At 37.0% G+C, this 62,254-nt stretch overlaps 1 protein-coding gene across 1 annotated transcript; it reads right to left on the bottom strand.

Annotated features, from left to right (window-relative positions):
- Positions 1-19,067: 19,067 nt before the first annotated feature.
- On the bottom strand, positions 19,068-57,250 carry LOC108665796. The gene is made up of 12 exons (XM_018152599.2): positions 56,676-57,250; positions 56,017-56,294; positions 54,669-54,817; positions 28,757-28,891; positions 27,596-28,009; positions 26,781-26,856; positions 25,194-25,306; positions 24,393-24,496; positions 23,537-23,833; positions 22,986-23,061; positions 22,337-22,636; positions 19,068-21,741 (listed from the first exon to the last, which is right to left on the bottom strand). Exons 1-12 carry the CDS (start codon positions 56,967-56,969, stop codon positions 21,608-21,610), a joined length of 2,370 nt encoding a protein of 789 aa, XP_018008088.1. The 5' UTR covers positions 56,970-57,250; the 3' UTR covers positions 19,068-21,607.
- Between the last annotated feature and the right edge of the window lie 5,004 nt (positions 57,251-62,254).

Genomic DNA, 62,254 nt, shown 5'->3' with positions numbered 1-62,254 from the left:
TTTACGATCCATAGAACCTCTGATCACTTTTGCGGCTGCCATAAAAACCCGTTTATCGACGTCAACTTTTCCTGACTTGTAAACGAAGGCCTGACATCACAGGTGCCGTTCGCCGCAAAAGTGTTTCCCGCTGGATTATTATTATCATTGGCATCTTTTGGGGCCTTATCGGCCATATTTGACCAGGGCTGGAGAGTGATTTGGATTATTAATAATTATGCCTATACTTACGATAATATTCTTTAATAGAATGATTTTCAGCTCGTGCGAAATTGCTTGTTACTTTTAATAGGGTGCTGTGACACACAAAAAATTTAATCAGAGAAACTGAAAAACTTGTGGAAATTTGTTTGAGTACTTCAGAGTTGTATATTTTAATGAAAAATAAATAAAATGCATTAATATCAATATTGTGAGGCATTAATATCCAAATATGATAACCATTGTTTTGTGGTTAATTTACTATAGAGCACTAAAAACCAAGGCTGGCAAAAAAGATTTAAAAACGAATATGATAAGTGATGAAAGGAAGATGATTGTTATCATGATAATGATTGTGATTGTAACCATGATAATGATTCATGATTGTAATCATGATAATGATTGTTCAGAACTTAGTTCTCTTGGAAAATATTTAACGACATTTATTATTTGAATATGAAAGATCAATAACACATTCTTCATTATTGTTGCATATTCATTTAGTATCCTCTTCATTTATTATATTCATTCGTTGAAGCATCAAGTACGAGTGAAGTTTTTACAGTATAATTGGGTCCAAATATATGAATGAGTGCAAGATATCAAGCATACATTTGAAACAGTAATTGAATATGCATGAATAGAAGGAGTGATTATAATCAATATTTGTTTCCATGCTACAGATTTCTCGCACGCTGTTGCGAAGTCTTGTTAACATAGAACATTGAAATAATAAGTCATCTTCGTAATACATTTTCGGTCTTGACAAAGAAGACGTTCTACATTGTGTGATGCAGGAAGCTTCTCTTCAAACGCAAACTTGCACAATGAGACTTGTTAGGAAGTTCACTTGTGCAGTAGCCATGGCATGGCACATTCGCATATTTTATTTAAACAACAATAACGCACGCCAAACTAATTCAACTCGCTGCTTTCACCGGAGAGTTAGTCTAGCTTCTCTTGCAGTCAATGGCAGCCACAGAGAATGACTTAATTAACGAGGTTAGACTCAGTACAGGAGCTTTAGCCCTGCACCGTGTGCATCTGTCCTAGAAAATTCCGTTCCCATTACTAAGCTTGATGAAGTGGCAATCTTGTGCGTAATGCGAGTGTTAGTTTTTGCCTACATCACTGGAGATTAAAATGTGCACTTTCATGGCATGCGTTGGACGAGGAAAAAATTCTAGCGTGGGCTTTGCTATTGTAGGAGAGATAAATAAGTTTTGAAAACGGGGAAAAAAATATTGTGATTGATGCTCGTGGAGTTCTATTTATTTCTTGTGACTATAAATTGTCTAAACTCAGTATTGCATCCTACGATGAAGGAATTATGTCGACAAAGGAATTTTGAAGGAAGGAAGATAGGAGGATTAGATACGATGAACGAATTATGTTTTACTATAGGCAATGGATTCACGATTAATACGACGTCGATAGCTTGCAGTGAATATTATCATGTCACAAATTCATCTACTCTACAATAACTGCAATACAAAATTCATCTACAATACTGCAAAATCTACTCACCAAAGTTAGTGGAACTTTTTATGGAACCTTAGCCCAATAATTTTCTACGTAAATAGTTACTGGTTTAAAATATCGATTTCCTCTAAGTTGATATGCGCAGACGGGATTACCAGGCTATAACATATTTTCTTCTCATCCATTTATCGGGGCTTACTTTCAAAAAATGAATCACAAACTTGATGCTAAAAATAGTCCAAATAATAAATAACCATTTAAACACAAACATTGATAAATCGTTCTACCTCTCATAGTCTTTCAAGTAGGCTATATTTTATTGAATGAACAGCGGTTGATCTGGCATATATTGGTGTCACTTATAAAATTATTTCAGGACTGGCTCAAGGCCGTATAAAACTTTTCTCTTATCTTGAACTTAAACGTATAATTTATATTTGTTCACAAGGAACCTACTCAATATTATTTTATCTTTTGTATATATCTTAACCATTACAGAAATTTTCATAAACTAAATTCCAATAACCGAGGTTAAGTCTCCTCAAATGCAGTATAGACTAGTTATTTTTTGATAATTTAAATATTGGAATAGAGATATAAACAACCCACCGCGTCTAGTTTTGACGTATAAAGCTGGTCACATTCGGCTTAGCGACCATTAAACGTGAATCAGCTTCCTAATCTATACAGCCGTAAAATGGGATCCTCTTAACGACTTTCCTTAATTGAGCAAAAAATGCAAAGGCCCACTTACACCAGAAACAGGTGGCCGGTCAGAGTGTTCGTAGTGTTGATGTTACCAACCCACTTGCGAACCTTCAAACAGAAGCTGCCTGGCATGTATGGCATGTAAATTCTGCACAAGAGCGTGGAGCCTGTTATAACATGAGGTCTTCATATAATTTTTGATGTATGGATATGTTACAAATCACCCAGTTCCGCTTTATTTACTTTATTGAACTTTGGAAAGAATATTAAACATAATATCAAGGAAAATGTCAGAAAACTGTGTTCAGGTGCAAAGACAAAAAAGTTTGTTCGAATAGCTAAAGTTATCAATGGAGAACACTAGACACGAACTATTGTAACGACACGAGCCTTTTGTAAAAGAGTCAACTCAAGAATTTTTATTTAGAGATTCTGTAGATGCGGCTTCGGTGGTGGTGTCATCGCGCACTACACGCCACCGGTGTTGCTCTTCGATCTTCTTGCTGAACTTCAGTTGTTGAAGTCGCATGAAGCGAGTTGTAAGTCACCGACTTTTAAGTCACCGACTTGAAAATCACTAACTGGTAAGCCATCGATTTGTAAGTCACCGACTCACTAAAACAGGCTACAGCACCAAAAAACGCTCCTGTCCACTCAAAAACCGTCTAGAAAACTGAAAGTTGGACGAGTGTGCTCGATCTAAAACCATGTACTGCACGGTAAATTTTAGGAATTTTCATTTTTCTGCGAGATGAAAGCGGTGATGTGTGAGAATATTGTGACTATTGACTATTGCTGACCCAGTTTGGCCTGGTAAAAGAGTATATCAGTGCTACGCCAAGGAAGTGCATCACGTTTTGGACCATATGACACATACATTTCTTTGGGTGTAAAGTCTAAACCTGATTTTCTATAAGTAAATATACATTAATCAAACTCTCCAATTCAGTAGCGTTTGATAAGTAGTGCCAAATGTCTGGAAAAATTGAAGAAATTTGCATGAATGAGAAAAAATAACGATATGGAATTTGAACTTTAATTTACAAATCAAATATCTTGATGTGAGTCATACTGAAACTTTTGCATTTGAAAAGCAAAACCCTCTAGTTTAGACAATGTATTGGCTAGCAAAACATATTTTCAATTATTCCGTTCATTCGAGCTGACATTTATTCAAACAGAAAAAAATTCTTGCAATGGTAGAAGAAAATTGGCAATGCAGTTCATTGCCACGGCAAATTTGAAAAGAGAACAATTATGAGCAAATTCATAAATAAATAATTGGCATTCACCCGGCTGAGGTTATTAAAAAAAGTTGTAACATGAAATTGCATTTTTCATCCTGCCATGATTAGCTTCTTATAGGAGGGAAAATTTCACGGATTGCTTCAGTCATCCCACACAAAAGTTAAAAGTCAAATTCAACGGGCAACCTTTGCCACATTAGGAACTTTTGTGGAAAAACTAAACTCACAGGAGCAATCAAAACGCCATTAGAAGATAACGAGTTAAGTAGAAGAATGTTCCGGTTGCAAAACAAGGTAAAGCTATGAGAAGTTTTGAAATGCACAAGCCGCCTCAGATGATGAAAATCGAGAAATTAGTTCCACGTGTGCCAGATTTTCAAAGCTAGTGTAAACAAGCACATTTTAAATGCATTGTTATATAACGGAATTTAGGATCATCCACCCCATATTAACTAATGACTTGGGATAACCAAGGAATCCCGGTTTTTAAGAACTATGCAGTAACTATATAGAAAATTCAGACTAATTCTGCAAAAACTACGAACAACTCTGATGTTGCAACTGTGAATTAACTACAAAGTTAGTATAAGGTAAGTGTGTAATAACTGCATATAGTCGATATGTCGTTATAATAAGCCTGGTATAGATTCATATTTTAAATTTTCATTAGTTCGCTCATTAATCGGCCAACCAATTTTTGAGTAGATAAATTAAAGTCGTGCGTTGTGAAAATTAATGCTTAATTAATTAACCCAAAGGCTTAACAGCCGCCGGGTTGGCTTGATTGTCATTGGACGGCGCTGGGGTATGCCTGTTGTTCTCTTCACTTCTCACAGATGCCCGGCAGTGCCTTAATAGATCTTGAAGTGATCTTGACTAGTGAGGCAAGCTGAGTGCAGTGCACACCGAGTGAAGCGTGTGGTAGATTTTGCTTGGCTCATGAGTTCGGTTTCGTGAATACATAATTTTTTAATTATAAGCTGCTGATCTAATGTAGGTAAACTTTCTTCGGTCAGCAGTGTGAAACGAGAGTGAACGGATCTAGTATAAAGTTCTTCATAATTATAATTTCTTGGGGAAATGAAACAATTTCAACGGTCATATTTTTTTTACTAAATTGCAGACTAAATATCAGCATTTCGTGACTCATGATAAATCATTAAGAAACGCGTGCTTTTTTTTTATATTTTAGATGTGGAATGCTATCCTTGATGTGCCTACTTGGAAACTGCAAAGTAAGAACACCGAAAGCTATTATTGCTTCTACGTCGTATCTTGCTATACCAAAACGATTTTATTGAATTTTATTTTATTCGTGCTTCTAGTTTACTTCTAATTTTCATTTTTTGTAGTAAATGATATTTTTATTATCTTCAATAAATTGACAGGAGTTTTCAAAACTAATTGGAGTAGAAAGAAAACACAGCGTTATTAGTCGGCAGCAGCCTAACCTTTTAAAGACCGAAATGAGCGCACACGTAAAATGCGTTGCCTAAACGTGAATCAACTATCATGGAAATAATGCTCATCAATAAAAGCTAGATAGCTTGGAACGGCAGTACAACTTTTTTTGGAGTGGTTTCATAATAATTATTTTTTTTAAACTTGACCACGTTATATTGATATTTCGATTTTGCATGGAAAAGTCGGATACTTTTTACGTACAATAACCACATTTTTACTACAAACTTCGTTAAACACGGAATGCCTCTCGTACTACTGGACTTTTTTTCATACGCGCAAATTTTTCATACGCGCAAAAATGAATAATAATGAATTTGTGTTATACAGTTGGACGAGTAATTATTATTCTATGCACTGACAAATAAATCGCAGCAGTAAAATATTTTTCTCCATTTTTGGACATGCTTTTCAGCGATTGCAAAAGAGAACATAACTTGTTCTGCAATACCAAGTACTAAGGCCTTGACATACCCGTATTTGAGAGAGCACGTGTCATTATTTCCTACACAGAAATGCCGGGTTTAATTCATGCACAAAAAGCACGAAGCCTTTCAGAGCTGTAACAAAAGGTAAATTGTTCAGTACGAGGATTAAAAGCCAACATTAAATTCAATAACAAATGATTATTAATTAACTCCAAGTTTCAAGGGCCTACCTGAATTTGTTCGATGCAAAACTTCCGTCGCTATTCAGACTAAGAATTTTCAATTAGGCACCGATTCAAATACTCGTACAAACCTTGGTCAACTGAATCATTTTTAATTGAAGATAATTCCTCTCCCCCAACACGAGCTGAATATCAATTATTCTCAAACAATAAGTTTGTTATTCAACTCAACGTATAGTCAGATTATATATAAATATTTTCCCTTCTCTGTCAGAAGAATAGAGTACAGCATATTTTTAATTTTTTTTACATCATTTCTTTAAATAAAATTTTAGAGTACAGCATATTTTTTTATATTTTTTGAAAAATCAGTTTTTTTATACCTCCTGTCTAGATACTTTTTTATAGTCATTTATTTTTAATACACAAACATTTCATCTGGCCTTAGTAGACCGACCAACGCCTCAAACAAGTCTTCATTCGCTATTCGAAAACAATGCATTTAATTTATTATCTTACATAAACTCATGAAACTTTGCAAGCTTCTCATCCCCCATTAAAGTTCACTAGATTTCTATGTCATCGCTTGTAAGCAAGTGTTGTTCAATCCACGACATCTCAAAGACAACACAGTCAATAATAATAGATTTAAAGCTACAGATCGTCACATCCCAGTCTCTAGGCAAAGGATTCATTCAACCGACACAGAGGCCGTTTTGGCTTCATGGTTATTGACTTTCACCACTACCGCGGGAGAAGTTAGGGGAAGCCTAAGTAAGTTCATCACCGTGCAATCCCTATTCGCATGTTGCACGTCGCCTCTTTTAAGTCCTTGCTACAAACTGACGGTGATCTCAGAAGCGGTTGCAGGGTTATTCCTTTCTTCCTTGAGTGTTGGTTTTAGATATACTTGCTTATTTATAAAATATATTTTATATCTGTCACTTGTAGGAGCGGTGGTGTTTTCGCTTCTTTCTTTTTTGAGGCATTAAGGCTGTTTTTTTAGCGCGGTGGCGTATTTGTTTCTATAATTTTTGAGCGTAGATTGCATTATGACTGCGATCTCTGCCTCTCTGCCTTGTTCGTTATTTTTTACCTTGAATGATCCTCATTTCCTGAGTGTTGGTTGTTTCTGACTGGGATCTCTGGCGTAGAGGCGTGTTCGTACTTTTTTCTCTTCGAATAATGGTTGCACACTGGCTTTTATCACAGAAGCAGTGGCGGTTTCGCTTCTTTCTTCTTCGAGGTGTAGAGACATACAGTCTTTTATCTTAGGCGCACTAGCGTCTTCACTTCTTTTTTCTTGAGTGTTGGTCGCATACTAAGCATATACTGGCTGAGATCTCAGGCGGTTCGCATTGAGTTTCAAGACCTAGCTACTCCGAGCATTTTTTAGTCTGAAAATTTTATACGTGTAACCTTTCATTTAATCTATACTGTGTATTCACCTCATGTTGCATGAAATCTCATCCGCCTCGGTTGACAATACATGTCTGTACTCGCTATTTAAGCCTTTCCATATTATCTTAATTTATATCTGTTATTGTTAGGATTGCTAGGTTTATTGTTTCTTATCATTGTCTCAGTTATTATTAGGTACAATTCAAACTATTAATAAAATTCAGTATGAAATGTGATTTCAACGAAAATGAGTGTTCTATTGACTACTTTGGCTCGGAAGCACCCTTGTTGTTGCTGACTATTTTAATTTTTGGATGAGCCGATTTAAACGATTAAAATCATTCCTTTTGAGGAGTAATTTTATTTTGCTATAATATCAACATATAATAAAGTTGGTAGGTAAATCGGTTCTAGAAAAAATTTCGTATCAGATGACGTTATCATAGGCATTTCCGTCTAATTGGGGTTATGTGTTATTGTGTCGTAGTTTTTTTTATCAATTTGCATTTTTATGCCAATATGCATATATATGTCAATAAGCATATATATGCTAATATGCATATTTATGTCAATATTTATTTATTCTGAAGCGTTTATTTGGCCGAAATAATTATACCTCGAGCAACGCAACACTCGTAAGTATTCGCAGGCCTGAGTGAGTCAGTCAGATGAGGAGAAGTTACTGCCGAGAATCACTACAACTTTGCAAATAAAACAAGATCAATGTGCTTAGTTTGCGAGGAAAGTTTACTGCGTGGCTATCATTGCGTCACATACTACAACCGTCAATACTGTAGTCGGCACAGCGTCAAATATGGCACGAGGTATATAGCGACGGCTCTCCGTGCGCACTCACCAAACAAATGTCTAGCCGGAGCACTGCATTATATGTAATTACTTATATTTGTATAGTTAGGCAGAAGTTTTTCTCTTATGCAAGTTTTATTAAAGATCAGAGCGTATTTCTTATTAATGATTTTCTTATTAATTTTCTCGATGCTGCGAACCAGGCTTTTTGCGGGATTTGAAAGTTCTTTCAAATCCCGCAAATAGCCTAGTTCGCAGAAACTAGAAAATTACCAAGAAAATCATTAATAAGAAATACGCTCTGGTCTTTAATAAAATTTACTTATATATGCATCATAGAATGCACGAATCTAACAATACTTTTTACCCGAAAATTTAACAATTCTTTGTACCAGAAATGAAAGTACAAAATATTTTGAGTTTCTTCCATGCCAGTTTTAAATTTACTCGGTGGTGTTATTTTACGCCAACAGACTGGTTTATCCTGGTTCATCCTCAGTCGCCAGGACGCATAATCTGACTAATTTTTCACTGGGGTTCATCCAAATAATTGTGATTAATTCACTTTGCTTACGAGTTTATTTATTCGGGGAATAAAGTTGTGTTCACCGCAACAGATCACAAGAAATTAATAAACATCGCATGAGTCATAACTCATTTGTCAAGGATTTCGGCAAAGAGATGTGGATCTGAACAATGGCGGTGATAATATACTGGATGAAGCACTTGTAAATTTTAATAAAATATGGAAAGAAATATTTTAGAATTTTTGGGGGAAAATTATTTAAAATATTCCCCCTGCAAAAAAAAGCTAGAATGTTGAGCTGCATGGGTAAATTTTTATGATTTGTCCACCGATGCCTTTTGTTACCTTCAATGAAAAGGTGCTACGCATGAAAATGTGCTACGCATGAAAAAGTGCTTTTCAATAATTGAAATTATTCTAAGGCTAGGACAATAAACATGCGTAAAATTGTCATGAATTAGTAAAATTGCTGCTCTGAAAAATAGTTAGCTGAAAAGCCGCTGAAAAATTTAGACATTTTGATTGTGAAACTTAACTGACACATTTATGGAAAATTTGTAGGCGTGAATGTCGACAGCAAAAAATTGTTGATATCTGGAAGTTATATTAATTAATTGGTACTCTACTCGTGGTCAGCCTTAATTAATTTAATAATTTCGTGAAACATCTGAAGTATGCCTTATGAGGCCAGCCATAAATCTGAAAACTGAAGTTCTTCTAAAGACATTTTTGGCCAGCTTCAATTTCATTTTATAAGGACTCCTGTTCGTTAGAAGCTCAGAAAAACCATTCAAACTAATCCATTTAAATTGAGTTAAAACTCAATGTTTCTTTGCTCCAATTAAACTCATTAACCTAAGAAAGAATGACGCAATTTAATTAATTGATCATTTGAACACAACATTAATTTGTAATATTTTCGAAAAATCCTACTCTCTGGCTTTGCCGGTCAGGTTTGAAAGCATGAAATTCCTGGAATTTAATAGGAGTTGGAAATAAGGTAGTGATTTTAGTTGCCATTAAAGGGACACTCCAGACTCGGAGATGAACATGAAATATTTAAGATACGAGGAGAACCGCTCAGTTTCAGGGAAGATTCGTCACGTAAAATCTCCCGTCAGTCGAGCGTTTGATCAATTATCGAACCATCAACTTTTCATGCTAATTTAGATGCTGTCAAAAATATTTAATGCATCCGTGGAACGGAATAAGTGACTTTGAAATTACTCAGTTTCGTGCGTCATTCAGCGAACGTATCGTCGAGAGTTCAACATAATCCGGAATATCAATGACGTACATCTTTACAATCAATTTTTAACCACTTATATTAAGCTGTAATGCATCTCATTACATTACATCCATGACGTGCATCTTTACAATCAATTTTAACCACTTATGTCAAGTTGTAATGCATCTCATTACATGTAATGTAATGATGGACGTCATGGATGTAATGTAATGTAAACATGCATCTCATTACATGTAATGTAATGAGATGCATGTTTACATTACATCAATTCAATTCAATCAATTCAATCAATTTTTAACCACTTATATTAAGCTGTAATGCATCTCATTACATTACATCCATGACGTCCATCTTTACAATCAGTTTTTAACCACTTATGTCAAGCTGTAATGCATCTCATTACATTACATCCATGACGTATACATATTTACAATCAGTTTTAACCACTTATGTCAAGCTGTAATGCATCTCATTACATTACATCCATGACGTACATCTTTACAATCAATTTTTAACCACTTGTGTCAAGCTGTAATGCATCTCATTACATCACATCCATGACGTATATCGTTTCAATCAATTTTTAACAACTTATGTCAAGCTGTAATGCATCTTATTAGCCTTTACATATTACATCCATGACGTATATCTTTACTATCAGTTTTTAACAACTAATGTCAAGCCATAATGCGAATAATTACACCGAAGTCTCTTAATAATCTTACAAAGATATATCACAGTTTGCTTGTTTTCTTGAAGCCAGGCGCCGTAAGTCTACAAAACAGCCCCGGACGCGTATCCACGATACTTACCAATAATAACATCTGTACATGAAAATGTCTTCAATTGTTCTATTTAAATTTTTCAGTGAGAAATTCAACTCCTACATTATAAATGTAAAATTTAAGTTTGAACCTGTCTTCTTTGGTTAAACAATACTGAAATTATTATTAAAAATGGTCTTCGTAATGATAGTATTTAGGACAAGAAGATTATCTAATTTTAGGGATCTATCCCGAGCAACGCTGTGATATTTTCCTAGTTAATTCATGATGCAGCTAGGCATGTCTTATTTAGCAGTTCAAGTTATACTGCAATGTTGCTGTATAACTTGAATAACATAACTGCAAAAAATGACTGTATGCTGTATTGGACTGGATGCCCCTGATATTGAAGGAGCAAATGTGTTCCAAAATACGCATCAAGCGACCTCAGAATCTAATCTACTTTTTTGTAAATATATAAATGAAGTTGAAACCCACATAAAAAATTCTCATCAGCAAGCAAATTTTCGTCATTGATGTCGACTGAAATTCAGTCGTGCTTTGTAGTTGCACGTGATTCGAAGCCTGCATGCATTTTCGTATCGTTGCAGCATTCCAGTGCCATGTGATCTTTCAGGTTCTAAATATTCCACAGCGATTTGCATACGTGTCATCCTGTGAGAATTATCAAGCCGTACTGCATACACGCATTTCCAGTGTCGCACTCGCTCCTGCAGAAATCAGTAACAAATTCCTTTCTAATTGCAAAGCCAGTCATTTTTCTTGGTCATTGATTGGAAATTCTACCTATTTCGCTGATGATGGTCGCGTGTTTCTGATTTTAGGGACATCAATGTTGTATGAATATTCGTGTACTGTATAAATGAGTTAAGTTCGAGAATGTCTAACAAATTATATAGTTATTTCAGGTTCGGTTATAAGTATGTGAATAAATAGAACTTAATTCCAACTCGAAAGTCATGCTTCAACTACGGATGAAGTGATGAAACCGAAATAATTTGTTCATATTACAATATTATTTATGGTTTTCAAAATTTTCAATATCAAAATATAGATTTTTGATTAAATAATTTAAAGTTTATTACTCTTATTATTCACCATAACAACTCATCATTCTAAACAAAATGACGAAAAATCTCTAAATAAATGGCATAATTTAATCGCTATTAGCCACTTTAATTAATTTACATTGCATAAAATATACGTCATACTTTCACTGAAATATTAGACGCCTTTCTAATATTCTTGCACCGGAAGGCGATGAAGAGAGGGCGATAATGGTATTCTAGATACCAACCGCCTAGGCCCTTCTATCAAATCCGACACAAATCTCATGCAAATAGCAACATCGGAGCAGCATCGCCTCGGGTTGCGGAAGAGACCAGAGACAACAAACCGTCTGAATATAACGATAAGTTCTCTCCTTGAAGAATAGCCACAGAAACCTTACTTAGTGAGCCTTAAAGTCGATCGATGAGCCAGCGATAGCAAACTGTAAAATGAAGTCGATAAAATGTTACCTTTATTCTCAAATCCGATGCATTTGCATTTACTGATATTGCTTCATACGATCACGTATGCACAATTGCACATCCACCATGGCAGTAGAATTAATAATGTCAAACATGTAGCTGGAATGAATTATCTCGCAGTTACGGACATTTGCATCGTGAGAAATTAACCTGAATTAGAGTCCCTGTTTGCAGGATCCGAACTCCAATCACTGTCGCACGAAGCCAAGCCTCTACCATAAAACCATCGGAGAGTAGTTGGCACTCCAGTAATTTCAAGAGATTTAATTGAAGTTTGTAAATATTAATTTCATCAAATGGCAGAAGTTGATACTTCCACCGTGATGACTGTATGGTTCCCTTAAACTTTTTATTTGAACATGCAGCTATATTCGGGTAAACAGCTGCTGAAAGAAACTTCGTTTATCCATAACGTACGTTTGTTCAGCTCAGAATAAAGGCTACGCTAAAATACTTGAAGTTTCATAAGTATCGAATTTTCATAATGCGAACATTACACCAATTTTGATAGAGGTTCGATTCGAAATATTTTTCGAATCGAATAAAACCCAACAGGTGTGAAAGTGTACATACTCGACTCGCTCGCAACTCTTCGCAGGTGCCGCCCCGCTGTCGACTACGTCTACGTGGCTTTAAATAAATGTGGTAACTTTAGAATATTACAAATAGTAAGAAACTCACTTAATCGATCAATACAATTTATACTTAACGAAAAGATAAATTAGTCTCACTTGATCGCAGTATTTCAAACACAGCAAGTTAGCGCATACGCCAAATTAACAACAAACTTGCGCTATATATATATCGGGTGAACATTAAAAATTGGATTCGTCATCTTTTGGAAAACATTATTTTCTGCAACAAAATTTGCCAGTGTTCCTCGGACAATTTATATCAAGGGACAGCCTGATACATGCTCAGTGGCTTCACTTTGGCTTGAAAAATTTGTGAACACCTTACTTCTGCCACAGTTCTACACGTACCTACCGAATTCACGCTAAATTTTCGCTAAATTTATTTGAGTCGAAATCTTACATGACAAGCAAATAAAATGTAGTCTCGGTTTCGTCTTGATCTCGAATGACCTGCAACCCAGTAACTTTTTTCTACGTTGGTGTAATTACAGTGGCAAATTCCTTCGTGGCCTGCGTAGTTTGGGCAAACGGTAATCGGTGACTTGCGTGAAATTCGCCTGCAATACATCATCGATGGTTCAGACTCTATGAATCATCGATGATTCATCAATGGCCGCCACCTATATATACTCGCCATCCTCTGAATTTATTGGTGTTTTACGGTCGTTTTTTGGCAGATGTGGTCACCCACCGTTACGCCGCCCATTATCTACCATTGCCACCTGTAATCATCGATGCCTCACCCTTAATTTTTATTTGGGTAAGAAGAGGCACGAGCGTCCTGCGCAGAACTATATGTCGCACTAATGAGGTATCGGGAATATTGAACACAACCTTGGGGGACTTGCGAGACGGATCTGGTCAGTTTCAAATTTGATTGTCTCACCAATACGAGACAGCAGAAATGTTTAAGCGAGCTTGTGAGGGTAATTGTGTTTGTACCTTTAAGGCATAATAGAGCATTTCAATTACTTGCTTAATGAAGAGGACGTTGCAGGACTAATAAGCGCTCGATTACATTGTGAATATTAACGGCGATTGTGTTCGCTTAACTGCTCAACTTAGGGATGGTTTAATAGGATCATTAGGCGTGGCAACAGAGGCCTCGTCTCTCAATCCAACTTTTGCCATTTCTACCGAGATTAAGTGCCTTGCAACTTGAACAAAGCCTGCTTTTAGTCTTCGTTATTGGTAGTGATAGCAAGTTGCGTGCCAAACGTCAGGCCCGCAGTGAATGAAAGCTCCCCTACGTGGCTACTTTATGATGCCCATTATAAAAGAACGTAAATATGTTTTCCAACTTTCATCCTCACTCGAAATTAATTTGGATTTTTTAAAAATTATTTTTATCAGAAATTCATGGTGCTAAGAGGAAAATCAACTCCCCAACGAAATTATAACTCTCCTGCGCTAACTCGGTTTCAGTGCAGAGATTTTAAAGTATGGTTACATTTTTTTAGGATTAATTTAAGTCCAAGAATTAATTAGTTTTCCGCCAATGCGCGATAATTAAATTGAGACTTTTTATTTACCTCGTACATTGAATGAACTCAAATTTAAAAGAGAAGCCATTAAATAGCAAACTGGTCATGTGAAACACAAAGCTTTCATTTTATTGAAAATTGAGAGCCAAGCTAACTGACCATAACTTCGACTTTTAAAGTATTACTGTCTTACGACGTACTTACACTTGCAAAAAACTACTACCGTTATAAACTTGTGGACTGCTGATTCAATATTCATTGCTATAACTTACGATTTTACTCGAAACCAATAGTAAATTGAATTTGGAATTACTGAACTGAGTAAAATGAAAGATTGTAGTTTGCTTCTCCTCGTACGATTTTAAAAAATAATAATATTAATGATTTTGTTTAAGGAATTACGACAATATTATTTTCCGTTGCATGGTTAGAAATTCATTGAATGAATAGTTAATCACTCACTGCATTATAGAATAATTTTCCAATTCTTTTGCGCTATTGAATTGTGATGAACTATTTCCGTACGTCTGAAGAGACAGACAAACGAGTTTCCATTGAAGAGTTAAGATAATAAAATTGTTCGAATGAGTTCCCCTTTCGCATCTCTGGAATTACCGACGACCGCTTCTCTAGTTTCTAATCAATTGAATTAGAGGAAAAAGAAAGGTCGTTCCGTTCTACTTGGAGTCTGCAAATGAACACAGAGGAGTTCCTATCCTATCGAATTATCCTATTGACAATTTATTCATTGCCATTTTTAGCTGAATTTCGTCCGAAATTTAAATGAATGGAATTTATTGAACAGAATTCGAATTGACTTCTGAATATGTCTAGCTTCAGATCATTATCTTTATGCCAAAGAAAAATTAATTATATACATGAATCAGAAAACGTATGTGGAAAATATAAATTGAGACTCCCTCTCTACGGGAACGTCTCTTTTGATCTCAAGGAAAAATTTCTGCTCAAAACCATTGACAAAAGCCTTAAAAAGCTGATAACTGCATGTCATAGTAGAAAATTCAGCATAAATGAGACAGTATCAACATTACACATAGTAAAACAGTGTACAACTGCAAACATCCAGCCAAAATGCTTAAAACTTGCATAATAATCGAAATCAAAATTACTGGTTATGGATAAAATTACGGAATTTTATTTTTTTAAACATTTTAAAGCAATTTCGTTTGAACTCATCTGGAAATTCGTTAAAATATTTAAAACAAACAAAATGGTACCGCTTTTTTCTATTTCAAAACGAACCGGTGGCAGGTTACATTGAACGCCCCTGGTGTTGTGAGAATGTTGGGGAACAAGAGCGACGAAAGCAGATTTAAAAAGACAAAACAAATTAGGGTAAGGCGCGCTATTCATGAACTTTAAAAGTTGAAATCTGAACATATAGTCAAGTTTTAAAATATTCGACTGCCTATATAATTCGGTAGTGCATATCAAAGGAATATTATTATCGTCATACCTAACCCTAAGCATAGAACGCAACGATTAATTAAGTAATATGATGACCCGTTTTTTTGTATTGAAAGGTACACCACCCCAGATTACTAAAGCGCTTGATAGTTTTGATAAGGACAATGCGTAAAAAAACGTTTTCATTGAAGGGAAAGGTAAAACATTTGATAAGGCAGCAAAACTCCATGGGCTTAACTCAGTCCCTGACAGACGTGGTTAATGTGTTTATTGAAGGAGATCTTGTTAGGATTAAACCAAGATACCTGAATTCATCTACCCATTGTAAAATTGTCCCATTGAAAGTGATGTCACGTAAAACGGAAACGGGTCTGGGAGTAAAAAGCATTATCTTGGTCTTGTCTGTATGTGCCACTAGCTTGTTTGCTAGAAGCCATCTTGACAGATTCAATGACAGCTCTGATATATTGTTACACGCTTCGTCATACGAGTTTCTCGAGACATAGAACATGGCTTCATCGGCAAAAAGCTTGCAGCGCACATTAAAAGATGAAGCGATATCAGTAATAAAAATATTAAAGAATAAAGGCCCAAGTACAGAGCCCTGAGGTACACCTATATTGATGGGCCTTATAAGGGGAAATTGAATCAGTGAATGCGACGAATTGCTCTCTGTTCTTGAGGTAAGACTGAATAAGTGCAAGGAAAGTCCCCCTAATTCCATAACGGTGGAGCTTACCCAATAGTACTTGGTGATTCACATAATCGAAGGCCTTTTTTAGGTCCAGAAAAATTACGAAATAAAAGTATGAGTACTCTTATAAAAATATAAATAAGAAAAAAATATTAGTACTCATAAACTACTCGGAACTAAAAGTTACGGAATATTCGAATGCCATGAAACACTGGTGAGCATTACAAATGCCACCGTCATTCTCATAACCAATTTTCAAATCACCTCAACATTACCCAATTACTGTCCCAAATCTTTCTCAAAGTCCCAGCTTCAATGAAAAGAAAGCAGTTATTATTTAAAAATTCTCCCATCATCATCCCACTTGATAAAATTCAGTCTTTACTCTAATTTATTTCATATTTTTCAGAGATAAAGCTGACAAACTTGTGATGAATTTCGAATGAAGATTAGAAAAATTACAGAACTCATCCTATTAATACAAACTACAGAGGACGTAACTCTCAGTGCAACAAGCAGAAATTATTCTACTCGTTAATTCTTCACTCGTGTAAGAAAAATATGTCCGTCGCAGTTTCAGGTTTGCTGCACAAGCGAAACTGCAATCTTGTTCACAGTGCATCATCATTTACTCAAATTAATTAAGACATCACAGAATGCATCTCCCCGTTGCTGAGAGCGTGTCTCAAAAACATTTCTTTTAGCTTGTTCGTCAAGAAAATGTATTAATTGAAGTCGTAATGAAAGATGGCCGTTACCCCTACATATGCCGCTGCCATGTGGCCTACAGCGTCGAGGTGGGTGCGTCTATGTACTTTAATAACAGAACTTTTCAGGCTTAGAGGTGCGGCAATATCAAACTTTGATGAGCTGCAGACTCGCGCAGAAGAAAACACTCTTCGAAAAATGAATCCTACGCGCCAATATGATTTCATGGTTTTCTAGTTGGAAGGCTCAAGAACGAGGCTTGTCGAATGACTCGTTTATTAGATCCAACTTTTAAAAAAGCTATTAAATTCAACTTTTTCTACTTACCAGCATACGTCAAACGAACTGAATAATTTTGTACATGTATACTCGCGCGAAATTGTAATTTTTCTATTTTATTGGGGGAATGTGCAGAATTATATCTAGTTCCAGCATAAGCTGATATTTCATAGGTTAAATTTTTTCCTTCGATGATTTTCATTCATGTCTTTCAATTAAAAATTATTGACTCAATACTTCAATAATTTTAGGACTCTACTCGGAAACTAGGAAAGACCCTTGCATAAAATTCATTACAATTTCAAACAGTTTCAGTGAATCAAAGCTCGGCATGATTTGTTCTATGATGAATCTTCAGTTTTGCGCTATGGACAGCTACGAAAATATTCCAGCAGCTGAAACAATTTTGAAGATCTTTGCTTCATCTTCTTGTGAAAACTATACGGAAGAATGTTATCAAGATGGTCTCGTTTCACTTCAAAGAAAATTATTCCTGCAAGAGTACGTCAATTTAGCAGAGAATTTTAGGAATGTTTGGAGCGTTCCCTTATTTTTTGTTTTCGGGCGCTTCGAAGTTTCGTTGAAATTGTCAATTGTAGTTGCTTCAAGAATGGTGATGCCTAATATCGGACTCCTAGAGCAAACCCGACAGTAAAAAATATTTGTACCGAAATATTCCTTACCTGAAATTCCTGCAGCAATCAGATTCTCAACAGTCTATGAAAATGTTACCCACGAGCAAGCTGAAGAGCGTTGCAAGGAATGGAGCCGGTGGATTTATTCTTTAGTGTAGAGTTGCGTTCAATAAATTGTGAATTAAACTAAATAATATGCTAGAATTCGATGTCTACTTTAACGGTTGAACAAACTTGGTGGAAGAATTTGCACGTGAATTATTCTTCTGTGAAATGATTTTCATTCTTCTATCCTAAAAATTAAACAAAAAATTATTTTTAACAGCTATTTACGATAAATTTAATGGATGACCGTGAAGATTATGAAAAACGTTTATTCATAACCTCCATTCATAACCTCTTCAGTTACGATAAACTCTGTATTTGTAAATTTGCCCACTTACCACCTGAGAGTAACCAGAGTAAAATCAAACCATTAAAAAATATAAAGAATGTTTCTATCGAAGCTCCAAAAATTTGATTAGGTTTGCCTGAATAAGGTTGATCTCATTGGTTGATGATTGATAGATTTGGTACAGTCAACATGATATAGTACTTCATCATCACTATGTTCGATCTTATTTTGAACATAATGTGATATACATCAGTAGCCAAGCCAAGAACCGTAGGAGGCCTACACTTAAAAATGAACAAGTTAAAGTCGGTTTGTCCGCTCTTCAGCAGATCCGCGCGAATTTCATTTAATGCACAATCAGAGAGCGCTGCCGTATAATCTCGCTTCGTCAGCACTTTTCTTCAAGTTCCGACAAAGATCGCAATTTGACAGAACCTGAAGACCGCCATCGAAACTTTACTCTAATTGAATTTAACTTAGAACATATTCCTAGCTCTGAAAATCCCAGAGCTCGATTCTGCCATATTTTTGATTGTGTAAACTGGTAGAGGCAACAACAAACCACAGGCAACTCGGGCCAAACTCTGGAGAATTTTTAAAAAGTTCGGCATCAATTGGTTAAAAAAACAAATTGGGTCAACAATGGCAACATAGATGAAATATTATTCAGGCGTTATATTTATTTTTTCGTCTTGGATTAATTTTATTTATTATAAGTTTTTATACTTTTCAACAGTAAAGATCGTTCATCGACAAACGTTTTTGGCGCTTAAGTCATGGCTAAGGTGAAGGAAAATACCAGTATATATTAATTTATTTTTCACGATACGGATGGATCAACTGGTCCTGGAACAACACAAAATAACAACAGGTTATAATGTTCCATATAACTTCCCAGCAACAGACTGGAACGACACTGGAAACTATAGATAGACTGGAAATTCCCAATTGAATGGACATCTCCATCCGAAATTTCTACTCCCGTTGAACTTTGGACGAAAGGAATTTCAGGGAAGACATGCATGCTATTCGGTGACTCTTTTAAGGAAAACAGACGTAAATTTTCTCTACTATTTAAAAGATACATTCTTGAATCGATATCTATGTCCATTGTTAGTGACCTATTTGTTTACCAAGTTTCAGCTACTGAGTCGAGAGAAAAACTACTATACAAAAATGTATTGCTTACTACCCATGTAAAGTGCCCTTTAGCAATAACCTCTCTATTAGCATCAAATTTTAGAAAATGATATGCAAAAAATGCAAAAACGTAAATTGATTCATTCAAAAATACGTTCTGTTCAACTATCCATACATACATATCGGCTATGCGTTCTATAATCTAAAGCAGGTGTATTAGGCAACACCAAGTACAAAGTCCAAGTCGGTGTAAGGCAGTGTCGTGTCGGTCCATCAATGCGCCGGAGAAATTTTTTTCTTATTGGAATTATTTCGGTTTTTATCGTCCCTATTAAGAATTTCGTTGCTGCAGTCAATGTTCTTGTCTTAGACTGAAATATCAAAACCCTCAATCGGTAGTTTTAACCTAATAATTTATTTAGGGATACCTTTAGAATATGCTCGAAAAACGGATCAAGTGTAATCGTATTATATTAGTTCTAGCTTCATCGTTCTGGTATTATTGTAAAGACGATTTGTCTTTCTCAAACCACCTATTCTAATCCGGAAGTTCTTGCACATGATCCTGCACGGTCCATCAATTATATTGCGGACATCAATAATATATTTAATTCAAATTCTTAAATTTGCCTAGCGCTACACGGGCACAATTGCCTGCCTAGGCCTATATAAACTACGGGCACCGGGACCTGGACTTGTGACTGGATATAATGGCGTATCATCTAATTCAGCTTCATCTACATTGTATAGGCAATCATCATTCACTTGAATAGCTTGCTCACTATTTTTCGAATGCTACTAAAACTTTATGGCTCGGTGCACGGCACCGAGTAGACAAGTTTATCCGATATCTGAGGTTCTTTTATTGTTTCAAATTGTTCTCATTACCTAATTTTTAAAAGTTCGCTGCAAAAGTGCAAATAGATTATTTCCATTGATTATTTAGATTAATATCGCCTCTCATTTCTTAAATGATTCTCACACGCTGAATCGTTATGTTCATTTAGTTGATCGCTACTCAAGAATGTCAATTTAGCCTGAAAATGTCTTTGCCAATTTCATAATTGAGATTTAATGTTGATCATATGTTGTTAAGTGATCTTATATATAACTGATTTATGAGATCATAATATGGCTTACGATCGTTTGATCATCCATCACTAAATTATCATATGAAACACTTGAAAGCAGTTGCGACTAGTGTTTAGTCACAATATATAGGCAAGCATTTCTCTGCTAATTATTTCGTGCCAGCGAACAATGGTACGCACAACAAACAACGCTGCAAGAAAAACACACGTTGCTAAACTAAGTGAAATTATCCTCTAACATTTAACTATATTTCACTCACTCATAAAGCACACTTGACAGGCAACACTTAAACTTAGGCATGTTTTTTTCGACAATAATATGGCATGGATAACATAACGACTCAAACGTAGGAATATTCGTTGAAAAAATACTGTAATTACTGAACGCGTCTTATCAAAATATATGAGCTCGGTGTGAGCCGAGACTCATTTGATCATCATTAATAATATAAATTTTAGCTAGTAAGTTCGTGGAATGAAAACTAAATTTACCAAAAACTAAAAAAACGCATAAAGAGAAATGACGTTAAATGATTCTAGGCAGGATTTCTAGCAATGACTCTGCACAAGGTTGTGAATTGTTATTAACATCCAGGCATTTTATCTATAAATATCATTTCTAACGCATGTGCAAACCTTAATAGGCGATCACAATTCCTTCCACTCGCTCCTCCGTAAATCTCTCCGAACTTTTGGTATCAACAGCGAGATTTTTTTCAAAGTCTGCCAACTGTTTTGTCAAGTTTAGGCGTAGCAGGATTACCATAACGCAGCCGGAACACAAAAAGTGACGTAAAAAATTAGATGAATTCAAAAATTTTCCGCAGCACAATATTAGTGCTGTGGAAAACATTTCGTCCTGGTGAAAAATTTGGCCATGTGAATTTTTCTGCGAGTATTAATAATTTTTCATAGAAGTAGACTGTGCAACGGTGCCTCATCCAATAATCTGTTCTTACAATAAATGTAAATAGTGACATTTAGAATATTATCATTTGTTTATTATTCCCAGGATAACTAGCAAGATTAAATTAATCTTCATCAATACTTTGATTATTATTGGAAAATCTCGCAAGTAATACGCAAACAATATCCATGCGGCGTATGAGTTTATAAGTACATGCCGTTGACAAGGTAATCAGCGTCATGGGCGTAGGATGAGCGGCCGCCTCTGTGACGCCTCCGGCGCAGCCCTCGCACGCGGCATCCGACCAGCAGCAGCAGCACAGCGCTCACGGTCAGGCCTGGGGCAGGGAAAGGATCATTATCTCTTATAATAATATTTATATTCAAATCAATCTATTATTAAGTTTTTCTCGGCCAGTATTTATCACTGAACACACAAACATAATATATTATGAACATATTACACACATAAATTACTATCATGATTTCAATGTTCATAATGATTTAGTGGTTTGTCCTAATTAACTTTTATAGCATCTCTTTTCAATGACCCCAAAATATTATTTTAAATAATCCATAAATAAACAATCACATTTTGTTTCCGGCAGTCAACTGCTATCAAACTCGAAAAAAGTCCAACTGGAAAAGTTGTTGGACATTATAGCTCGGCTTTGCAATGAAAAAAATTGAAATGACTAGTGAAAGAGCATCTTCATCTGCTCCAGCTCATAGCAAGGCTCTTAAAATTATTTTTTTATGCTAATTCATCTACTTATTTTAGATCTTTTCCCATTACAGTATTGCGAAATGTGTGAGGATTCTACATGAAAATTACATATAGCGATGGAAATGCTTTTCATTCACTTCCATTGATGAAAGTGTATACGCGTCATGAATTTTTAAATTTTACCAAGAATTATTTTCTATACTCACCGAGACTAAGAGCAATAACTGCTCCAGATCGCTGAAGTTTGTTCTCCTTTTTTTCTGCATCAATTACAGCTGGGTCAAGCTTCCACTTGGCCACAATGGCACTCCATGATCCCAAGATGGAGTAAGACTCTGCCGCGGGCAGCGCTGGTGTGCTGGAGTTCAGAGGAGGAACATTGGTAGAATTTTTGGAAACGGATTCATTCGACGTGACCGAGGGAACGATGGTGGTCGCTGAGATGTTTTTGGTCGTGTTGTGTTGGCCCGGAACTGACCCACTCGTTGCAGCCTGGGCTGGGTAATCTGCAGTTAAAGAGGGAATTTGAATGATGAATTAACAAGCAGGACGAGACCCTAAAAAAATTTAGAGTCGCCCCAGCTTCTGGTAATCCAAATCAGGAGCTGCCGCGTCTTTAAATTTTTACTGGGGATTAGCTAATGACGAGACCTGTTCTCGACTTGTGTTGTTTGAGTAAAAATATTGAAAATAATTGCGAAAATTCCATCTTTCCGGTGAAGCTTTGAGTTTTACTCTTAAGGTAAAACAAATTGATAAGACTGGAATGAACTTTATCCGAGAAAATTTGTTAGTAAATGTTAAATTATACGAAGGAAATGATAAACCAGTTCTCATTTGTGCCTAATTTATGACCTCTGTTCAATATGGATTCGTCTCCCGGGATGTTGATTCCACTGGAGAGCCGATCGCCGAAGAGGGAAAGCTCTTCCTGGTAAATAAAAACATGCTTTTTATAAAATAAATCAAAACAGAATGACACTAAAAGTACAAAATGCAGGCTAATCTCAAATCATATTCCAAAAATTGGAATATGATCGCAAGTGCTTCCATTCTCCTGATGTACGACAGGAAATGTGACTGGTATAGAAGTACGTTACGATTCGTCGATTCCATAACAAGTATTTATGTTGCTGCATGATTTTCAGCAACCATGCAAAACCTCTATTTTTTCGGTTCATGTTTGTTTATTTGGTACACAATACTATGATGCTCGGTGTTAATGCCAACGTAAATTCGACAATGGTGCCTGAACACTTTCGACATTCTGCATCATTGTGCATATTGATTTATGGAAACGAACACAATTTATGCTTTTTAACATGGCAATTGCTGAATTAGAAGCAGATGTAGCTATCGTTCGGCTAAATAGCGAAAGTTTCTCTAGTAATTGAACTTTAACACACCTGATGCTTGGCATCTTCGATGCCATATCCAGGCTTCCTGCCTCCAACAGATGCCATTTGATCAGCTATTGGCAACAGCTGCTGCCTCTGTAGCTGCAGCTGTTGGTCAGGTACCTGCAGGTGCTGCATCTGCGACATCTGTAATCCAGGCTGCTGCATCGGATGCATATAACTGCTGAGCGTTTGCTGCTGTTGGTATGGCAGCAGAGCGTTGTGCTGCAGCTGCAGTTCAGGGGAAGTTTGTTGAGATATCGATTGAAGAGACCCAAGGTGGCCTGGTTCACCCCAAGTCTTTATCTGCCAAATTCATTTGAGTAGGCATGAGATACGGGATAATTTTAATTCTAGGTTTGGTGATTAAATCACTTTTCAATATAAAAAGGAGGAATTGGTCATGTCAGCCAACATACCTGAATTATGAAAATAAATATTTGAGTCAAGGAAATTATATAACAATAAGAACGCTCATAGGCTTTGCCTTTGGATACCAATAGATTCGCAACCCATAAAATACTAATGCGCATGGAAACGCCGTTACAATTATCGGCAAGCCAATATTGTAATGAAAACCTGCGCCCAAAACAAATTTGCTAAAATGAAATGAAGCAGACAACCACCAACTCATAGTAAGTTGTCTAAAATTAGATTATTTTGACCAAATCAAATCCTGGAAGTATCCAGGTCTTCAAGTAAGGTTATGAAATACCAGCCAACCACATGACTAATACGCAATAAATCCGACAAACACTCATCAGCATCTGACATTAAAATAACGTCTGTTAAAAGTTGTTTCAACGAAATTAACTTGCAATTAACGTTGTATAAATTTCATTTGCCTGAGGGATACATTACTCACGGGTACATTAGACGGTCCTCTAGGAGGGTAGTATTGCCCAGGGTTCGGTGGTTGCTGCTGGGCGTCACCGCGGTGGTAAACCCCCGAGCGCTGGTCCGAGTCTCCTTCACCAGAAAAAAACACTCCAAATTCAATCATAAAAAAGGATAATTACTCTAAAAACTATTTGAATTTTACTATATTGGGGATATATAATATTGAAGTACATCGAGAGAAAAAAATGAATGAAATGAAAGAACAAATGAAAATCAATCGCAGAAAATGCTTCAAGCTTAATATCTCGTATAAATTAACAGTGGTAAGTTTCATCATGGAAGCCTATAAAAAATTATTAAATATTGTTGGAACATTATTCAGTACAAACCTTGCAATAAATATATGTGTAAATTGTAAAATGAAATCAATCAACTTTATGGTAGCATGATTACAAATAGTTATCAATCTTTACACGTATAAAATAGGTTTCATGTGTCTTTTTCTTGTAAAATGCTAGCTGTCTACCTATATCATTAATTGACAACACCATTAACAATCCGAAATAGCTCGAGTGCTAAATATTAATGATGAGCAGTAGTAGTGTACCAAGATTAACGATTCGGGTAACTGGTGTTCCAATATTAATGATTCGTTAAAACTAATGTATCAAAATATTCATAATATGTAGTGAATCTTTTTCCAATATTGATGATACGATATAGCTCGTGTACAAATATTAACGGTTCGGATAAATAATTAACTAAAACCAATGATGCAGCATAATTGGGAAAACAATATAAATGATGAAAGCATATACCATCGTACCAAGGTAGGGGGAGCCCTCGTAGAGGGCAGGGCGGTTGTTGAGGCCGTATTCGTTGTAGCCGCGGCCCCTGCCCGTATAGCCCGCCAGGTCCTCCGCTGCGCTACCGTATACTCTGTCGAGGTGGACGCTATCGTTACGTATTAATATGCGTTGTGTATTAGGGCCTCCTTACTGAGGAACCTACTGAACATTATGAATATTTTAGCCTCTTGAATGTTAAGTGACTATTATGAACTAATATAGAGACCATAATATTGGTTCCATAAAATATCTGCGGTTTTGATACCTGAACCTTTTAATGCCTCCACTGGGAAAATATTCTGTCGTTACGAGCATTTCGTCAATCATATTGTGGAAAGTTTCTAGTTGGGATCATTTGTCTCCCATTTTTTAATCGATAACTTGGTCGAAAGTTAGAGTCAAACACCGAAAATATTCTCAAAAATAAGAATAAGTTACACGGCAAGAATACGATTAGGAAACCTAATTAATAAATTCTGTGATTCATCATTTTCTAAAGAGTAAAGTTTCATTTTCTGTAGTGTCGTTCAGCCAGTTGCTCGAATGTTGAACATTCAGCAACAATATTCAGAAATTCCAATCGACTTAATAACCAAACCAACCGTTTAAAGGTCTCAATTTGTAACGGGACTCGTACCTGGCGTGCGGTATAACTAATGTATCAAATATTCATATTACATAGTGACTCTGTGTACGTTTAATTTAGTCTCCCATAAATGTATGAAGATTTTCCATTAGAAAATTCACGATGACACTTTCTTAGAGACAAATTTCCGGGGAAAACTACTGCAGTCTCACAATTAGGCTGCACAATTATATCATATCATAGTGATAGAATAGAATAGAATAGAATAGAAGTGTCGGCGCTGAAGAAATAGGCCCATGGCCTGTTGCCGATTCTTGAACTTTTCGTGACTTGATTCACAGGGGATCCGGCCTTTGGAACCCGATCTTTCCATAACTGACGATTTGCATCTAGGAACTCGAAAGAGCGTCTGATCAGTCCAAGTCGTTTATTGGCTTTATTAACTTGACCTTCAATATGCTTAGAAAATTTCAACTCATTGTCGATGTCGGCACTGAAGAATAAGCCTGGTTTGGCCTGCTGCCGATTCTTGTACTTTTCGTGACAGGAGATCTAAAAACAGGTCCTTCGTCTGGATCTTTTCGAAATTGACGATAGTTTGAAATAGCTACTAGACTTCTTGGACCAAGTTCGATATGGAAGACAAGACATTTCAAGTCTGAACATATACTTTTCCACAGCTTTATGCAGTCTTTGAAATTTAATTAATGACTTAAAGCTGAAAATTTTCGACACTTTAGTGTCGAAAGCTCCACCTTTAGTGCACATTGACCGAAAAAATTGTTTAACAGTGCATAATATTTCACCAGTGCTCCATAGTAGTTTCCATAATAAATACAACAGATATATAATATTGCGTACATTACAATCTGATTGGGCTAACCAGTAAAATTATACATGCATATCTATGTAATAAATATTCACTATAAAACTGATAATTAAAACGTCGATGCCAAGTTTGTAAGGAGGATACACTCACCCCTGTAGCGGCGCGCTGTAGCGACCATAGGAGTCGAGCAGCGTAGCACGGTGGCTGAAGATGCCGCGCTCTGCACCTGCATGCCGGGAGAGGGCAACTTAATAATAACGGTTTCAGTGTTTAGTATGCCGTAGGCCTGTCGCCGATTCTTAACTTTGCAGAATATTCACAGCTTGTTGCGGTTTCGAAGCGCAACTGACTGCTTCAATTTTACTTTGCTTAACCGCCCGGCCTCCTTGCAGATTCAGACCAGAAACTGGCGCACAGAGCTGGGATCGAACCTGCGCATCTCTGCTCCAATCTTGGTACTCTGAACTTTAACCACTGGGCCACTCTGCTACACCACTGGGCAACCCTGCCACAGTCTTGTCACTCTTGTGGTCATTCCCGAGCTATTCAGGATAAGGTAACAACAACGCTGCGAGGAATAACGTTACATGCCAGTCTTTGCTATCCAGTTCATGCAGAATAGGAATAACACTATCATTTATTTAGTGAAAAAATGCTAAAATTAACGGAAGCACGACATCTGAAATGACACCTTTAGGCAAGTTAAAGAGATAAATTTGAGTTCCGATTCCGAAACCCAAGAATTTCCTGATTTGGAAAGAGTAAATTAAAAAATTTTCATCAATCAAAAAATTCCATCAATTAAAAAATTTCATCAATCAAAATAATCAATTCATCAATTAAAAAATTTCATCACGAATTCATGATTATGGATTCCATTGATGATTGAGCATAGATAATTTTTTCTCCATTATAACAATTATAGGGTGATATTTTGTAAATTGCACTAAATTAATGTCACTGACCGTACGAGGGGCTCAGCTGCTCAGGAGTCATCCGCTCGCTGTCCCGGAGTCGGGAGCCTTCATAGCCTTCCCGACCATCCACTTCCTGAGGCTCCCTCCCCTTGCCTCCCAACGGATTTAGGGGAGATTTTCGCCCTCCATCTAGAATCCCCTTTTGCGACAGCCCGTCACCAACATATCGCAGGTTAGTCAATTCTCCGATTGTTCGCAGCGGGCTTGTTTTGGTGTCAACATCGTTCAATCTGTTCAACTCTGGTCCGGATGATCGGTCAGATCCGGCTCGGGATCCAGCCTGTGATCCGACTGATCCTACCTCCTCCATTCCGGGTCTTAAGGCCGAACCCAAGCCAGAGGTTTGTCCTATTGCCGACGATGATCGAAGATCGTCCATTTCCCCGCGCACGAGGGTTGGATCTGACGGAAATCCCTCTTAATATTTGCCATAAAATTTACTGATTACCCATCAGTGAAACCATGTTATGTAATTATGGTCACAACATCAGATCGGAACTTAAGAAAGACAAAATTATTCACAAAGTTGATTGATTTCTCGGCTGCTACGAGATATTTCGGTCGCACTAATCCATGCCTGAGGACTCCTCTCCTTGCATGGTGGAGCAGATTAGGTTTCTAACTACTATAAGTAGGTATATATTCTATTACATAATCACAATTTTCTTTAATTAATTCAATGATAATATATTCTGTTACATAACCGTAATTTTCCCAAGTGCTACAATGACAATTCAAAGTTTTGATAATTGTGAATAATTATTCGTCTTTTACTTTGCGTGGTGGAGCAGATTAGGTTACTGTCTACTACATATTCACATAAGCGTGAAATTCCTAAGTACTACAATGAAAATTCAAAGTTTTGATAATGGTAATTAATTACTGGGCTTGTACCTAGCTTGGTGGAGCACATAAGGTTTCTAACTACTACAGGAATAAATTCTATTACATAATCGTAATTTTCCCAAGTGCTACAATGACAATTCAAAGTATTGATAATGGTAATTAATTATTCGTCTTTTACCTTGCTTGGTGGAGCAGAATAGGTTACTAACTCCAACATATTCTATTACATAGAGATAATTTTCTTTAAGTGCAACAACGCCAATACAAAGTTTTGATAATTGTAAATAATTATTGGTGTTTTACCTTGCGTGGTGGGGCAGTTGAGGTCAGCACCCTCGTCGCTGCCGTCCTCGCACTGAGGGATGCCGTTGCACGTGTCGTAGATGGCGATGCATTCCCCGCTGTGACACTCGAACTGCAGCCGACTGCATCGGCGAACTGCGCAGCAATTTAATCATCATCTATTAATGGTAAGCTTTTGTTTATGCAATAACTAGTTATCGGGACGAAAATGAATTTCTTAGCCTGGTCGACGGCGTCAGTTAAAAAAGCACAACTGTAATTGCAATGCAAGTTGAAGTATTTAAATCTATGTTGCCCATCATGGCCATTAATAATTACCACTTCAAGTGCTCATATTTTTTACTTTGAATCCAAAAAGTGCTACATTTCATGGAGCTGGTACTGTTTTATTGCAGTCCTTGTCAATTCAGTTGCCATGCCTCTAGCTTCACTCGAGTTAATTAACTAAATCCCAATAGGCTTCCGGACAATCATACTGTAATGATTCTCTTTATGATTCAAAGTGTAATTACTAATTACCACGGAATTATTGATTTTCTGAGTCTGATAGGTCGGAAAAATTCTTCACATGACCTCAGGAAACTTGCTGCTTCACTAGTCATAACCCAATGGCAAGTATCTCAGTGCTGCGAAACAGACAAAATCTTTCATCACGCAATTGCGCAGCATTAAGTTAAATTGAGTCTGTAATTAATGAAGAAAGGAATCGGGAAAAATTGAATTTTGCGAAAATGGCTGCAGATAAAGCATTTAAGCTGAAATTTATTACATGCAGGTAAAATATCGCAGCTTTTTGTTATTGAATAGAGTTATATGCCTCGTAAAATGTTATCAAAGTTATTGAGTCATCAGCAGTAACATCGCATTTTATTTGTATACGCTTATTTTATATCACTTATGATTTTGCTGTTATTCAGTTATACAAATTTCTACTGAAACCTTCATACACTAAAATGAAATAAAGTTTAATATAAATGCAATCAAATTTCAGAGAATTAAGCCCAAGGTCTGATGTGCACGCGGCCGTTATCATCAAGGACAACGGTTTGATCAGAGGACCTCATGCGCGTCCAATTCCGTGAGGTTACACAGCGTTTCCCAGGCGCCGCTGTTTGCGTCAGAACTTGATTCGGTTCTTTAAGGCGTCGAATTACAATGAGATCTCAGTGAACGGTGCTGGGATTGTATCAATAAACAGGGGAAAGAATCCAGGGTGATGCAATTGACGAGATACAAATATTGTTTATATGTTATCATCCCAGGCGCCGCTGTTTGCGTCAGAATTTGATTCGGTTCTTTAAGGCGTCGGATTACAATGAGATCTCAGTGAATGGTGCTATGATTGTATCAATAAACAGGGGAAAGAATCCAGGGTGATGCAATTGACGAGATACAAATATTGTTTATATGTTATCATGTTGAGCATGATCGAAGTGTGAAAACTAAAAAATATAAATATTTTTCTAAGTTTTGTAGGTATAGAGTTGAGTTTTTAAACCAAATATTATATTCAACTCCATTTTCCATATCAGAATATATTTTAATTGTATACTTACCCAATCTTTTTCTGGATGATGATAATAAGTCACGTACAAAATATTTTGATGGGGCCATTTATCTTCAGGTTTGAATAACCGACAAAATTTCGAAGTCGAGTCATAAATAACATGAAGTAGTATCGTACACTAATAATTGATAAGAGAGAATTGAAGGTCATTTATATTATGAATAATGTTAATAGTGCTTAAAGTACTACGTTTGTCGTCATTTGCATATGAAGATGGATATTACATATATTATCATAAATTGTTCACTGCAAATTTCTAAATAGAAACTTCCCGCCATGTCCGCCATGACTCACAATTAAAAGTCACTTTCTGGTCCAGGAAGAGTGAACAAGAGAGTTCATTAGGCTAACATATGCTGAGAAACGTCGCTGTATGGAGGGGGGGAGCTTCAGCACCTAAATTGTTCACTCTCGCACTTCAAGCTTAAGGGTGTTTAAAAATTAGTTTTTTTGATTAAAATCTGTGATTCTAATCTGTATTCGATGAATTATGTCCAATACGACCAAAATAAAGTTACTTTCTGACATACATCATACATGGGTATTTTTTAAAAACAAAATTACAATTCTAGTTCGGTCGGACTATCGCTAATGGTTTTTATTTTGCAGCCTAATTTTATTAGGTATGGATATTTTTTCTCAACTTTGATTTTCAGTGAATGAATGACGCTCTGCAAGACAGAAGCGTTAGGAGCCAAATCTAACCACCGGATAGAGGTATCCTGCACGGTAAGAAATTAAAAATGATTGGTCAATTCAGCAATATTTGATATTTCACTAGCTCAGCTGACATCGATAATTCAAATTCATCAGCGAGAACATATTAAATATATTTTTTTCCTTTACGATGTAGACTTCATTACCAGTTCCATGATGATTAAAGTGGGATTTGGTTTGCCTTTAATTACAAAAAATCTTTCTGGCTAATCATTAAGATACTAATTAATTTGGTCGGTCGTGTACATCTCTTAGTGGAGTTAATCTAAAAACATGAATATATTAGTTCACGAAGAAATAATGATTTGTTAGACAGATAGAACCTCCAAATGATATGTTAAAGCAAGGAAGAGTATCCATAATGAGTCATTTTAAGCGGATGGAAGCCTATGTGGGTGTTCAAAAATCCTGGAATCAATGAAAAACTGCACATGCTACGTAATGGGACTGCTAAACTCTGATAAATGTTTGAAAACAGGTGAAGGTTATAATTCGTGTAATGAAACTACTTTTTTTAAAGGCGAAATTGAATTAACTAAGAATATAAATTTGAATACGTGTGTTCTGTAATCGTGATAGAGTACTTTAAAATCATACCCGCGAACCATTTATTCTAGTAGCCATTATCTATTTCGTATACGCACAATGGTTTCAGCCGCACCACGAGTCCTCAACCGCAATGTTGTGTCGCATTCGAGCATTTGGCTCCGTAGAGAGCGGTTGTGTGTCGCAGGCTCTTGCTGCTCAAACCCTTAGGAGTGCCAGCTTCAGGTGTTGAAAACGCTTTCTACTTGAAACGATAGTTTTTAGATTAATATTTCATCATTGTGCCCAAGTTTGAGCGATTTAATTACTGACTTATCGTGTTTGAAATTGAAATCTTTAGAATTGATATTTCAAACCTCTCTAGTTCCATGAGAATATTCTGGTAGTTTAATTCTGTCAAAACTCTTGCGCCGTGGTGTACTGAACTGGTTGGAGGAAAGATTATTAACAATTCTTGTAGAAGTATTTAGGAAAATGAATTTATGATTCATTACTATAAAATTAAAATGAGTTTTGTTTAGTTCAAGGTATACATAACCGGATTTTTTTTACAAATTTCCTTCACCCGCGAATTCAATATCAAATTTGAAACTGTTCTTATATATATATTTTTTGGAAAGTTCACTGAAATGTAATAGAACCGGACTTACGACTGGTGTGCAGTGGAAAATAAAGCATTTATTACTTTCCATGTGGGGATCAGACTCAACCTAATTTAGGCTTTTTTCTGTGATTATTGTCGTCTTATTATCGTCTAACGTACTAATAGATTATCGTCAATTATTGGGGCTAAGCCCACGTAAAAGTGTTCATAAGAGAGGTTAATTTTTTCGTGGAATATATGCCATTTATCTTCCGCCTCAAGTTTGAGGCCACTTTTGTTTACATTAGCTTTATATTAATTACATTTGATACAAGTTACATGATCTTACAAATTTCAGTTCTGTGACAGTGATAACTCAAATTCAGCGTGTGACAATTCAAGTAAAATCAAATCAAAGTGATTTACTTAGCAAGATGGCTTCCAAGCTTCGTCGTGCTCCTCTTTTTGGGATTGACAATCCTCTCAGGATTCCTTCACTCCCAAAGTACACGAATTCTGCGATACCTAATGGATTTAAGGTAACCATAATGTAGCCAGATCTTCATTAAGCCTCATTATTTATGTATTTGACAAAAATTCTGTATCAAGCGATATCACATTTAAAATCGTTTTGAAGGTATCAACACGTTGCCAGTTGTTATTATATAGAACAAGTAGTTTGTAAATCAATATCAAGGTTGTAAATAGTTTGGAAAAACAGTTCTGATGCCTTATGTATAAAAAATTACGTAAGTTAAAAGCATATGAGTAGGGCTATAAGTCATTTATAGTGACCCTCTGATCATACAGATGAAGCTATTAAAGCTTCAGGAATCAAAACATGAATAATAGAGATGATATAATGATGGTTTTTGCCTATTGCGACCATATAGTAACCAAAATTATGATTTTCTGAAAATTCTCTAGTTATGATGATGATAAGGCAAAGCTTGAAACAAGGAAAATATATTCTAAAAGCGTTTTTTATGATGATTTTTACCCATTGGGACCTCTAAAAAGGCTATCTGGATTTTAAGAAATTTTTTCATATACATGTTCTTTTTTATATCTTTGAAAATTTAAAACGACCCCTGAATCATGAATAAATCATCAAAGAGGTCTAAAATTTTGCACACATCATTTTTTGCACATCCACAACTTTTCCGCACTATTGTGAAACCTAACTCCAAAAATTTGAATTTTTTTTTACGTTTTCTGATACGCTCTAATTATCAGCGCGGCAATAAAAGTTTATGACAAAATTTAACAGCGTGACGTTGAAACAGGTGTGAACAGTCGTCTGACAAAACAGCTGCGAATCGATGGCTGATTAGCTTGTGTGTTAACAGTAAATTTTTTATAGTAAATAACACCCTACTAAAAATGGCACATACTTCATAACTGTTTGTGCACCGTACGGAACGTCGTCGTGTACCACTAGCGGCATGCATTAGCAGCATTACATAGGATGATAACTGCAACTTTTCACTCAATCATCGATGCTGCCGCAGTCATACAGGATTTCCCTTCCGCAGGAGTCGCTTCTGGTCATTTAAACGCGCCTCGTCCTCTGTTCTGTAGCGCTGCTCTCACGGACTCCCGGGGAGCCGGTGGCGGTGAAGTTTATTCTGCTGTTCTAAATACGGCAAACTCTCTCGTTGTTCTCCTGACGCCTTACGTGTTACTTTAGTTTGAACACTCGAGATTATTCACACGGTCCATTTAAATTCAAACGAGATGGTTCACGCGGTCCATTTAAATTCACACGAGATAATGCACACGGTCAATTTAAACTCACACGAGATTATTCACACGGTCCATTTAAATTCACACGAGATTTTCACACGGTCCATTTATATTCACATGAAAAAATTCACACGGTCTATTTTAATTCACACGAGATCATTCACACGGTCCATTTAAATTCACACGAGATAATTAACACAGTCAATTTAAATTCACACGAGATAATTCATACGGTCCTAGCGGTGATTATTGTGTTGATAGACTGTCCGGGATCAATCGGTGTATGTGAGTGCTAATTAATTCACTTGACTATGTTGCCGTCTGATCAATCTTATTTAACTTTTGATTCTCATTTAGAAAAAAAACTATTCTACGAAGATTGTCCTAGGAATGACATTTGAGAAACAAATAATAAAATTTGTGATCTCATTTTTTGCAGCAACGATCAATAATTATTACAAATTTTAAAATAAATCATAACAAAACGGAATGTATTTCCTTATATTTTTGGCAATATATTTCTTGCTATTATATCTTAAACATTCTAATCTCGGCACGGCAAACACAAGCGAAGGCTCCAACATCGTATAGAAACAAGAATCGTTATCGTGCTCGCGCTGACCTGGATCCTCAAGTCGTGAGTGACGGCAAAGTCGTGGTGCTGTTTTGTGCCCTATTTTATGTGGCATTTTTATTCGACGCTCAAGAATTGCTGGGCGACCGCTGAGGGTTCCCTTATATTTCCAGGTTGAAAAATACTTTTGATTTTTAACATGCATTGTCATTAGAAAACGAAAAAAGTCATGGAAAATTAAATGGAGAATCAAATTATGTAACTATTTTAAAAAACTTGGCAAACAAAGAAACAGAGAAAAGTCGCAATATATAACATAATTTTGCTCGCAGTTTCAATTTGATTGCGAATTTTCAATATTTCTAATTTTCTACTGATTAATGAACTGACGCCGATAGCTGAACTAGTCATCACCGCCGTTCAATTTTGAACCGCATTGGAATCAGTTAGTAAAATTTTAGGAACACTGAGAACATTTGCATGTTATGCGCACCTTTTGGCAAACGACAGCGCCTGTATAGCAGAAGTGCGGCAGCGGTAAAAATTAATCGCGCGTGGCAGCTGCGGCGATGTGTCAAGTTTGTCAAACGTCAGCAGTATAGCAAAGGACGTGTCAGCAGGTATATGCTAGCGACAATAAACGTCAGCAGTACAGCAAAGGACGTGTCAGCAGGTATGTGCTAGCGACAATAAACGTCAGCAGTATAGCAAAGTACGTGTCAGCAGGTATGTGCTAGCGAAAATAAACGTCAGCAGTACAGCAAAGTACGTGTCAGCAGGTATATGCTAGCGAAAATAAACGTCAGAAGTACAGCAAAGGACGTGTCAGCAGGTATGTGCTAGCGAAAATAAACGTCAGCAGTACAGCAAAGGACGTGTCAGCAGGTATGTGCTAGCGAAAATAGACGTCAGCAGTATAGCAAAGGACGTGTCAGCAGGCATGTGCTAGCGAAAATAGACGTCAGCAGGACAGCAAAGGACGTGTCAGCAGGTATGTGCTAGCGAAAATAGACGTCAGCAGGACAGCAAAGGACGTGTCAGCAGGTATGTGCTAGCGAAAATAGACGTCAGCAGTACAGCAAAGGACGTGTCAGCAGGCATGTGCTAGCGAAAATAAACGTCAGCAGTACAGCAAAGGACGTGTCAGCAGGTATGTGCTAGCGTAAATTAGTTACAACCGTCAGCAGCATAGCAAAGGACGTGTCAGCAGGCATGTGCTAGCGTAAATTAGTTACAAGCGTCAGCAGCAGGTTCATCTCGCTCGGTTCGGCATGAGGGATGCGGCGTGGGCGGCGGCTGATCCATCTGGTGACAGGAAGCGCGCCTCACGCGACACCAAGCGTCAGCGCTGACACTGCCGCGTGCTGATGCTGTGTGCTGTGCTGATGCTGCTGTGTTGATGACACAGCCTCGTGCTGGTGATGCTGAGTGCTGATAATGCTGTGTGCTGTGACGATGATGCTGTGTGCTGTGCTGATGATGCTGTGTGCTGTGACGATGATGCTGTGTGCTGTGCTGATGATGCTATGTGCTGTGCTGATGATGCTGTGTGCTGTGCTGATGATGCTGTGTGCTGTGCTGATGATGCTGTGTGCTGTGCTGATGATGCTGTGTGCTGTGCTGATGCTGCTGTGTGCTGTGCTGATGCTGCTGTGTGCAGTGCTGCTGATGCTGTGTGCTGTGCCGATGCTGATGTGCGATGTGGTGATATTGCTGCTGTGTGTGCTGTGTAGATGATGCTATGTGTACCATGTTTGTGATGTACTGCTTTGTGCCATGCTGTGCTGATCATGCAGCTGTGTGGGGACAATGCTGCTTTGTGCGGATAATTTGGCCGTGTATTACGGTTGCTGCAAGAGTCTTGTTGTATGCGTGCAATGGCGGTTAATTCAGATCAGAAAGTGAAAAATTAAATTAGGCCATTAACTGATAAAAATTTAATTTTATGACAAGGATTACTTTAGTATAAATTTTGCAGCTCCGATACATTTTATTCTATGTAATAAATACCGAAGCTTTTAAATGGAACCATTTTGTGAAGGATTCCAAATGGGGGCTTAACTGTTCTGTACTTAGAAGCTCAAATCAATCTCTGCCTCTTAGTTCATCTCTACATTCGTGTAGTTCGTGATCCTTTTAATCCCTTTATAATCTCACATTATATTGCAATATCATGGCGCAATGCTTGGCACATATCATCAATTACCGCAACCGAAGGTTGTTGAGGCAAATAAAAGATTCCATTGTAATCTTCAGGCGTGCGTCTCGATTTGCATGTTTCTCCACCTCATCCTGCCGAGCGCGAGGACCTGCATCCCATAAGGCAAACGACGTTGAAACGACGTTGAATTAACGTCGATTCAACGTAACAATGTATAATTAAATGTTTATTTAAAGTCAGATGTCTTGTGGTTGGCGACCCACAAAACATCTGACGTTGATTCAACATTGTTTTAACTCTTAATAAACCTTATTTCAACTGAATGAACTCGTAATTTCAGCGTTATTTCAACGTAACTTGCTTGGTAGGAATAACCTGTGTTCGGGGATCGACGCGCAAAGCGCTTCATCTGAACAGCGCGCTCGATGTAAAGTCAGAGAGGCGATTTCACGGCGCGATGTTAAATGATGTTCTCATCTCAAATATTAATGGAATTCTTCTTCGGATGCAAAAGATTACAACAAGGTCAACACTCGAGTAATTGTTTTATTAAATTGTTTTATTTATCGGATATTAATTGATCAGATTGCATACCCTATAAATATTGTACTTTGAATTCATTCCAAACATTGTTACAGGAAATTCATTTAGAATATTTTGACTGCGGTGAAATGAATTATTTCCGTATGAATCGTAAATGATTCATTTCATTATGCTAGGCTCAATGTTGAAGTTCTTTAGATAAGTGTTTTTATAGTAAAATAAGTAGCTTCTTAATATTTCTACTGAAAATTAGATTATCACGTTCACAGTTCACTCGAGGAAACAAGAGAACAAACGGTTTGCTCATCAAATTTTGGTATTTGTACTTTTTATTTTTCATGTACGCATTTCATGAAGATTGTTCCTAGTCGGAGAAAATAATACATTTCAACTTTAATAATATTTAGTAGGATATTTTATACATAATTTAAGACTATAAAAGTTTTTATACCGTCTTAAGAATTTTAATTTGCTAATTAATCTATTTTTAGAGTTTCTTAATAGTTCTCCTGAGTTATGCAAGGCGTGCGCGGTGAGCGTCGGTCGTTTTGCAAACGCTCATGCATTGTCACGAGCTGCGTATCCTTGACCAGCGGGACCTGAGGTTGTTAGCCAACAATGTGGCAGCAATTCGGTCAGTGTCATCGGTATTCAGTCGTTTCGTTTACATTTTGTTTCGATTGTATTTCAAACAATTGTGTTCACAATGCTGTAACATTCGTTCTGTAGCACCAAGGACAAATGTTATTGTAGCCTGGAATTAGGTACGTACAGTAAGTAACAAAGTTTTTATTGATTACAGGGCAAAGGAATGTATGAAATTAATTCTAACAATAACCATCCAAGTCCAAAGCAGCACTTTACAAAGTAACTTATTTAAATTATTTACGATGTAGCATTCATTCAAAGCGTTCTGTAATTAAAGAGGAATCTCAATTTCAATCAATGTGGGCGACTCATATATCGAGAGTGAAGAACAAACTTGAATTTCCCAATCGCATTTTATCTCGCCGTAAGTCCCGCTTTTATAAGTTTCCGATCGCTGTGTTTGCCAGTAAAGCAACTTATGATCACTGAGAAAATGACGGAGTTCCGCTATTCTGCGGTGGCAGTTCCGAACATTTTTAATTTTCTTTCCTGTTCTCGGCTTGTGAGTAATAATTGCTTCAGTGCGCAACAGTTACATTCTGAGAACCATGTGGCGTACTCTTAGCAGCAACTCAATCCCCCCTCACAAAAAAAACATCCATGAAGACGTTACAACATCAAATTTGCAAAGTATAGTTTGCGAATAGTAGTAAGGAGTCAAATCTTTCATGCCTTTTACAGATATGATCATATATTGAACGCCCTCGTGCTTTATTTTGCTGTGAAATTACCTTCAGAGTTAGTTTAAGACATCAATATTCTGGTACAATTAGTCGATGACTAAAAATTATTAATCTTTTCGATTTCTCTGCCAGAGACTGACGCCGTCTTTATACACATGGCGACGTTTCTACTCACAAACTGAGTTCGAACTTTTCGGCGCCAAAGAACGTTCAAGTTCAGGCGCGAATTTAATTACGTACATGTGTACAAATTTTCCTGAACATTACACAGAAAAATCCACGTTCTGGGTAAACAGATGTAAAGTGACACATTCTCAACCTGCGCATGTGATAAATAAGAAAAGCCCCCGTTCAACATTGTATTGCTTGGTCCGAGCAAGTCCTTTTTACGATAGAGCCATGAAACATTGTAGACTGTACAGTTTAAGAAACATATTAGTATAGTTGTCCGTGCGGAGACACGACAGCAATATATTAGACCCATGAGAGTAATGAATCAATGTCGAGATTGAGTTGAATATTATCAGTTTCGGCCGAGCTCGTGGCGTTCTACCTCATGCCTTAAGAGGCCAAGGCGTCGGGGTTTCCATCCATTCTCTCATAATTTGCCACACCCGCTACGCAGCTCAGGACGACGCGGCCATATGTTTTCATGCGCATTCCGCGTGCTCGGAGAATTTATGATTGTTGATTAAATGCTGCACTGGTGCTCATGAAATTCGAAAGTATCGATGCATCAGGAACCTATAGGTTAAACAGTATTATAGAATTGTTTATGCAATGGTAGCAGGTACACGTGAAACTGTTATACTATATAAATAAAAATAAACGGTTTTGGCTGTGATTCCAGTGGTCAGTTAAACACGTCATGGTAATTAATCCAATTTCCGTCGCCATAAATTTCAACCTCGAAAGGTACTTTGAAGTTTTATGGATAGCTAACCACTTATTTTTTCTTTCAGATAAAAACTACGTTATACAGCTGAGCTAAATCAAGGTTCCTCCAAAGGAAGTTTATCTCCAGAGTTGACCCAGTAGCTTTTAGTTGTAACGATATGTAGAAAAATTCATCTGCAGGCCAGTGCATGATGATGAATATCTTGTAGCAGAGCATTGAATTAAATTATTACTGGGAATTTTTTCTGCACGAACTACCGCATGAAGAAATCTACTCTGATCTAGATTTTCACATATGCTCGTGTCACAACAAGGAAATAATATAGACTGTGTTGCTACCAGTTGTAAGTAACTCTTGCATCGGAAAGTTATCTATATCATAAGAAACATGACTGTGTTGCTACCAGTTGTAAGTAACTCCTACATCGAAAAGTTTTCTACATCATAAGAAACAAACAATTTGGATCTTTGAAAAGAGGATCTCTTATTGCACGTTAACAAAGAACCTATCGAAAATAAATTATTTGCTCATTGTTCGTCTTGAACTCCTACCAATTAATTGAGTAGAAGTGCTGTTTTTTTTCCTCATTTGGTCAGGGCTACGTGTTGGGTTGAAATACTTTTCCAAATATGGCTAAATAATTTAAACTTCGGTTATCTGATCTTCCAATTGTTAGTCTATATTAGTAGTTTTACGGCTCCATGAATAATTTTAACAATTATTTAAAATTTACTGGATAGGAGAAAAATTAGTGCGGTGCAACGATCTGCACTGAAGAACTATCAATCTATAAGCAACAATTTAATTCTAAAATTTGGGACACGTTACTAATACTGTATTTTAAGTTTGTTGAAGAGGTAAAATAGTAAGTGAACCAAAGTATAAATCATATATAGCCAAAGAAGACCCCAAGTAGAGAACCTGCATTGTTGATCAGTTTGCCTAAAGAGGAAATGTTTGACAAGGAAAAAGTTTGTGCTCCTAGAAAATGAGGAAACTTTCGGTCATAAATGGCTGAAAGTGTTCCCGGAAACACATTAGAAGTTAATATGAATACATAGTCGTAATGCGAGACTCGACCGATTTGAACGCGCTTGTAATGAGAGTAAATGTGATCACCGAGAGCTTATCACGCGATGCTCCTATACACGCTATAGCAGTCGTGCTTTTTAGAGATCAGGTGCCATACTTTCAAAATTCGCTAAGTGAACGTAAGTACTTACGCTCTATTTTCTTGTCTATGATTGGTGGATTTTGCTTGAAATGACGTCAATGATTGGCCGATGAACTTACGATCTCTTAACTTTTTTTGAAAGTATAGGCCCAGCCGCCGCTCCCAGCACGGAGTTCGTAATTGAGAGGAGTGGAATGATGAATAAACTTAAGCGGATTCAACATCAAGTTATTGGAGGGATCCTTTCTATCGTTCGCATGTAGATTAAAATTTATTTTTGCTGGAATTTTAGCTTCATCTTTCTTGCTGATCTCAATGAAGTGTTAGTTCATTGTGAACTGAATTGAATTTTGTTTGTTCGTTAATTGTTGAAGCCAATGACAGACAGTGTCAAATTATGGGTTCCTATAATTTTGCGATACGAAGTTAGTGGAACTATATTCTTATAATAGTTATTATTTCCCTTATTTTAATAAGGCAATGTAGCCAAACATTGCAATGATGAATTGGTTTATCTAAATCAATTTCGAGCCGCTGGTATTAGTGGGCAAGGCATTCCATTCACTGGTATTAGTGGGCCGCTTCCATCGAGAGAAGCTGTGCCGACTAGTTAATTTGTGACTATTAAGTTGTTCTATGGAAGTTGTTCAATATTTGAACAATTGACTTTCTTTACGGACGATTAAACTCCAGTCAAATGCTGTAGTTTGAGATGCCACACAGGATATAATAGCTATATAACCCCAATGCAAGATTTAGTTATTGTAACCAGTACTCGTAATAAGACTGAACTGACATACAACTATGATATTATCAATTATCAGAGTATTGTAGACAGCCCAGTCGTATCCATGCAACCCTGGCACTAAAACTGTCAGCTGCTTAGTGCAGAACTGTCTAAACTGCTTAGTGCAGAACTGTCTAAACTGCTTAGTGCAGAGTACGTTGGTTCTATCGTCAGTGACATCTAAGAACCTTGATCGGAGCGCAGCGTGACACAGACGCCGGTATGTCGAGATCAAACTACACCTCTTGGCGGCCAAGCGGAATACTGGCATTGGCCTCGAAAGTTGTAATAATAAAGGTTTTTTACGGTTGCCATTGAAAAGATTGACAGCTTAAAGGAGAATTTTTACCCCTGATAGCTACCTACATTCTGTATAGTTAAGAAGCGTATTCACGGGGTATTTTGAGGTTATTTTCTGATCAAATTTTCGAACACTGTAAAATTGTGTTAGAATTGTTTTCAATTCTTAGCACTAGTATTGATTACAGAAACAGTAGCTATGGGCTCGTCCTCAGATCATTTCTACCGTCTCCATCAAGTTTTGTACATAAAATTTATTGAACGCGTTCATGCCATGGATTTCCATACCATAATGAATATGCGATCCTGTCTGTAAGAGTTACACCTTGGAAGGCATTGTTCTAATTTTAATAAAGTAGATTTCTCCTCACGAGCTCCATCATTATTTCAGAACAGGTTTTTGGTGAAATGAGAAACAAAAAATTCGACCTAAGGTTTCACCTTCCATAACGCTGGCACATGCTTGGGTGAAAGTGAAAATGTAGAACACTGGAGAATGTATTTCCGCCCTCGTTATGCATAGCTTTGCAAAATATAATACAGTTTGTGCAGAAAAAAAAGAAATATTATTATTAACCCTCATATTTAACTTATCGACGGGCTTCGCTGAAAACTAAAAGATAACTAAAATTTTAAATTTATCCTGTGCGGAGGAATGATCATCTCTACAGTTATTTCCTTTTCACAGTATGGTGGTCGTTGAGATATTTTTTATTTTGAATTGTCTAACGACTCAGATTTGTTCATTTTGGTATAGGAACACGATTAAAGACAATTTTTCTCAAATCAAAAAATTTTCAAATGTGCCTCTTAACATTTGATTTATGACCAGAAATTTAGCTCCGACGGTCGATCAGATAACTGTCATTATAATGGTGTTTTAAACGATGCAGCTTCATGCCTGTTGCCATACTCATTTATATTCTATCTATGACATAGTGACGCATATGATAATACCAAAAATATGTTCATAAATTTCTTTTTCATAACTGTTCACTAGTGTAAATATTTTAACATCCAACCACTGAAACACTGAAACAGCTCACCAGAAGGTGCGAAGTTTTTTCTCTCATTTTTATCTGTTTAGTTATGCGTATTGGAGAGGCAATACATTGCTATATTCATATATTAGATAAGTTCAATATGAAATTAGTGTTCAGAAGTAAAGAATTATATATCTAGAATATCAGTCAATAACATTAAATTTTTAGTGCATATTTCTGATGCAAGCGATGTCACCTAGACTTATGAAATGCAGAAGTGAAGAAGAGAATGAAGTTTGAATTCATGAAGAGTTTGAATTCATGCAAGCAGAAGAATCAGCTTTCATAAAAAATACCTCATGATAATGCGTACAAGAATGCTACGGTACTTGTAAGAAATGCAGATGACATTGAATCTCTTCTCGCTCAACGTAAAGAGAGACTCTACCAATATGGCTCGATTATTTTCTAGGTGAAGTCCTAGCACTGGCTGCAAAGGAAGGAAAGCGAGCACGAAAAATAACTGGAAAACTTTTAACAGTCAAGTATCCTAACACTGGCCTATAAAAATAAGACTCCAGAGAGGAGTAACGAAATGGCATCGCAGCACATATGAACAACGTAAACAAGTTGAGGTGATACTCTAGCGGTGATAACAGCAAGCACTCTGGACAGATCCAGTGTAAAAGAGCCCTCGTCGATCAACATGTTTACCATGAAGCTTGCAGCAGCCCTGGATCGTGCCTAGATTTCGCATTGGAATGATGCAATGACATTGTTACTGACATTTACGTCAATTGTTACTTGATCAAGTGTCAAGGAAAGCCTGCGGTTAATATTCACTATTTGCTTCATCCATCAAGCACAAATTTGAGGTGACGGTGCTTCTGGTGATCAAATGGTATGGTAGCTGCTGGAAAACTCGACATTGATAGAATGCCCATACTTTTTCCTGGGATGGGATGAAAAAGTTCTTGCTGAACCACAGCATAAATGAGGAATAAGTGAGAATACCGCCTCTACTGTGGTTGCCAGTCTGTTGAAATGGCACGTTGCAGAATCCACACATGCAATGTATTTTTATAATACTACAACAAACACTGGATACTAAACCACAGCCTGTGTCCTCGTCTCACAAAAATTAGGGCAAGATTTTCTTCAGTTTGTCTGTTGTTATGTATTATCTTATATTGATACTCAATTTGGGTGCTAAAGAACACGTTGAGTGTGATTTCGGGGTATGTTGTTCCAGAGGTCAATGTTACCCCAAGCGCCAGGAGTAACATTGCCAAGAAAACTTGTTAGCATTTGACTCCAGATCATGAAGTAACAGGAAAAATTAGACCATTCAGAGACGAAATATGGGCAATGTAACTTCATGATCATGTTCACGCCTAATTTCACATTGCATGCCCATGCGCGAGAAAATTATTGCATATTGATTGAACTCAGCATTTTTTTCGTTGGGGGAGCTCCGCATTGTGTTATACGATTTATATAATTCATGGCACCAGCTCCAATGCACCATTCTAGACGGATAAGAAAGATGCGTTACTAATGCAAGATGCCTCGAAGTACTGCTTCTGATTTTTAAAATTATCCGATTACCACATGTGATAAATTTTCTGGGGACTTAATATATATCGCTCTGTTTGCTACGGGAGTTACTGTAACCATGAAACGTTTGAAGCTTGAGGCGTTGCAGCAGGCGGGCCCTCGATCAGAGCGTCCGAGGCCTGAGCTCCTCCAGCTGCTATTTGATGAACGATGCCTGCAGTCATGTATCTCTATACTCAATCAAGTCCCTAAATAGAATTTATTGTGTTGCAAAGCCAGCAGATCATATTATTGTTTTCTATTAAGACAACACCAGTCTGTGTATATCGGCACATTAGGCAAAAATATTTACTACAATTTTACATTTCCGTCAAACTTGAGTAACTGAGACGCTTCTTTAAATATTATCCTATTGGCATTATATTTTTTTGGGGTGGTCTGCAGACTAGTCTGCACTAATGTAGAGGCTGAGACCTCGACTTTTAGAAAAAAATGTCCCATTATATTAAAGACCACCCTACTGTCGCAGTTACTTATTGTTTCCTTGAGAATAGTAAACAATATATTGAGTGTAAAAATAACAGTTTCTTGAAAGACGAATATAGATCACCCATCCCAAATTCTACTAGCCGTGGTATCAGGACCACAGTTAACCATCATTACACTGCATGAATTATTTACGCACTTCAAAGCCTTCACAATCTTATTGTTCTAACGAAAGAACTGTGGTATTGAGAAGGTTATTGCATCATCACTGCTCTGGTGCTCCTGAAATTGGGTTCTGAACTACGTCTTTTTTCCCTTCACTGATAACAATGCAATGTGTGTGTCATGCATGAAGTGGACACGGCAGACTTCGATGTGTCATCAACAATAACCATTCAAGTGAACTGGAAATGCAATTAATTATCAGACGAATACTGCGGTACGAACAACTTACGAGGAGGTGCGGACATTAAAGGCAAAATTAATATAGGAAATAGTCAAAATACCAGTTCAAACTTCTGGCTGTTGATGAACAATTTTAGTAGAGGCATTATTTTAGAATCTTAAATAAGGATCTCCTAATTACTGTATGCAGCTGAAAATTTTGAATTATCATGTTCATGAGCAACTACTGAAAAATTTCTCATTTAGAAGTAGGCTAGGTCTACTTGGATCCAAATTTGTGTCGATATTTATTGCCCTTGAATATTTACTATTTCATCTTTGAATATTTCTACTTAAATATTAAGGACTTATACAGTTATACATGATTGTATAGCCATTCTATTTGATGTATAGTTTACGTTTGTTAATTTGTAAGTTAATTTGTTTTCAGAAACCGTTTGCGGAATGGTAAATAAGAGTCAACCGTTGAAGCATTTGACATCATGCGACGCGTAAATTCTACAGTGATAGAAAGATTGAATGCAAAATTCCTCCAATATATGTATGCAACTGTAGAGGTCGTATTTCCTGTACTTTGGTGTTATGAGAAATTTGTTTCGTATTTCTTTGTGGTAGCCAAGAAACAATACCTGCTTAAGTAGTAGTAGTAGTAATACCTTAATTATGAAATTGGACTTAGTGTTTGCAGAGTAGGAAAGTCTGTTGGGTTTGGTTGCGATTAAACTAATTATGCTGAGGATCATCACTAATTACTGTGCACGGATTATCTATAGCAGTTGATTACTGTGTGCCGGCAAGCAGTAGCTTGACCTGTAGCATCCTATATACAGCATCCCTAATTACTGTGCACGGATTATCTATAGCAGTTGATTACTGTCTACCAGCAAACAGTAGCTTGACCTGTAGCATCTTATACAGAGCAGCCGTCTGGTGGCAGCCTCATGACAACTGCATGCAAAGCTTGGTCCGCCTCCTATACCAAAAACCGGTCTAAGCAGCAATCGACTAGGCAGGATAAAATTACAAAAGCGATGCATTCCGGGAAGAAAAAGCTAATTTGTTCAAGCCAGTGTGTTCGAAAGTTCGTTCATAACTCTTCATTTTATTCTCGTATGTGAGTGAATGCTTGGTGATTATTTCATGGTGAACAGCTTAGAGATGAATGTTTTTTTCCGTTTATTCATTCGGAATTCCGCTCGGAAAAAATGCCTATGAAAATAACAGAGTTGAACGAAAAATATCATCATAATTTTTTCCTTTTAATTTTGCGCCCTAATTACTTGTTTAGCATTTTTTCGCAATATGCAAGTTATCTTTTATTACATCGCAAAAAAAATCATGAGAACTGTACCCGAGGGCTCACTTTTAATTTACTACCTAATTTTCTTTGTGAACCTTTCCATGGAACGCAGCTGAAGAAACCAGTTCCTAAAGGCCTAGAGCACAGGCACCAAACTCTAGCTTCAAGCCAAGCAGCATATGACCAAGGAAACAGCGACATTTTGCACCTGCATGTGTGAGTCATCTTGACCCATTTTTGGATCCGCAAAAGGAGGTATCAATGCGACGTCCACTCTTTGCTATATCTTTAGATATGCATAATGCATGTGTGGCACTATTTGCACATAATGACTCATTCTGAGCACTGCGTGTCTCTGTGTACATGAAACTGATCTCTGTGTACTCAACTGATCATACAAAATCGGTATGTGAATGAGTGTAATCTCTGAAGCTGAATTTGTCGTGACCATGCATGTCAACATAGGAGTACAGCGACTTTTCTTGTGTTCTTTGTGTCTAAAAGGCTTAAAAATCACAATTCATTTACAAGGATGTTAATACATTTAATAACTCTTCGAAATAGTGCGATGTTGCAAATGAGAGGTTTGTTTTCGATATGAATTAATAGCTCTGTGCTTGAATAATTTTTTCTATTTCAAATATACTACCAAGCAATAAATATGTGATAAACATTGTGATTCCAAGCAACCTGGTTTCCAGCTTTGCACTACTGCTCGCTTTTTCTTGAATTCAAGTCGCTATGCGGAGCAACGAAGCGAGCGCAGCCGGCAGATCAGATAGCGCGCAGCAGACACTGCTACTGAGCTGCGAAGCGGAACACAGGCTAGCCTGTTGAACAACTCCAAGCTCGCATACAGAGACATGAGTGAAGCTTGTCCAATGCGTGATACACTTTTATAATAGAATAGAATAGAATAGAATAGAATAGAATAGAATAGAATAGAACTGTCGGTACTGAAGAAATAGGCCCATGGCCTGTTGCCGATTCCTGAATTTTTCGTGACTTGATTCACAAGGGATCCGGCCTTTGGAACCCTTTTTGAACTTTTTGAACTTGTACACTTTTTGAACTTGTGTGAGTCACACTGACTCAGTTTAGTCCGGCATAAGGGCGTATCTATGTTACTTGCTATAATTCTGTTAATTAATATTTGGACTAAATTACCTGACCCTTTTTCCGAGTGTGTTCGCCGCTATTTCAATGGCGTTGTATACACTATGCCCATGATTCAAATTTCAGTTTCAAATATTTTCATTTGTCTGTAATTTGAAATTTCAGACCAATTAAATGAAAGTTAAAATTTTAGCACTAATTTCAATAGATGTTGATAGAAAGTTTTGTGGGATGGTGTATCATTGTAGCAACCGGATTTCAAGCCATTCTCGGTATTATTTCAGAAATGTGAAACATTCATTTCTTCTAAAGTTATTTGGATTATTTGTGCAATTAATATATTTTTCATTTGTAACAGATGCAGAAAAAAACACTTAATTTAAAACGACTGCTATCGGAAAATCTTTAAATTTAAAATCTGTATAAACTTACTAGAAAGCAAACAAAGATGTGAAAAGTTTTTCACTTTTTCATTGGAAAGCCGTATTTTGAAAAAGTCACTTGTTAGCAGTTAAATAATTAATCAAAATGTTGATTAATAAACTAATTAATTAATTAATTAATATGACCGATTAAAAAACCGGAGTTTTGAGAATTTCTGTAATAATTTTCAAACCAAGAACAAACCGAGGACAAACCTTAAAGAAAAGTAAACCTTACTTAAAAAAAGAGCAGCTCACACCAAAATTGATATTGACACTCCCGTTTAGAAATTCAAATGAATTTCAACTATTTTGTACTGGACAAAATTTAAATAAGTTCAAGGATAATATATAATTTATTTATGCCAGATGATTTGCGCTCTAACAATTACATTTTAATTACAGAAACGCACCCTAATACATTTCCAGCAATAAAATGGAATCCAAGTTAGAAGCTCCAACTCAAAAACATGCAATGGATTAAAAAAGTCAATTGAGTGCCAGCACCTCGGTAAGATATTACTTCGAATTCATTGAGAACAAGCCTGAGTAGGTATAATCGAGGATCTTTCTTAGTATGTTCCAATTCTTACAGTAATAGGAAGGTTTGTGCGTATTAGCGCAGTACATGCAAGATTTAGCAAGATTTAGCAATATTTAGCCAGATTTAGCATGATCTAGCAAGATTTAGTAAAATTTAGCAGGATTTAGCAAGATTTAGCAAGATTCAACATGATTTAGCAAGATTTAGCAAGATTGCAGCGTAACTTTGTGCCGTAGGTTCATGCATAAACTAAATTGCTTGTAAATGAAAGTCCCTGAAGCCTTGAAGGTGCTGACGTGATCATTGTTGCCTTCCAGAGACAAGGCCATGGAATTCTTTCTTCTACAGAGAGAATAATGACGAGTCTTAACAAAGACTTGACAATCGCTGAAAGCAATGTACCGAGTACATTGACTTGGTCCAACTCTATACTATTGTTATTCAGACATCATTGATCAGGTTCGCGAAATACAGAGTAAAGTTAGGTATAAATTTTGCTGTTAAAAGACACAATTAACGTGGTTGTATCTCAATTGCTCCCTTCCATTTTAAAGGTACGGAGTTGTAATCATATTATCCGTTTATGCGACGTTTTTCGGTGCATTCAATGCTAAATTTCCTCATGAGCGTTGAAACTAAAGTAGTTTTCTCATCATAGTTGTATATAAAATAAATTTTTAATTTTTCAAAAGCGCAAATTACCACCTATATCTGCCAAATTTGTACAACTAGTAAACAAATCAATTGTTTTTTAATAAACTAATAAGTTCGGTCATGGCGCAATAATATTCTAACTAAATCTCCCGAGCATTAAAAGTATTCGCTGAACTGAGAACGAGTCTCTTGATCACTAGGTGGATCTGTCTCACTTTTCCGTGATTCGCTTAGCTTGACGCGACTCCGATCCCAATGACTGCTTCCGTTCGGAAGAGAAACGTCGGCAATCATGCGATGCGCGTGCGTCGAAAAGAGAAGCTCTGCGCGCGATCTCGTTGATTGTAACGCGAATAGCGAGATGAACTGCCTATCACTTGTACTGTCTGCGTCGCATACACGGAAATAAGCTTCTTTGTAGCCTGGATACCTTGTAGGAATTGTCTGGGCACGCTTATTCTACTCGTGAGAATAAAACGAACGGGATATGCACTTGACTCTATATAGCCTGGCCAGCGATGGTATGTAAATACGAGATCGTATTTACAATATAAAACACGAGGTAAAAATTACGTTAAAATTAATTCAGGTTAGATCGTAGACATAAAAATGGCTCGTTTTGCGAAACACTAAATAGTAATCTAGTTGAGTTAAGTAAGTTTTTCTTCAGTTCCTTTAGCCTCCGCACTGATAATAATAACGTAGGTTGTACTACGATGTTGGCAACGGAGACAGACTGTTTGGACTCAATTAAATTCATATGAATCATACATCACTCCTCATATTGAATGTAATAACGCTGAAATTTATAAAATAAAATAAAACTTGAGGTGTTCAGAAGTTCAAATGCCATTGTTCGTACAGCTTTTACATTATTACCCAACGGGGAGAATTTTCACAACACTTCTATTAGAATAATTAAATTTTTAGTTATGTGTCCTCCATTACAACCATAAGCGTAAGAACAGATGTTGCGGAACGTGTGGGGAAACTGAGAGTATATCGAGAGTTGACTTTCTCAACAGATTCACGCTTAGAGTTTGTGCTATCACAGTCAGGTAATTATTTCGTTTAGTTACTTGTGAGCGTACGATTTCCAAAATTCGGGTATTTTTGTGACGCATCAGGCACTGTTTTTTAGCTCTATGGATTTTTATGTACTCATTTTCTTTGATTTCTCTGATAATTTTATCGATACTGATAAATTAAAGGGCCAACGGAACAGTCACTATTGTTTTGCATGGTAAGAGTCATTGCTATTTATTTTCTTATATTCAAATCAAGTAAGTCCAGTTGTTTTCACTTAGTGAATGAATTTTATCTGAATTGCACGATCTGGTTTCAGGTATGCAGCTCTCAATTGCTCAAAATGGCCTGATTAATCCCAAGCGAGTTCAGTGTTGATCCGGCATTCTTTCTCATGAAAAATATAACACGGATTTTTTCTAGATTAGAATAATCAAGAAATTTTAAATAATTTTAAAGAAATATGGCGGAAAAATATTCACCAACATCCACAACAAAATTTTCTTTTTGGCGTCAAAGCATGTTTTCAATTTCACCAGTTATTTTTTTAATTATCGAAATTTATAATGAAATAAATTTCTGTACAATGGAACGTTTTATATTATTCACTTTTTAATTTGTTATTCGCATCATTTGATAATTACAGTTTCAACTTATGCTTCTTCACTGGACGACAGGAAAGCTACAGATCATTCTTTTTAGAAAGTTGTTCTCCCTTCAACCTTTTTCCATAACTTGAAACAAAATACCTACATTTCTCAAGCATATGTTGAATTTATGCAGCCGATCAAAAATCGCGAATCAAAAATATTCGCGAGTATTCACTTGCGACTAATTGAAAAAAAAATTAGATCAGTACTCTCTGCAGTGAGGGACAGAGCGCATTTTCTCGTCTGTATGTGACGTGAAATCGCGGACGGACAGACATGACGAGCACAACAGCACCTTTTTTTCATAAATGAGAAAATGCGCTAAAAATGTTCTTCTTAAATATTTAAATGATACATCACAAAGAGGTTGCCGCAAAATAAGCCACTTGAGTGTTACACGAGGTGGCAGATTGCGTGCCACTACAGCGTTACTTTATGACAGTGCAAGTTTAAACATTACTTCCGAGCTCTGGCTAAGCTTAGCGGAGTATCTATTGATACTTCGTTAAAATATTCTTTGTGCATAACTACGTACTTTGAGAGAAATTTTGGGCATTTTTGAAAAAGTTACGTAAGACATGTTAATTTTTTCACGTTTCATTCAATTCAACGTTCGCAACGTTGACGTCGTACATTCCCAAAGTGCCATTTTATAACTGGTGACACGTAACGCTCATCACTTCCTTCACATGCTGTTCAATTACGCTGCTGTATTTTTTTAAGTGTGCGATGCGCCGCTTTGTAAAAGAACAAAGCCCGTACTGCAGTCAAAGCATTGCTCAGGAAAGCATATATCCTAACTCACCAACATCCGCCGATTGTCAGTGAAGCGCTAACGGCAGGCGAAAGTTGGCACTAAGTCAAAGGTTGCGAACTTCTTTCTTGGTAACGATAGCCCCTTACAAGTAGAAGGAGATTCGCATTGAGGTCACTGAAAAAGCTAATCTTGATCACCGCCGTGAGACGTGAAACGAAAGTTGTTGAACCCGCCTTAGATAATCATGAGTATCTCAGTTCGATGCGACCTGAATTTCACCTTCGTTAATTAAGATTTCCCTGAAATCAGATATAAAATAATAAATTCATTAAGATGCACAAGTTATTTCTGTATTTTTGACATAGTTAGTTCCATGAAACAAGTTAAATTTAATGTTCAGTTGCTGAATTTAGATTTTAAAACTATCACATCTATATAAACAGAGCAAAATTTTGAAATGCGAGTCTTATCACCACAATTCTTCCATTACCTTGCGAAAATCGTTCTTCAAAAATTAATTCCAAATATAGACATTTGCTGAACCTCATCCATAGCACAGCAGTGAAATCTGTGTTTTTACGGTTGCTGAACTTCCTGTTTTAGTACTTCAAGTTCAAATTACATTAACAATCTGAATTAATTTTAACCTCAAATAATTTTTATTAAAGACCTTGACCTGAAATGAGCGTCAGAAGCGAACGAATCTTTCGTTGCATTGTATGGATCTTTTCGTTTCATTGTTGCACGCGACTCGAAAAGTAAGTAGCTTAGGCATATTTCTTTGCGATTGCATGTGTCACTCAGTCAATGCTTGTATTGTTTCTTTGCAGTTTCCGAAAGCTCTACCTTCACCGCCACCCGCAGCTACTAAGATTGCGACATCAGTTCAAAACAAACATGCCAACTTCAGCGCGGTTTCAACCTCACCGTCGAACAATCAAGCGAAACCAGCCCTGCAAAACGGCAAGTCCTCAACCAACGCTTCGGTTCCGACCACAGTCGTGCCCGACAAAAATCCGACCGAAGTAGCCGAAAGTAAACCAGCAACGGCCGTCGCTCAGCTGAAGGCCTCGCACAATCGCCATACAGCCAAGGTGAGACGTGTTCCGGAAATTCTGTTTCAGATTGTTGAAATATTAGCAACTTTTAGTGGAAATTATTTACCACATGACAAGATTTTCTCGAATGTTCTCTGGATCCTGTTTTCTAACATGGTCAACTTAACTTTGAGAAAATGCATTTCCAGTAAATTGAATACTTGTATGTAACTATATAAGTTATCAGTTATTTATTTGCATAGATCACAGGATTCATACACACTACTCATGCTGTAAAGTGTTAAACTCTGCGCATATTGGTTTTTGGTTTGGTTTGGTTCCAACTCTTTTTGTTGGAATGGTGAGTGTGGGAGGCCTTATAAAAAAAAAATAATATTGGTCATTGCCAAAATGCACGAGACTTCCAACCTTCGTAGCGGTTATTCTTTTCTCACTTCTAATGCAGAATATTCACTCAAATGGATCACGACGACAAATTGCAAGCCACTTACGCTCAAGGCTAGACACGCATGTTCACTTGCGTATCAATAGCACACGCACGCGCTAGCGTATCTCGGCAAACGCGGGTGCTGATGTATCAACGGCCAAAGCGACTCGTGTGCTGGCGTATCAATTACACACTAAAACAGGAATAAACAGGATACGCCAATAATAAACACGTGTGTTGGCGTATCAAAGACAAACACGTGTCTTTGATACGTGTTGCATTATTGATACGCAAATCTATGGATTGCGTAAGCGTATTAGCAACATTTGGGTGTGTTGGCGTATCAACGAACCACGCGTAAGCGTATTAGCAACATTTGGGTGTGTTGGCGTATCAACGAACCACGCGTAAGCGTATTAGCAACATTTCGGTGTGTTGGCGTATCAAAAACAAACACTTGTCTTGGCGTACGAACGACACATGCGTGATCATGTCAATGATGAAGACCTGTGCTGAGAATCGTATAAAAATTCTATTCGACAACGTAATATCATTTTTAGGCATAAATATCAGAATAATCCCTCGAAGCTCAACCAAGAATTGAATAAATCTGCAGTTTCATTGACGCCTTTTGAGCGTTCATTCTTTCAACACAACAGTATCAGAAGATAATCGATTTTTCACATTCGTGTAATTGAGTTTGTTCATGAGTTTACAAAACCAATCACACGATGTTTAAACGTCTCGTAAGAAATACGTTAGCTAAGATAGTAAAATACTCGTTAACTCTCAACAAAATAGACGCTGATGTGTTCAATGTTCTATGCTGAGTAGCCAAAAGTGCAGGAATAGATGTTCCTAGGAAATGACGGATTTCCGGTGCAATCGGAGAGTGGGCTAGGCAATGGCCAGAAATCTGGGCTTGCGTACCTGGCAACAAGCGTGCTAGTATTTCCGGACGGACCACAGACGGACCTTCACTGTATTGACGGGGTATTTCCGAATGGACCTTCACTGATGAATAATTTCAAGATTTACCGAAGAATTAAGAGTCGAATAGAAATAAAATGAAGCATCAGATTGTGTTGTATCGTCACTTCAGGTGAACCGTTTCAAAGAACACTTGACTGAGACAGACATATTAGTTTGACGTGCGAAATAAGGCGTTCTACTCTGCGCAAGATAAAATTTCACCTGTACAAAATAATAAACCCGATCCCGTGTTATTTAGAAGCTGGGGATATGAAGGAGATTGATTACCTTGATCAATGAGGCTTCAGAAAAAAATTCTGTTCCGGATCTCGAGCAAACTTGTCTGTATGCTCGTAAAAAGTGAGACGTCAGAAGTGAAATTATTCTATGTAAGTGATGTCTGACAAGCGTTAAGAATATTACAGTGAGAATTAATATTTAATTTAAAAATTTAATTTAATTTAATTTAAAAAATTTGGAAGATAGTTTCAATTACAGCCCGGCTCTACTAGTCCTTAGGTAACATTTTTTGAAGTAATAGGGACTCTAACCCATACCTGGGACTGGCAGTTGATATTGATATATATTGATATACGGTTGATATTATATTAAAATTATTTAGAATTACCTTTGGCCGGGGTAGTAGCAGGCGGTGGTAGAGTCGCTGTCTCAGCCTCCTTCCTGGACGCTGTCAGCAATACCCTGGGCTGTTCGCTTCGAGTTCTAACGCCGGTATCGGTCAAATCGCGGGAGGATGTAGACTTCAAATCCGGACTTCTGAAATATTATTTCTTTGTTATAACAGATATGTATTATTTTCCTTGATTCTTAATTGATAGTTTTGACCTACAGTATAATTCGTAAATGATACAGATATTTGATGCTTTAGTTATCGAATTGCGATGTAATGGACATGAATTACTAACAAATGTTTCACTGATAGATTTTCATATATTTTATAATACCATTAGTGCTATGGATAAAGAAAATGTTTTATTGAAATCACAAATTGATGACGGAGATGTGAAGATCAGTTTGTAATTTAGGACAAGTTCAATTTAGACTATACAATAAACTATCGATGAGCACCGAATCGACACTTCGGCGACTGAAGTGTCGATCCGGTTCGATGAGCTCGGTAAGCTTTAGGCGCAAGTTCAGTACACTATAAATAGGTACTGACCAAATTGATATTCCAGTTGTGCGCATGAGACTTCAAATTCTATTTTATCTATATGACGAACATAATATTAGTGAAAAAAATTGTAGTTTAACATCGAAAATTCGATTTTCTAAAGGAAGAAACGTGAAATTTTCTTTTTTAGGGGTAACTGAATAGTTTTGCTCTGAAGTACCTCGATATTCATTTTCCGCTGTCCATTATACAGAAACCTTCACTGCAACGATATGCGGCATTTAAATTACCCGTAATTAATTTTACACGTCTTAGCTTTCCTCCCTAGCCTTGCCTCTTCTTTCGCCACTATTAAATGATAAAGTATTGCGAGGCAGTTAGACGTTGCAACAGTTTAATACCTAATTTTCTTATGAGGTCGTCAGGCATCAAATCTATGGATTACAATTATAATTCCACTATCAATTTTCGAATAAAGTTCTGAGCCATCAATGAGTACACGGCTCAGTGTTTAAAAACTTGAACTTTTTTCGTCAAAAAAATCGTCGATCATTGCATATTTGCATAGAGATATATAAATTTGCGGTGGCTGAACGATTCACGATTGTGCTCTCGGTCTCAACAACCCAGGCTATTGATTTTTCAAACCTCTTCCCCGTTCCTCTGCAACAAATAATAATTTTTCTTACTGAATCAGAATGTGTTTTTGACATGCATATTTAATTTTAACCAAATGTGATCTTTCCGCACATTTCTGAATGAATTGCTTATCAAAAATACATACATGAGCAATACTCGTATAATTGGTTTCTGATGTCAAAACCAAATAAAACTTACGTACCTCAGGTTGTTAAGCTCCTGTTCATGCAGACTCTTCGGTCTACTCCACACAACGTTGTCATCTTGCCTCTGTTGACCAGTCCTTTGCTGTTGTTGTTGCTCTTCCAGTTCCCTTTGCTCGTGCTCCTGTTTTTTCGCCTCTTGTTTGGCATATGAAGTTGCGACGGGCAAATTCGGCAGCTCCCTGATCCTGGTGGATGTGTAGTACGCGTGAGTCGTGAACTGGCATACGAAGTTCTCTGAAGTGCCGCAGTCGAACAGGAAACAAGAGCCCGCGTTCTGGAAATAAAAGAAAACATTTAATTTTCTGCTCAGCCAGCAAAAAACGTGTCATGCTCGAAGATCAATGTCGATTCTAAATCTTCCCGAACCTTTATTATAATGTTTTACTAAAGAGACGCACTCGAGAGACACATTCACTAAACTATAATAAATTAAATGTCCATTATTATTATTTGAATATTTTATAATTATTCAACCATTTTTAATATAAGCTTGTTGCGGTTTCTTGAGAATAACTTAATTATTCTATAGGGCCATTCATACATACATTGCACAACCGACGTCTAGCCTGATCTACCAGAAAAATTGTCTCCAAAAGATACCGCCAATTTGAATAAAAGACTTGTAATTATCTCAGTTATAAATTGAGAGAATTACCTTTTCTTCGAAGACCGCGACGGTACAGCGAGCAGTTCTACAGCACAGCGCCATGCAGTCTTCTCGGTTTCCTACGTCTGATTCGTTGAGAAATTTTGCGCCGGCCTGCCTTGAGTCTTGGGCTCTGATGATGGTATTCTCACTCACTTCAAATCGCTGGAAACACGCGTGGTTCGAGTCCAGTAGTGGCACTGGACGTTTACGGTCGTGCGTGTAGATATCACTAGACGACGCCATGCTTAATTTACTAACCAGAAAAAGGAACAGCAGAAATGATCTGCTTGCAGCCATCATTGGGTCACACCGAGGGAGGTTATGCGATTGTGATGCTCGATATTTCTATTTTCGTTCAGTCAGAGAAAATTTTGTTATCAATTGTTGTTTTCATGCAGTTTTCAGCGATGCTTCGATCTCTACATTTACGTTCAGTAATCAAAATTAATTCTATGCACTGCAACTTGTACGGCATTAAAGACAAGTTAGAGGATAGGTTTGCATGAACGATTCTTAGCTGGATGTCAAGCTGTAGAACTATTTTAACACCATGCCACTCTGGCGAAAGCGATACTGAAGAAATAACTGACACTACTCTTCGTCCTTATAACCGATAATAAATGCCATGAACGCAGCTTGCAGTGATCGCTCCAGCTGATAGCCTTCCAAGGCTACTGGATTCCATATGCACGCAAACATCATTGCCGACCGATGTTGAATAACCTCCCCGATGTGATCTCTGCTGGTAACCTGTCTGTATTGCTTCTTAAAATAGTCTCATCACACTTTCGACTTGATGTTTTTGCTCCATCAGTCTGAATTGGCATCACTACTGTATTGTGCGACTGAACTATTTGCAAAATTTTGGTCAATGTTGGTTTATCGGAGGTTTCGTTTCCGATTTTCCTACGATCGAAGAAGAGGTTTTACTGCCCGTAGATTTCTCTTCACCAAGTGCTCGTTTTGCAGTTCGTTTGGTAATTTACGGAAGTGCAATAAGTGAAATAAATTGCAATCGCAAGTGCAATTGCAGGATGTTGCTAGATTTTTTGTTAGTTATAACGAGTTTATTAGCTCGACAGACTCCACATTTAATACTGACCCCAGTGTATTCCACATTTATGCATAAATAATCTATGATCCTTTTGTTCAGTTTTGACTTCGAATATATTCACGTGTTTGTCGTACGTCTGTCACGCTACCTGTAGCGCAGGCGCTGTAACAACGCGCCTATCGACCCGCGCGCTCAACGTGTTGACCTCAAGCACTGCATTAGATTTTCACGTGTGCTTTTTGTATGCACTTTTTGTGCATGAAATATTAAAAGGTTGATTTTTTGGTAGTCTGTGTAATCATTAATTTTACTCATTTTCAAGATTATCTCATGCGCTGCGAAAGAGTAACGTTCGATAATTTTTCTTTCCGACTCACTGATGAATGAATTTTGTTTGATATTGATTTAATCATTATTTAAATTAAATTTTTATGTTTTCGACACCATTCTACGAGTACGTGTACTTTATATTTTTTGAACATTTTGAACAATTATTATTTCCTTTCGAAAAATTCAAGCAATAATGGTCGTTCATTAATACTTTCTCGCACAATGCGACTGGGTGGAGCTTCAGTGCATTTATTGATAGTAAGGCCTGAGCGTGATAGTGTGTGTTGGTTTTAACACCTAATTTTACGTAATTAAATGGTTTAAACCATTTAAATGGTTTTTCACCTAATTAAATGGTTCGAACTGCGATTATAGGCTGTCTCATACATATCCCCTGTAGTCAATCTCACTCTACTCTGAAGTTTGGAGATTTACCAATTGACGAAGAACTGCCTGACGTTATAGGAACCGAATAACGATATAACAACGTAACATTTCAGTAAACTTTCGGACTGCATTATTCATAATTTGTCAAATTTTAGTGACTATAATGTTATGCAATTTCATTGCACGTCTATAAATAAAATCGTTGTGAGACTGAAAAACTGTGTTTTTTCGAGTCTTGTTTTCTCCGAGCCCGTAAATATTAACAACATTTTTCATAATTAATTTTTTTTAACTGTCTGATCTACGAAAATTACTTATGCTTGTTATAATTCAGACCTCCTTAAATGAATGAAAATTTTGAAATGTAATTGGTGTATCAGGTTCATGTGATGTATACCGAGCAATGAAACAAAGCATAGGAATTTTCTCGTTGAACACAATCCCTAAAATTTAATTCCGTTTTCCGATTCGTATCCATCTTGCTGGTAATCCAATACATTGTTGGATCGTTCGTCACGTCGAATTTCATTCCCGAAATTCGTGCAAATTTTTAATCCTGCAATAAAAATTTAGAGGCGAGACGCGAAGAATTTATTCGGCGCTGGTATCCTGGCTACCGTGTGCAACCTGGCGCGCCTGTCGACGCCTCGTGAGTCATGAGACTTGCCTGTGAGGTGACGCTCGAGGCGGGGACTTGGGGCTGGGACTTGGGGTTGAGACTTGAGGTTGAGACTTGAGGTTGAGACTTGTGGTGGAGACTTGAGGTTGGGACTTGGGACTTGAGATTGAGCCTTAAGGTTGGGATTTGGGGTTGAGATTTGGGGTTGCAACTTGAGATGGGGACTTGAAATAGGGGCATTCAGTTGGGCCTTGTGGTTGAGACTTGAGGTTGCGATTTTAGGTTGCGACTTGAGATGGGGACTTGACATTTGGGTTTGCAGTTGGGCCTTGTGGTTGACACTTGAGGTTGAGACTTGAGGTTGAGACTTGAGGTTGAGACTTGAGGTTGAGACTTGAGGTTGAGACTTGAGATGGGGACTTGCGGTTGGAGACTGGCTTGGGGGCTTGCGGTTGGATACTTGTACCTAAAACTTGTGGTTGGGAATTAAGCTGTGAACTTGATGGAGAAAATTGTCGTATGGATTTGGGGTAGAACTTGTTGAGTGTGCTTTCGTTAAGGCCGAATGGATTAACAGCCCTCATTTCTTATGCTGAATATTTATTCTATTCACACACAGTTTTCAAATTAAGATAAATCAAACGACGGCCAAATTAAAATCATCAGTTCCGACCGTAATCTTTCGGTAACTTTGTTCCCTTTTTAAAAAAGAGAATTTTTTAAAGAAAACAATTTTGGCGAACACGTATTTGCCAAAAATTCCTTTCATAATCACTGATACATATCCAGTGCAGTCTGCAGGTGAAGAATCACCACCATTAGTAATCGCTTTAGGTTATATTATGACATATTTCTTTCAGGGAACTTTAATTAACTCACGTGAAGTTCACTTAGCTGCTCATTGTAATGTATTGACAATGAGCAGCATTGACATGTAAAATAAAGCCTTGTCGTAGAGCCAGACATGATTACGTCATGTGTGATGGGAAAATTTATTTTAAATGTCTGGCTGTGCGTCACAACGCCTTTCGTAGTCAAGGATTGAAGGATATCGTGATAGCGCTCTATAACTTAACCCTTGTGACATCATCTTGACATCACTTAGGACTAAGGATTAGTGATTACCAGGATTAGGATCAAGACGGATAAACTTTACAAATAGGGTTTGTCTAAGAGGGTTGAGATCCCATAAATGAGGCATCACCTATGTGACTTTGAGCGACTAATTTGGCACTACGAGGCCCTAACCTTAGTGCATAGCACTGTAATTATTATATAGCATTGCACGTAGTGTATAGCACTGCAGCTAATGTATAGCACTGAACTTAGTGTATAGCTCTGCACCTAGTGTATAGCACTGCACTTAGTGTATAGCACTGCACTTAATGTATAGTACTTCACTTAGTGTATAGCACTGCACCTAGTGTATAGCACTGCACTTAGAGCATAGCACTGCACCTAGTGTATAGCACTGCACTAGAAGTAGATTCGTAAGTACTTAGCACTAACGGTGCTTGTACTCGGTAGCTGCCTGAGGCGTGATGAGTTACAGTGAGTAGCGCGACCGAAAAGAAGCGCTGCTGGGGTCAGGCTGGTCTTTCCTTCAGTGTCGTTGTGGACGCCGTATGAAGTGGTGATGTGCAACCGGTTTTCCCGTACCATTGCTTGAGTTGGATTACCGATTCTCATAAATTTTCATCGTGACGGAAGAATAAATGGTAATTTATATTTCTTTATTTAAGTGCGAATTTTGTAACAAAAAGGGTGTATTATTGTAGCTGCTAGCATTTTATCCTATCTTCTAATGATTTTTACTCTCGATTGTGTTATTTGAAACTTAATTTTTATTATAAAACTGATTTCGGATCAGGTGTGTGTGTTGAAGTTATTGAAATACGTTACAAACGAAGCAACTGATCTTTCTTAAACAATCCTACCTGTACTTAAAGTTTTAAATTAACGCACAAACAAACATCGAAATAAACTCATAGCTTTCTTCAATGTCAATGTCAAGCATTTACGTTACTCGAATGTTCTATAAAAGACAACCATCACATTTTCATGAAGTTCAGACGTAGTGATGAAGCCATAGCGACCGGTCGTGTGATCAATCAATGTTGTTATTTCTGGAGATGATTGTGAATAGCCCCAATGATATAGTTCCAAATTATCGCATTTATAAACTAATTTTTTCATTATTAAACAAATTTTCATTATAGATAAAACCGCCAATTCGCATTACTTGTAATTTTGACACGTAGACTCAAATAGTGTGTCTTTCACGTAAATATTTTCTTTGGCCTGGCATGAACGAAGCTGCAATTCTTTGTTAAAAAAACGCTCGTCTCACAGATGCCGAGATTTAACCCCTAAAACGACCGCAGGCAAACCACCGCTGGAGGTTCAAAGACTGAAACCAAAATTAAAGCTTTAACTTTAAAGCAAGTGTGCGACTCGTGATCGGATCAACATTACTTCTCTGTTGTTCTATTGTATCACTTTTTTTTTATTTTCGTCATCGTCGCAGTATTTTTATAGTTGAAGTAATTACGCTGAATGAATACAGTTAAATATTTTTACCGACTTTAGAACTCAATTAGCTTTTGCTGTGAGACGTTTCCATGAACAAGGTCCAGAAATAGGGAAGCATGCATTTGCGTAAATAGAGGGATAAAATAATGTTAAAATTTATTGCACGTTAGATGTACCTCTTCTAATGGTCGATCAAATAATTTGTATTATATTTTCTATATTCGCTTGCTCCGTGAAATAGCCTTAGGTTTAATGCACGGGTGCCAGCTTGAAGGTCGTCTGCGTAGGCTGGGTAGAATTTCAAGGTCATTTTACAAATGATAGTACAATACTTAGTAAAGGTTAATACTTGGTATAGTACAATACTTAGTACAGGACAATACTTAGTATAGTGCATACTTAGTACAGGACAATACTTAGTGCAGGACAATACTTAGTATAGTACGTACAATACTTAATAAAAGTACGATACATGTGGGCATCCTATTTCACCGATACGTGATGTGATTAATTCAACCGCTCAAAATTACAGGAATTGCGAATAAACGAATTACAATCATGAAGTCTTTTAATCGTCTCGTCCTATTCTAAGTAGAGCACGCTACAAGATTAACAAACAAGACGATTTTTAAGATAATTTTTATGAAATAACATTATAATAAT

Source organism: Hyalella azteca, unplaced genomic scaffold (genome assembly GCF_000764305.2).
Source record: "Hyalella azteca isolate HAZT.00-mixed unplaced genomic scaffold, Hazt_2.0.2 contig10608, whole genome shotgun sequence".
NCBI classification, from domain to species: Eukaryota; Metazoa; Arthropoda; class Malacostraca; order Amphipoda; family Hyalellidae; genus Hyalella; species Hyalella azteca.
The sequence above is the reverse complement of the archived record's forward strand: the minus strand, read 5'-3'. Positions and strand labels throughout refer to the sequence as shown.

Bases quoted from the DNA above. Each gene is read 5' to 3' on its own strand.
- LOC108665796 (XM_018152599.2), bottom strand. From the start codon at position 56,969: ATGATGGCTGCAAGCAGATCATTTCTGCTGTTCCTTTTTCTGGTTAGT. The intron at 28,892-54,668 runs GTAATTCTAAAT...ATTGCTGCGCAG, and splicing joins TGCTACTACCCCGGCCAAAG to TTCGCCGATGCAGTCGGCTG. The intron at 26,857-27,595 runs GTCAGTGACATT...CCCGGCATGCAG, and splicing joins GCAGCTGAGCCCCTCGTACG to GTGCAGAGCGCGGCATCTTC.